This window comes from Dendrobates tinctorius, unplaced genomic scaffold (assembly GCF_039654945.1).
Source record: "Dendrobates tinctorius isolate UK_male_01 unplaced genomic scaffold, ASM3965494v1 ptg000041l, whole genome shotgun sequence".
Taxonomy (NCBI): domain Eukaryota; kingdom Metazoa; phylum Chordata; class Amphibia; order Anura; family Dendrobatidae; genus Dendrobates; species Dendrobates tinctorius.
This window is the reverse complement of record NW_027361709.1, coordinates 19,718-91,806: the sequence shown is the minus strand read 5'-3', so window position 1 is coordinate 91,806 and position 72,089 is coordinate 19,718. Positions and strand designations below refer to the sequence as shown.

The 72,089-nt window shown below is 45.3% G+C and overlaps 1 long non-coding RNA gene across 1 annotated transcript; it reads right to left on the bottom strand.

The window, feature by feature from the left end:
• Positions 1-18,320: 18,320 nt before the first annotated feature.
• LOC141088769 (uncharacterized) lies at positions 18,321-55,485 on the bottom strand. Its single transcript, XR_012232060.1, has 2 exons — positions 53,678-55,485; positions 18,321-19,424 (listed from the first exon to the last, which is right to left on the bottom strand). It is a non-coding gene; the product is annotated as an uncharacterized lncRNA (long non-coding RNA).
• Between the last annotated feature and the right edge of the window lie 16,604 nt (positions 55,486-72,089).

Sequence of the window (72,089 nt, the reverse complement as noted above, 5' to 3'; positions counted from 1 at the left end):
CGTAATTATGTTTCTGCTGTATATACTCTGTGGATATGAATATTTATAAAACCACATCAAAGCTAAGATAAAGGCCAAGTCTGAATATGCAGCGCTAACAATGGAGCCTCCGCTGATCCCTCCCCTGGCTTTTCTGGATGAGTCTTTTGTCTTTGAGTGAAGCCCTCTGAGACCCTGAGCTGGAGATGGGAAGACTTGCTGCAGGATCACTAAGCCTCGATGTAAATGCACACACAATCTCCAGCGCTGTCGACAGCTTCATCCAACAGGGGCTCTGGATCCAGAGCCAAGCCTGAAGGGAAGAGACGAGCCCGGAGGGAAGAACCGAGCCCGGAGGGAAGAACCGAGCCCGGAGGGAAGAACCGAGCCCGGAGGGAAGAACCGAGCCCAGAGGGTCCCCGAAGCCCAGGGGAAACGTAGATCTGGGACACAGCAGGAAGGCACCAATGCATTACACAGAACACGTTCCAGATAATTCTATTACAGGCACAGAACGTTCTGCACATGGCCACCATGGTGCTGGATCTTGTGTCTGCAGACCCGGCTTCTGCCCAATCGGAGGCACAGGTTGCCCCCATTTCCCTCCTCACCAGTGACAAGAATGGAGGAGGCAAAGTGGGATCAGGGATGGCAGACGGCATAGGGTCCCCGTTAGTAAAACTGTCCTTTACATGTAATCTAATAGACAACATGGAGCTGCTGTCAGGGGCCAGTGGCCCCCACTGTCTCCGGCGCCCTGCTGCAGCTGCTCAGGTTGCACGTATGGTAGATCCACCATTGACTTGGCAGCAGCTGTGAAGATTTGGCCCAGGTGACGTAAGATGAAGCGGCTCTGCAGTGTGTGCCGCTCCCACATCGCAACCAACGGCTGATTTATCTATTGTATTGGATAATACTGGAGAAGAAAACATGATAAAAGTCAGTGCATGATAATTAATACCTGCTAGTTCAGGTGACTGTACTAGACGGGTAACACTATTTCTGTCCTTTATAGGTCTTGTATTCTGCATTTTCAACAGTTTTTCCCTTCTACGGCCTCCATCTATAAACTGCAATCCACTCTGAGTTAGTGTGTGTAGACAGGCTGCTATAATGTCTCCTATACACAGCTGAAAAATATGAGGGATTCTGGCTCTCCTGACTATGTAGCACATATTCATACGCAGCAGCAGCATGGAGGACATTATACAGCAGTACTGAGCAGTGTAGATGTGAATCCACCACTGGGGTGACATAAAATACTAATTGGAAAGCAACATCATGAATAAGTACTAAGCAGAGGATATGTGAATCCAGCATAGCAGATCAGATAAAACACTTATTAGTAAGGACAGCATGGAGGAAATTATACAGCAATACTGAGCAGTGTAGCTATGAATCCAGCACAAGATGAGATAAAACACTTACTAGAAAACTGATGCATGGATGAAATTATACAGCAGTATTGAGCAGTATAACTGTGAATTCAGCACTGGATGAGATAAAACACTTATTAGAAAGCAGTAGTATGGAGGAAATTATATAGCAGTACTGAGCAATGTAATTGAAACCGGCATTGAGGTAAGAAAAAACACTTTTTAGAAAACAGCAGAATTGAGGATATTACACATCAGTACCGAGCAGTGTGAATCAGATAAAACACTTATTAGAAAGCAACACCATGACGAATATTACAAAGCAGAACTGATAACTGTAACTGTGAATCCAGCACTACAGATCATATTAAAGCGAACCTGTCAGCAGTTTTTGCTGATATAAGATGCATCCACTGCCTTTCAGGGCTGATATACAGCATTCTATAATGCTGTAGATAAGCCCCCGATCCGACCTGAAAGATAAGAAAAATAATAAGTTTTATTATATTCACCCGGGGGAACGGTTCAGTGCGGTCCGGTCCGATGGGTGTCGCAGGTCCGGCGCCTCCCATCTTCTTGCTATGCCGCCCTCCTGCTTGCTTCATGGCTCTCGGCATCACGCTCCTGCGCAGGCGTACTTATCTGCCCTGTTGAGAGTAGAGTAAAGTACTGCAGAGCACAGGCGCTGGGCCTCTCTGACCTTTCCCGGCGCCTGCGCACTGCAGTACTCTGCTCTGCCCTCAACAGGGCAGATAAGTACGCCTGCGCAGGAGCACCATGCCAGAGAGCAATGAAGCAAGCAGGAGGGCGGCAGAGCAAGAAGTTGGGAGGCACCGGACCTGCGACACCCATTTGACTGGACCGCCCCCCCGGGTGAGTATAATAAAACTTTTTTTTCCTCATCTTTCAGGTCGGATCGGGGGCTTATCTACAGCATTATTATTATTATTCCACTTCAGGGCTCAGATCCAAATTCCTAAGCATTCACATTGCGGCATATTATCCCTCCTTGACTTACTTGCGTTTTCCTTGCAATTGTATAATGTCTTCTGCTTCCATTTGTCTGAGTAGATTGGACAGTTAACAAGTCTGTGCAGGGTGGACAGGCAGTCTACTGTGGAGCAGGGCATGAGGAGCAGGGGTGATATTCTGTCACTGCTGCGGCGGAGTCACTTCTTTTTGCAGGTAGATGAAGCAGCTCTGACCTCCGGATTATTCCAGGCTGTTCTGCAGAGCTTTTATTTGTCTCCCAACAGGAAACCTTTTAACGAACATTATTAGAGCCGGGAGAGCAAAGGAAATTATGGTATAAACAGAAAGAAAGGAGCCGCACGGAGCGCACGCTCACCTCCTCGATTCGCTTTACGGAAGGTATTACTGTTCTTCTGAGGCCGCTGGAGTCTTATCAGTAATAATCCCTTAATGAAAATAACTTTTGCTGCCAGTCGCCCCGGGGGGCTCCGGTAACTTACGGGTTCCCGCTACTCTCCGGAATTTCATTGCTCTTTTCAGTCACTGGACGACAAGAGAATAAAGACGATAATGACGAAATAGCAAATGTTCATCGAGAACCAAGATCTGCAAGATGGGGCCCAGTCTGGACAAAACTGAGCGAGGAAGTATAGATAGAGATCAGATAGAGAAGCTTAAGAGCCGTGCTCTGTGCAAAGAGGTTCTGCAGCAGCTTCGGAAATACATAACCTGGTGCTAGAGAAGCAGTTTAAGAAGAGGCAACCTCACAGCAATTAATGGCTGGTTCTCCTCTGCTCCTAGATAGCCATTGACATGGTACAAAACTTTACCTAAATGAAGGCACACAAGACGAGATGCAGACTGCGTCCCCCACCCCGATGCGCGTTTCGCCTATCTTCTTCCGGGCATCCCTGACATAAAGGACATCTAATTTTTAATAGGATAAATCAGTTGTTACAGAAACCATCTTTAATCTTTGTACTTTTCAAGCCGAGCACATTGACATCTCCACATAAACATCTGTAGTGCCCACAAGTAATATCAGGCAGTGTCTTGAGGAGACCGCCAAGAAGACCACCCTTATCCAGAGGAGATTCCTGTGACTGCTTGTCAGTGCGTCCATCTATTTTGCATACTACTGACCATATTCCTTTAGATTACCCCCTAAAAGACTGAAATTTTGGGTGGTCGTCCAAGAGATTTCACTGCATTTGGCAATTTGAAGCTACAAGGTTAATATCCGGGAGACGACATTCCCAAGGAGATGCCCACTCTACGTCCATTACCATCCAGGTTTCCACCCTCCATCTGGAGATGTTAGGGCACAAGAAACCCAATGGATTTCAAGGGGACTCTGAGGGGCTCTGGAGATTTGCAAACCGTTCTAGGGGTTCTTCTTTGTCTCAGGGATCCAAAAGCCCAATTCATTATTGTTTTTGTCAAGTTTTTGTGCCTTTCTTAGTTTGCACCAAATTAATCTTTCCTTTTCCTCTTTTTTGAAGCCTGTTTTTTGTTTTTTTGTTCCCCGTTGCGGCCAGGGTTTATGGTCTCCATCTGTTTTCATCTGATTCATCTTTTGCTGCTTCTCAAGAAGTTGCACAATTTGTTGCAAATGTGCTGCAGTCCCCCCAGGAGGGATTTTAAAAAAGCCGGAAATTTCTGAGCAATTTCTTGGAAGTTTTGAAAGACATAGGACTTCTGGTTCTAGCAAATTAATCTTAGCCAGAAAAAAAAAAAAAGACCCAAGTTGACTTTGTGCAAAATTCTTGAACCACATGAATCTGGCACAAAAACAGTCAGTGAATTCCAGAAGATGAAAAAAGAAAACGTGACAAAAATAAAACCTACAAACCGATGAATCGGGGTCTGGATCTTCCTGACATAACGGTAAGAAATCAGGAGAAGACACAACGTCATCACTCGTTTGCAACATCCGGCGATCTGATCTGGGCCGTAGAAGGAAGATTTGGCTTCGGGTGGTCTTGGTTAGGAAGATTTGGCTTCGGGTGTTCTTGGTTAGGAAGATTTGGCTTCGGGTGGTCTTGGTTAGGAAGACTTGGCTTTGGGTGGTCTTGGTTAGGAAGACTTGGCTTCGGGTGGTCTTGGTTAGGAAGATTTGGCTTTGGGTTGTCTTGGTTAGGAAGATTTGGCTTTGGGTGGTCTTGGTTAGGAAGATTTGGTTTCGGGTGGTCTTGGTTAGGAAGATTTGGCTTCGGGTGGTCTTGGTTAGGAAGATTTGGCTTCGGGTGGTCTTGGTTAGGAAGATTTGGCTTCGGGTGGTCTTGGTTAGGAAGATTTGGCTTCGGGTGGTCTTGGTTAGGAAGATTTGGCTTCGGGTGGTCTTGGTTAGGAAGATTTGGCTTCGGGTGGTCTTGGTTAGGAAGATTTGGCTTCGGGTGGTCTTGGTTAGGAAGATTTGGCTTCGGGTGGTCTTGGTTATGTCTTCACCACATTTATGCGCCCATGCTTGGTTATTACGCTGTTCTTTGGATCAGACTTGGCCTCTGAAGATGGAACATCGTATCACACTCACATCAATATCACATTTACAACAATTCTTAAATGAACTGGAACAACAGGACAGAAAATGTGGAACAACGAGAAGGGAGAGCAGGAGCTGCAAGTAATTCTGCGGACTCCGCGCGCCTCCTGAGAAGCCGCCGCACTTTCATCTGAACTCACGACATGTTTACCGACATCCTCATAAATCGTCTCCGACATATTTACCTGCTAAGCCCTCGGCACGGTCACACGTTCGGTCTGATACTCTTCATCTGCAACCAGTGACATCTCCCGGAGACGGCGACTCTGCGACCTTATTTCTGTGAAGCGGCAGCCGATTCTGTCCTACACAAACTCCTCCAATGGACTGGTACTCGCCCTAGAGAAGGACACGTCTGGGTTTAGGGTCGTTCCGGAAGTATTCGGATACTGTTGGATAGTGGCGTATTGCTAATAGTGTCAGACCACGCGGCTGTTATGGGGCCCCATGATATCTATGTACACCCCTGCTGCTGGCAAACCCCATATAAGACCACCCTGCATAAACCGTGCTTACCAAGAGATGGACCCCTGGGCAGAAATGCAATGAGGGTCCCTTGCTGTTCCTGACTCTTTTCTATAACTCTGCAGTCACTCGATCAGTCTCCATAGATAATTCTCAAGAAAGGGAACCCTCTTGGACCCCTTTCCGGTGCACCGCTGATACGTCTGCCCAGGGGCCATGTAATACGCAATTTTGCACCGTACTCCACACAGCTGACAGCCTTGATACGGGGAAAAGATCTAAAGGACTGTCCACCTTAAAGGGGACCTCCATTGAAAGTGGGGGGCAGCCAGTGTCCTCATTGTCTCCTACCTTCTTCAGAGTACAGACTGACTACTCCTGTCCTTTGCCATCCAATGCATTTTAAGATGAAGCCAGTGAAAATAAAGAGCCACTGTGGTGACCGCCATCATGCCTCATAGATGGAGACACACATTTTTGGAGGAGATGTACCCTAGAAGACTAGAAGCAGCACTAATCCCAGCCGCCCTGCACTTCTTGCACACAGAAGGGAAGTCGGAGGTCTCTTCATACATCTCCTGTACCCCCCATCCTCCACAGACGGAAGGCCAGGCCTGCTGGCAGAGAAAGGGTTACATGAGAAGTGGCAGTCGGCCTCCGCAGCGCAGGAAATTTACCATTTTCTTCTTTCTTTAAAAAGGATGTAAATTGTTTCTACAGAAATTGCCTTGAACAATTCCCCGGTTGTGGTTGGAATGATTTGCAAATTACCCTGCACAAAAAAGGGCGCCATGACTTTCGCTTAGAAGAATGACCAAATGATTTCTAATGAGTCTTTCAGTGAAAGTTTTGACATTTTTACTCAGGTGCTGAATGACGCTAGAAGATTGCCAGAAAAAAAAAAGAAAGTTATTTCAGCCCTTCATTCATAAGAGGCCCTGACCTGGCTTAAGGTATGTGGAAAGGGAGGTGCTTTGAGATTTTTTGGATCCCGCACCTGTGTGTCCATCACACGCCTGGGACAAATCCCAATGGATGGCAGCAAGCAGAGTACCTAAAAACCACCAGGAAACAAAGTATAAAACTTTTCGATAACTTTCTCTTTACCACACACTTGGACACTTCTCTGTAAATCACTTTTTTTTACCCACTTTGAAACTTTTCTAAAAGTTTACATCTTTCTTCGTGGTGAAGTTTCCTCTCCAGTTTCCGCCCATCTTTGGGTCCGTTGACTTATCCGTCGCCTTATCCGTCGCCATCTAGTAACTGTAGATAACTTCCTAATCGCCGTCACTTCGCCGATCCCACCTGGAGACGGCCCCTGATCTAAAGTGTCAGATCTTCTGTTTTGGAGACTGATCCCATTTCCGATAATTCGTTGTCGTCTCTTCGGAGAATGAAATGTTGGGTGATCTATAAGCGGCTGGCAGACAGAAGAGTCGGTGGGATTAGCGCAGATCTCACGGCATCATCACCGCTGGCGCGTTATCTGCCTCTCGTTTCATGTTGGAGATAAGTTGAGCCGCTCGCTAAGTCTCCAGGTGGCGCTTATCAGCGCTCCCCAGATGCCGCGCTCTCTTCGCCGCCTCCGCACAGGTGTGGGGTCCTTGTCCCTTCCTCACAATCCCTGTTCTTTTCTCCGCTGCATCTTTTCTTCTTCACGTTTTTCCCTTTGATCACCTTGTTAGGACAAATCTGAAGCAGCGGTTCCCTCCCCTAAATCCGTCTTCAGCCTGAAAACCGAGGCCAGAGGAAGAAAGTATTTACAATCCACAACACGCGTTCCTTTAATCTTCTGGGCTTTAGATGAGAGCAAAATCAGCAAATACTTCCAGCTTTGGGATTTCGGGGAAGTTTATCCTCCCGCTTTGTGCGGACGACATCGGCTTCTTCTACATTTCATTCATCACTTAATTATGGGGGCGGCAAAAAAAAAAAAAAAAAAAAAAAATGCGTTGAGTAGTATTTAACCCCCATTGTCCTGGAGCAAGGCATAGACACGCTGTCACAGTGGCATTAGAGGACAGGACGTTTTTCTTAATTGCATGTATTTTTTGGCTAAAATTATTTTTTGCCATTGGGTTTCATTAAAAATGTTACACCGTTTGACTCGTGTAGCCTCTTTGTTTCACAGTCTATTGCTGGCTGCAGAATGAGTTAACTGAGAACCTGTCAGTGAGCTCGGTCTGATGGCGAGTTTATAACTTGTATCTTTCTTCTTCTGAGCTCTTTTCTGCTGATTTATGATCACATGAAAGATTAACTGAACTGAAATCAGCAGAGAGCAGCTCAGAAGAACAAAGATAAGAGTAATAAACTCTCCCGTCACACCGAGCTCACTGACGGATCCTCAGTTATCTCATTCTGCAGCCAGAACAAGGTAACACGAGGCAAAGAATAAAATTTTTTAATGAAACTTACTTGCAAAACTGTCGACTGAACTGCAAACTGCGGCTAAGCTGAAGTATCCAAGTCTTCACTTTGTGATGCTGTGAGCCGTGCCCATGTATCTAAGCCAATCTAGTGTGATACTGTCTGCTTAGCAACTGTATCTAGGCCTAACGTGTGACATTATCTGTGCAGTAATGTATCTAAGCCTATCAAATATGATATTGACTGCTGAGCAGTGTATCTAAGCTTATGTTGTTCAATAAGGAATAAATTCTTGGACTTTGAGTGCGCTGCCAGACGGATTCAATAACCACACAAGGTTAAAAAAGTTAACCCTTTAATCCCTACGCGTTTCGAAGCATAACGCTTCTTCTTCAGGGGTTGATACAACCCCTGAAGAAGAAGCGTTATGCTTCGAAACGCGTAGGGATTAAAGGGTTAACTTTTTTAACCTTGTGTGGTTATTGAATCCGTCTGGCAGCGCACTCAAAGTCCAAGAATTTATTCCTTATTGAACTGTGGTACGGTTCCGCTGTGGACCGTTGGACGTGCAGCAGGCTGACTTACTATACAAGCTTTATTTTATCTTTGAGAAGGTGAGTTTAATACATTCAGTAATTGAACATTTTACCCGGATAAGACCCTATTGCGCTTTTGTTTCAACCTTCTAGTGAAAATAACCTAAGCTTATGTTGTGTGATACTGACTGCGAGGCCTAACATGTATGGTACTGCTGCTAAACTGGTGCATCCAGTCCCATCATGGTGAAGCTGTGGCTAATCTGAAGTCTCAAAGTTTTTAACATGTGATACTGTCTGATGTGCTGTGTATCTAAGCTTATCTTATACGATACTGACTTCTAAGCAGAAGTATCTAAGCCTATCACGTGATATCATCCGGTTAAATCATGTATCTAAGCCATCGTCGTCCACATGATAGTCACAATCTGCAGGGTTTAGACCCCTCGCCCCTTAGTTCATAGCTGCCCCCTCCCACGTGTACTGTATATAGGGGGGTCCGGGTCATTTCCAGATCTGGGGAGGAACATGTGTGATGAATCGCTCCATTTCCTGAGATGCGGAGGATAATGAATATGGGGGCAGCCGCCATCACCAGTGCAGGAAGGACAGAAACATGGGAAGGAACCGAAAACAACATAACAAAGGATGGATGATGTCCGGATAAAAGCTCCGTCACAGCAAATAAGAGATAATTATACACAACAGCAGCCCCTCTGCTCGCACCCCCAATAGCCCGTGCCCCGCACAGCCCGCACTCTGCATAGCTGCGCCCCGCACAGCCTGCACCCCACAAAGCACGCGCACCACATCGCACCCTGCCCGCAATCCTCATAGCCTGCACCCTGCATAGCCCACGCCCGCATAGCCCGTGCCCAACATGGCCCACACCCTGCATGCAACATAGCCCGCGCCCCATACAGCCCACACCCCACATAGCCTGCACCACGTATAGCCCGCACCCCACACAGCCTGCAACACACACATACCATACCTAGTAGGGCCTGCACACCCCACACACCCAAAACCTTGCCGACCCCACATCCTGTACAGCCCACACGCCATACAGCTCGCAACCTACACACAAACCGCACCTCGCAGAGCCCACACCACATACAGCTCGCTCCCACACTGATCGTCCCTCGCGCAGCCTGCCCCCCACAGCTCGTCCCTTGCAGAGCCCACAGCCTGCACAGCTCATCCCCCACACAGTCTGCTCCCCCACAGCTTGTCCCTCGCACAGCCTGCATCCCCCACCCTACACAGTTTGCTCGCCCCCCGCACAGATCTCCCCTATTATCAGCCAATGTTAGTCATCTGGTCACGGAGGTCACTGCTGGAGATCTGGTCAGTCTGGAACCCCAAATATCTGGATCATAGAATCGTAGAGTTGGAAGGGACCTCCTGGGTCATCTTGTCCAACCCCCTGCTCAAAGCAGAATTCACTAAACCATCTCAGTCAGATGTCTGTCCAGCCTCTGTTTGAAGACTTACATTAAAGGAGAACTCACCACTTCTCGTGGCAGCCTGTTCCACTCATTGATCACTCTAACTGTCAAAAAGTTTTTTCTAATATCTAATCTGTGTCTCCTCCCATTCAGTTTCATCCCATTGCTTCTAGTCTTTCCTTGTGCAAATGAGAATAAAGTTGATCCTTCTACAATGTTACAGCCCTTTAGATATTTGTAGACAGCTATTAAGTCTCCTCTCAGTCTTCTCTTTTGCAAACTAAACATTCCCAAATCCTGCAACCTTTCCTCATAAGACAGGGTTTGCAGACCGGTCACCATTCTGGTCGCTCTTTTCTGAACTTGCTCCAGTTTGTTGATGTCTTTTTTAAAATGTGGCGCCCAAAACTGGACACAATATTCCAGATGAGGTCTGACCAAAGAGGAGTAGAGGGAAATAATGACTTCACGTGATCTAGACTGTATGCTTCTGTTAATACATCCTAGAATTGCATTTGCCTTTTTTGCTGCTGCATCACACTGTTGACTCATATTCAGTCTGTGATCTATTAGTATACCCAAGTCTTTTTCACATGAGCTGTTGCTTAGCCCTATTCCTCCCATTCTGTATATGCTTTTTTCATTTTTATTGCCCAGATGTAGTACTTTGCATTTTTCCCTGTTAAAAACCATTCTGTTAGTTGCTGACCACTTCTCCAGTTTATTTATATCTTTTTGAATCCCCTCTCTCTCTTCTCTGGTATTAGCTATCCCTCCTAGCTTTGTGTCATCAGCAAATTTAATCAGTTTACCCTCAATTCCTTCATCTAAATCGTTGATAAAGATGTTGAACAATACAGGGCCCAGGACAGAGCCCTGTGGTACCCCACTTGAGACATTCTTCCAACTGGATGTGCAGGCATTTACGACCACTCTTTGGGTCCGATCACTAAGCTAGTTATGAATCCACCTAACAGTTGCCTTGTCCATTCCATACTTAGTCATTTTTTCAATAAGGATTGTATGAGAGACTTTGTCAAATGCTTTGCTGAAGTCAAGATATACTATATCTACAGCATTTCCTTGATCCACCCAATCAGTGATTCCATCATAGAAGGAAATTAAGTTAGTCTGACATGACTTATTAGTTACAAACCCATGCTGACTCTGTTTAATCACTTCATTCTTATCCAGGTACTGACATACATGTTGTTTAATAATTTGTTCAAAGATCTTTCCTGGTATAGAAGTCAGACTCACCGGCCTTTAGTTCCCTGGGTCCACCTTCTTCCCCTTTTTGAAGATAGGAACAACATTTGCTCTTCTCCAGTCTTCTGGGACTTCTCCTGTTCTCCAAGAATTTTCAAAGATTATGGAGAGGGGTTCAAAAATTTCTTCTGCTATCTCCTTCAGTACTCTGGGGTGTAATTCATCTGGACCTGGATACCTGAATTCATTTAGGTTAGCTGTTTCCTCACTATCTTTCTGTTTATAGATATCCTGGATTCTTCTATTCCCTTAATAGGACAGTGAAGAACGGTTGATGTTACATTTCCTTTCTGAGAGAAAACGGATGCAAAATAGGAATTCTGTCTGACCTTCACTTATTTTTAAAGGTTTCTGGAGTAGATGGGCAACCACTAATATGGCCACTATTACAACTCCCAGCAGATAAGTCCCAGAGACCTGAATGGGGATTCTGAGAGGTGAACGCTCACATTTGGGACTGCCCAGCACTCGGGACCCTTGGAAAGCTGAGTGCATACCAGCATGGAGGCCGCGAGGTACACATCCCCCAACGGATACAGAATGGAACAATGTAACGTGTAACAGATCGGGATGAGGACGAAGCGAGGATCCCCCTGTATGGAGCGACAGGGGCCAGAGTCCTTCTAGAATCTCATACAGGAAGTCATCTCTACACTCCTCTCTCCTCTTTTCACCTCTTCTCTCCAATGCTCTCTCCTTTCCCGTTTCCCTCCTTTTCTCTCCTATTCCTCCTCTTTGTCTCCTCACCTCTCCTCTTTTCTGTCCTGTCATTTCCTCCTCTCCTCACTTCTCCTTTTATCTCTCCTCTTCTGTCCTCACTTTTATTGCTCCTCTCCTCTCTCCTCTCTTCTCTTTTATCTCTCCTCTCCCTTCCTCATAATCTCTCCTCACATCTTCTGGTCTCACTACTCCTTTCATCTCCCCCCTCTTTGTCTCCTCTTCTGTCCTGACTTCTCTTTTATCTCTTTTCTTCTCCTCACATGTTCTGTTCTCACTTCTCTTTTATCGCTCCTCTCCTCTCCCCTCCTCTTCTATCCTCACTTCTCTTTTATTGCTCCCCTCCTCAACTCCTCTCCTGTCCTCACTTCTTTTAACTCTCTTCTCTCCTCCTCGTCTCCTCTTCTATCCTCACTTTTATCTCTCGCCTCTCCTCACTTCTTTTATTGCTCCTCTCCTCTCCTCGTTTCCTCTTCTATCCTCACTTCTCTTTTATTGCTCCCCTCCTCAACTCCTCTCCTGTCCTCACTTCTTTTAACTCTCATCTCTCCTCCTCGTCTCCTCTTCTATCCTCACTTTTATCTCCCGCCTCTCCTCACTTCTTTTATTGCTCCTCTCCTCTCCCCTCCTCGTTTCCTCTTCTATCCTCACTTCTCTTTTATTGCTCCTCTCCTCATCTCACCTCTCCTCATTCTTTTCCCCCTAATGTGAAATTAAGAAGGTTTGTCTTCTGCTTGCCGGGCAGTAATTAGACTGCGGTAATGTGAGCAGTTATGAGCTGCCAATAAATGGTGCACAGGGGCCTCCGAGCACAATCTGACTGCATTCAGCTATGTCCAACTGTGACGGACGGGGACCGCTCCTGCAGCAGTGAAGTTTTGCCCAATGTAACATTGTCACTTTGTCTCTGCCCAGAAGAATAACAGAGGGATGACAGATTTTCTTTTTGAAGTTGCCCGCCAATGTACAGCAGCCCCGGACTGGAGATCCATTAGGATGAGCATCTCACCGCAGCGAACACTTCACTGCTAAAGAACTGGGGCCTGTGTGTCTATTCGCCAATCACATTCAGAGCTGCACTTACAGTTCTGCTGAGACACTCCAGAGCTGCATTCAAAATTCTGCTGCTGCACCATGTCTTCTCCTTCATTCCCATCTAGAGTTCCATTCACAATTGTGCTGGTACACTATGTCTAGTTTAGTCACATCCAGAGCTTCATTCACACTTCTGCTGTCACGTCATGTCTTTAATCTTCAGTCCAATCAAACGCTGCATTCACATTTCTTGTTATAATCAAGTTTTCCTGCTTCAGTCACATTCATTAATAATCATGCAGTAAAATCCTAACACTCAAACCCAGAGCTGCATTTACAGTTCTGCTGATCTGTAGAGTATTTATACACCAGACACATTCAGAGCTGTATTCACAATCCTGCTACAGCCTGCTTTTACACCAAGCTGTATTCTAAAATACTGTGTTAAATCTTCCCTTTTTACTCCAGTCACATCCAGAGTTGTATTCACAATTTTTCTGTTACATCTTTGCCTTTTTATTTCAGTTACATTATTCAGAGCGGCATTCACTATTCTTAGAATTTGCCCGGTCTTAGCAGTGTAGTCACATTCAGAACTGCATTCACAATTCTACTCATACATCATCTTAGTACTCTAGTAACATTAATGGCTGCATTCACAATTCTTCCACTACATCTTGACTTTTTCCTTCAGTCACATCCAGAGCTGCATTCAAACTTCTTGTGATCTGTTCTGTTTTAATCGTCCAGTCACATCCAGAGCTGTATTCACAATTCTTCTACTTCCTCTTGCTTTTTTCTTTCAGTCACATCCAGAGCTGCATTCAATGTTCTTCTGATCTGTCCTGTTTTAATAGTCTAGTCACATTCAGAGCTGCATTTACAATTCTTCCAGTACATTCTGCCTTTTTCTTTCAGTCACATCCAGAGCTGCATTCACAATTCTTCTGCTTCTTCCTGCTTTTTTCTTTCAGTCACATCCAGAGCTGCATTCACAATTCTGCTGCTTCCTGCTTTTTTCTGTCACATCCAGAGCTGCATTCAATGTTCTTCTGATCTGTCCTGTTTTAATCGTCTAGTCACATTCAGAACTGCATTTACAATTCTTCCAGTACATTCTGCCTTTTTCCTTCAGTCACATCCAGAGCTGCATTCACAATTCTTCTGCTTTCTCCTGCTTTTTTCTTTCAGTCACATCCAGAGCTGCATTCAGTGTTCTCATCTGTCCTGTTTTAATCATCCAGTCACATTCAGAGCTGCATTCACAATTCTACCGATAGGTCTTGTCTTAGTACTCCAGTCACATCCATTGCTGCATCCACTATTCTGCTGCAGACCCCCTGCCTCAGTGTCGCTCCCTGCTGGTTCAGTCTCTGGATTTTTTTTTCTAGCAGTTTTATTCCATTTGTTGCAGTTTCATCTTTTTACAAACTTGAACCCATCCGGTTTTCCATGAGCTGCAGATGTCACCTTGAAGACACCAGATCTGAGCGGTTTCCGATTCCTCCTCCCCGGGTGTCACCTAGGACTATTCTCTCCCCTTTCCATCCTGTTAGTTTCTATGGGCTGCACTTCTCGGCTCTTTGCACAATGTTCTTCTCGCCTTTTATGTTTGTGAACCTTTCTGAGTGACGGCTTTGAATTATCGCAGACATTTCAACTTCCCAATGAAGTCTCGGGAGATTGTAAAATCCTCAAACTGAGGAAGCGGCGTCCTGATTTGTGCTGGATGTGATTCTTTGGTGGAGTTTGGTGAAGGCAGGTAGGGTACAGCGAAGGACAAAGAACAAAGCGCTTTATGTCTGTAAACAGTCGTCAGGCTGCAGAGAGTCGCCTTTGTTCTGCGGCACGCCGGTAATGAAAGAACTCGGCTAGATTCTCATCTATTAATGTCATAACGCGTCAGTCACCGCAGGATCACATTCTGCAGAAACCAGCAAGCAAGATGACAGACACGGAAAAATAAACGCCAAAAATGGCAAGCAAGATGACAGACACGGAAAAATAAACGCCAAAAATGGCGCCAGTGACGTGCCGGGTGCTAAAAGCTGCACGACATTTAGTATGGGCAAGTGCCAATTATTAGTGTCCATGTTCTCCAGCCATGAGGTAGAAATGGGTTAGGTTATGCCACTGTCACAATTTGGATACATTTGGTGCAACTTGCCCCTTTTCTGGCAGATCATATATGGCGGATTCACACAGAGCGCGGATTATCTGGATGATGATATTATAAGGTAGTTCTCGACCAGAAGGAAGAGAACGGCCTCACTGGAGAGATACTTTACTTCCTTCCGAGGGGCGAGCAGATAGTCATACTTTGCATACTCTATACACAAAAGCCGGATCCCACCGAAATACAACCCAATCATTGTAGAGTGAAAACTTCTGCAACTTTCTAACTTTTTAATTGCTTGCCTTTTCCAACGTCTCGGCTTCCTGTCATTAAACAGAAACAGTCTTGTTTACATTCTGAGACTGAGAATCTTTCTTCACTTTGTTACAATGTACAGCGCTGCTCGTCATTATTGACACCCCTTCATTTTTTCATAGACTGGATAATAGCTTCAGAAATAAATGGAAATGTACCAAAGTTATATCCTCAGGATTTTGTAAAGTAATACAACAATGAAACATTGTTTTTCAACTTACATGTTGCAATTTCAAAGAATAAACAGAATAACCAGCATGTGCGGCAATGAAGGCCCCCTAATTAATACACACTCTTTGGCCTCCAGACGTTTCTTGTAGCCATCTATAGGCTTCTTCCACTTCTCAGCTGGTATTTTCTCCCACTCTTCCTTTGCATTTTGTTCAAGCGCTTGAATGTTCGCAGAGTTCTTTTTCTCAATGGCAGATTTCAGCTCACCCCAAAGATTTTCAATGGGATTGAGGTCAGGACTCATTGATGGCCATTTTGCAACAGTCCATTATTCCTTTTTCAACCATTCCTGTGTACTTTTGAATGTATTCTTTGGGTCATTGTCTTGCTGGAGGACCCATGATATTCAACTCAAATCAAGTTTTCTTACACCGAGTAGGACATTTTGCTCTAAAATCTCTTGATAGTTCTCCGATTTCATGATTCCTGTGATACGGTTGAACCCTCCAGTACCAGATGCAGAAAAGCAACCCCACAGCATTATGGACCCTCCACCATGCTTAACTGTTGGTAGGGCCCTCATTCCTCTTGGTATCTGTTATGATCTATGTGATTATTGTTATGCTGTAATGTCTATTGTCTGTACAAGTCCCCTCTGAAATGTAAAGTGCTGCGGAATATGTCGGCGCTATAGAAATAAAAATTATTATTTTCCTTATAAGCTTCATTGCGTTGTCTGTAAACAAACTGTTGCTTTGCATTGCAAAAACAATTCTAATTTTTGCTTCGTTAGGCAACATAACATTTTCTCAGAAGGATTGTGGTTGGTCAGTGTTCTCTTTGCCAAAGATAAGTCATTTCTTTTTATGTCTTTTCTTCAGCAATGATTTCTTCCTGGGCCTTGGCCCATAAAGCGCTGCTTGGTTTAGTGTGTAGCGTATGGTACTAGTAGGAACCATGACCCCAGACTGTTCCGGGTTTGCCTTCAGGGCTTTGGATGTTTGAGGTGGTATTTGTTCCACCATTCACACCAACCTTTGAAGACATCTCTTGCCAATCATACCTTTTCCCCACGTCCAGGGAGGTTCTTGATGCTACCATGCTTGGCAAACTTCTTAACATTACACACTGTTGAAACTGTGATACCAAGGTTTTTGGAGATGTCCTTATACCGTTTGGAGGTCTTGTTTGCTAATAATAGCGGTTCTCATGTCTTCACCATTATGACAAAGGAACAGGGCCGACCATGTGGCTTTTTAGAACACCGAAGTCATCATTCATTGGCTAATTCATGTCACATGGGCACCGACCATTAGTCACAGGTGATTCTCCTTTGTAACTTACCACAGGCGAGTCACAATGTGTTTCCATATTAATGTAATGTAAAGGGGGTTTCACTTCATTCAGTTTTTTCTGGAGATATTCCACATTATATACGGTACTTAAACATCACGGGTGCCAATAACGATGTGCAGGCCTGTAAGCAATGATGTCTGAGTTTTGCACAGAAGCTGCACCGATCTCTCTGCTGTCAAGGATCCAGGCTGATAGATCATATCCTGCATTGATACATTGTAATAAGAAAACATTTCCACTAGAAGATAGGGAATTAATTCAATTGGAACTGAATTGTACTTTACATTTTTTTTTAAAAAAATCAGCATTTGCCAAAATGCAGATATTTTTCGAATTTGTGCAGATTCAACAATATGGTGACTGCTGGGAAAATCCATGCAAACAACTTTGAATTTTGTCTCATCCGCTCATCTCCAATGCCAACAACTGAGTAAGAGGGAGACTACAGATCATGATGGGTTTTCAGTCTCTGAATTCAGTGTTTCCATACACTGACGACGAGCAGTGATACTAAAAATGGCAAGGAACGAAAAACAAAATAGTATCAAAACATTGCAGAATTGTTCACTTTACAATGATTAAAGATTCTTCATTATAATAGAAAACTTTTTTTTTTTTTTTTTTTTTACGGGTGTAAACACTTTGCAATGCATCAAAAAAATAATTATCCAGGTTGCAGACTCCAGCCACTGATCCTGCAGCAAGTAGACAGAATGGGGGTTGTAGAGTAAAACATGACGTCAGGATCCAGACTACACATTGTTTGTTTGTAGTCTGTAACCATAGAAACACATTGGTCTGGATGGGAGCTGCCAACACCAAACGAGAGGAAATATTTAAAAATCGGGATTATAAAGTTGTTTTAGATGCTTTGCTGGAATTAACAGTTGGTAACAAACATCTGTCAATCCTCTAAGAAGCTGAAGTCATCAACATTAAATACAAATTTGAACTTTCCCAGGTGGAATTTCAGTCAACAAATCTGGTTCAGGACTCCATAATCTCCACAATCTTAACAGAAAACTAGAGAACTGAAAACGCGCCTTTCTGTTATTGATTCCTTTCTGTTTTCTTGCCCCCAGTAAAGCTTTGCACAAAAGATGATGGCCTAGGACTCATATGAGGTCAGGAGGAAGCTATAAAGCTACAAGGTCAATGAAATCCTCACATCAATAACTGCTGCCTAGAACAGGAAAATCTTTTGTGTGACTCATCAATCTTCTTACGGAACCTAAGAAATGTCAATCAAATAAGATGACATTATGCTGTTGGCTAGGGATTTGGGGTTGTTCTTGGCCATACTTTCCCCCATTGTTGTACCTATTTAATTACCATGATCTACATTTCCTGTTTATGGGTCAATCATTCCACCTTTTCTACGCCATGATGACTTTCCTGTATATTCTGCTATATAATGGGGTTTACCATGAAACAAGTCATTTCCTAATCCCAAAGAGCCAAAAAAGGTAAGGAAAAGTCTGTACCCCTGAACACTAAATGGGAGACCCCCCCCCCTTCACTTTCTCCCCTGGAAGAGGTGATAACAAGCAATGACTTGGTAAATATGCCCGGCTGTGATGTTTGCTCATCTCCTCCCTCCGCACAATGTTTCTGTTTGTAAATAAAGCCAAAACTTTTTGCAACATAATATAAAAAAGATAATCAAAATCTTTAATACATTCTCTGACAATATCACAGGGCAGTTTGGGGAGGGTGTCTCACGAGGTTGGCACATAAGCAGAAAATACTCATTACAAACAGTAAAAAACATACATGCTTTTTGTCACATCTGAGTCCACGGGAGTGGCCCTCCACCGATCAGGCTCGGACAGATCCTCAGAAGCGGGCGATAACGTTGGCCGTTTCAACCCATTTCCTGTCGACGGAACCTCTGTCCGCAGGCAAATGAAAAAGAAAAATCAAACACAAACAGCAGAATTCCCCGACAGAAAAAAAACAAGATAAAAATTAAAAAAAAGGCAGAGAGATAGAGATAACATGCAATCGGAGACAGAAGACCCCCGGGTTTCAGCCAATCACATTACCAGATCCTGCCAGCCAATCACGCTCAGGAACGGTCTGCGTATCACACACAGTTTTTGGTCTTTAAAACCTTGTTTTTCGGAAATAAAGAAAAATGTACAGAAATTTAAAAAAAAAAAAAAAAAATGAGCGAGAAAACGGATGTAAAAAAAAAAGTGAAAGACCCAAACGGAAAAAAAGAGGTTTCAAGAAATGAGTGTCAATATGGAAGCCAGAATACTGAAGTGCTTGCTGCTGCGGAGAAGAGGGGAAGGGGTCCGAGAAAATTGGACTCCCCGAATGTGGAAAGCAAAGTTGGATATGAAAAGGTAGGAATTTGTATGCAAAAAGTTCTGTACAGAAAGATCTGAGTCTGATGGTCCCCAATATAGGCAGAAGAGCCCTGGTAAGGCCCGCTTACAAACTTGCTTCACGCGGGGCTGGGCGCTCATCGCTTGGTCCTGGCCCCTGAGATATAAGCCAGGAATAGTCCAGATGGCTTGGATAAAGCAGCTTCCCCCAGTCCTCAAAGGCTGTGCACCATCATTTTCCAGCAGCTCCTCTCGTCCCATGATTGGCCGCTGCGAGTGAGGCACGAGGCGGAGAGGGAAGCGAGCCGCACCACACAACGCAGGAATGAAAATGTAGCTGCTGCCTCTTCCATCGTAGATGAGTAGGCCGCCTAGATCACCAGGTTGTTATAACTGACATATTTTTTCTTTGTGGCGGGGCCTGAAAAGAAAAAAAAAAATAAAATAAAGGAACAGATCATAAACCAATAATATGATACAATAGTAGCAAATGTAAAGGCTTCATACAGCGGCGCACAGATTATTTTCATTGTTCATTTTGCTTCCTAAATACAAAGTTAAACAACTTTCCAAATAGTGTTTATTATATAAATTCTACCATTGACTGCGGCGTTACGTCTGTGAGTCGCTACTTAGCTGCACGCTTCTGCAAAAATGTAAAAGGGCCGACAAAGCTCTTGTTCCGGGTTCTGACCACAATCTCTCTGGTCGCCTCTCTTTTCTCGGTGCTGGACATAGCAGCGGAAACGTTGCCTAACTTGGGCCTTTTTTTTGAGACCGCAAAGGATGACCCAACTCATGTTATCAGTCAACTTTGCAAAAAATGACACAGCAGAGGCAAAAATTGCAATAATTTGACAACTACGTGCATGAACCGGCACATATGCGATCACCATGCCTTAGTGTGTGAATCGCACTGCGCTAAAATGCAGACTAGTGGCCTCGCCAACTTCCTCCTCCGTCACCATTTCATGTGTTCAGAACCTTCACTTGTTTACCCCCTATAGTCGGGGTGAGTGAGAGGTGATCAGCTGTAACGGATGCGGACATGCCTGCTGTTTTTGACCGATCTCAGAGAACGAGCACACCACATCTTTCTCAATCCACCGTAACATCTCTCATGTTCCAGCAGTTTGTCCTGTTCTCCACCCTCTCTCAGCACAGCCGCCAGCCCTCGATCCCGCAGTTGTGGTCACATAATAGATTGTTTCCTCCTACACATGACCATTAGGGGCAGGCAGCCAAGGCAGCTGCCTAGGGTCCCCGCTTCCCAAGGGTCCCCCAGCTAGCAGCACATCATGCAGCCGCTATGGGGCCCGTGAGGCAGGGGGCCCGCCTGCCCCCAGAGCCAACTTCCCCCGCCGCCACAGACGCCGGTACAGTTCAAAGCAATGATGGAGGAGAGAGCATCAGCTGACACTCCCTCTCTCATCATTCCCTGCTCTGCCTCTGATACGGCGGGTACACGATGACATCATCGCGCACTCACTGTGTGCCAAGCAGAGCTGCAGACAGGAGCCGGGAGCAGCGCAGGCACGAGGAGGAGAGGTGAGGAGTGTTTTTTTTTTATTTTTAATGCAGCAGTGACTGTGGGGCCATTCTCGGGGGGGGGCTAAGATACGGGCTGTGCTATATACCATGTGGTTCTGTGCTATACACCATGTGGGGCTGTGCTGTATACCATTGTGCTGTGCTATATACCATATGGGGCTGTATGCCATGTGGGGCTGTGCTGTATACCATTGTGCTGTGCTATATACCATGTGGGGCTGTGCTGTATACCATGGTGCTGTGCTATATGCCATGTGGGGCTGTGCTGTATACCATGTGGGGCTGTGCTATATACTATGTGGCTGTGTTATATACCATGGGGGGGTACATTATACATTATATTCTATGGGGAGGCTGTGTTATATAATATGGGGGGCTACATTATATTCTATGGGGGAGCTGTATGAGGGGACTCCAGGTTGTTTTTTATTGTTTTTTATTATACTATATGAGGAGGGCTACACTATTCTATGGAGGGGCTACATTGTACTATATAAGAGCTGCATTATATTCTATGGTGGGTTACATTATATTCTGTGGGGTTGCTGCATTATACTATAAGAGGGGGGCTGCATTATATTCTATGGGGTTACATTATATTGTATGGTGGGGCTGCATTATGCTCTATGGGGTGGCTGCATTATACTATATGTGGGCTGCTTTATACTGTATCGAGGACTATGGGGAATACATTATACTATGTGAAGAACTATGGGGTGCATTATACTATGGGATGTGAATTGTACTACATGGATGACTGGTTGTGTATTATACTATATGGAGCATTATGAGGAGTGTATTATATTATATGGAGGACTGAGTGTATTTTAATATATGGAGAGCTATGAGGAGTGTATTATACTATATGGAGGACTATGGGGAGTGTATTATACTATATGGAGGACTATGGGGAGTGTATTATACTTTATGGAGGACTGAGGATTGTATTATACTATATGGAGGGCTATGGGGCACATTATATTGTATGGAGGACTATGGGGTGTAAACTGTAGATGTGCTGCTGATAACATGATACTGTATGGGGACAGATTGATCCATTAGTGATCGTTCTGTCCCCATTCTTTCTCAGGCAGTGGAAAGAGGCCGGGAAAGAAGTGTTGAACGACTTCAATATTGTCGATCACACTCGTTTAGCGGCCTGAACTCAGCGCATGTAAATACGACCAAAATGTTTTTGTGTGATGTGCAATATGTCAGCATTTGGGGCCCCATTTTAAACTTTGCCTAGGGCCCCACTTTGCCTAAAACCGACCCTTCACATGACAAAGCTAAGAGGTTGAACTCCACCATCTCCAATCTTTTGGCCACGGAAATGCTGCCTTTCCGCCTGGTGGATACCGATGGTTTCGAAAAGCTGATGGCCGTCCCAGTCCCCCCAGTACCAGTTGCCCAGTCACCATTACTTCTCTAAGACAGCTGTGCCTGCGCTACACCAGCATGTCGCAGACATCACCCATTCCTGACTAAATCTGTCTGCCAGGGTGCCCTTCACCACTGACACCTGGATGAGCAAACATGGACAGGGGTGTTACATCTTGCTGACTGGGTGACTCAGATGGCTGTGGCGGTAGGCGCTGCTCCACAAGTCTTGGAATCCCCAAGGCTGGCAGGACAAACCTCTGTATTTAACACTTCCTCCACTGCTTCTGCCTCCTCCACCTCCTCTAGGGCCTCCACCTGCGCCCTCAACGTCTGCCTTAACGAGACACGCGTTCCAACAGTGCAGAGCGAATCCCCACCAACTCCGTACTGTGCAGTCAGGGCTCACTGCAATCAGGCAGTATTAAAATAATGTCTTGGAGATCACAGTCATACAGCTGAAGAGTTGTGGACGGCTCTCCAGGCTGAGTTTGATCAACAGCTGTCTCCGCTGATCCTGCATCCAGGGAAGGCCATGTCCAATATCGGTGCAATCCTGGTGGAGGCCCTATGGCAAGGCAAGCTCACACATGTGCTTTGCATGTATGCGCTGCTGCAGAAAGCATGTAAGCTGTGTGCTCACTTCCGCCGATCGCACCCTGCAGGTCACCGATTTGAATTGCTACAGCGGTCTTTTGACCTACCGGTTAACTGATGTTCAATGTGCCGACATGGTGGAATTCCACTCTGCACATGTTTGAGGAACTATGGCCGCAGCGATAAGCCCTGGTGCAGTATGTCATGTCGTGTAGCCTGGGCCAACGCAGTATGGATGTGGTGCAAATCACGCTTGTGGAATGGACACAGATGAAGGATCTCTGCACCCTTCTGCACAATTTCAAAATATCTATCAAGGCTCTCAGCTAAGACGATTCACAAAGCTCCCTTAACCACCAGTAATTGCTGGGCCGGACCCTGACAACTCATGTATGGCCCATAGCTCGCTGCTGAGGTGCCATTTGCAAATTTCTACTGTGGATCAATCGATGCCACTTTTCTTTCTTGGTGTCTAATTTTTGGAAATGTTTGGACTCCAGGTTGTGTCTCCTTCATGTGGGTCGCCTGAATTTGGCAGGGCTCTCAGAGCACCAGGCCTACACCTGTCACTCATCCACCTGTTACTGATCAATGTTACAGCTAAAAATGCTGCTCCAAGCCCTGTCTGAGGACCTGTCCCACGCATCCATGCTGCGCAATTACCGTATTTTTCGGATTATAAGACGCTCCGGATTATAAGGTGCACCCCAAATTTTGAGGAGAAAAATAGGATTTTTTTTTTTTTTTTTAATAAAGTGGTGGTGCTTATAAACTATGCGTCCTATTTCTTACCGGGGGGTGGTGGCTGCGGTGAAGCGGGGTCCCAGGGTCGCTGCTGGAGGAGGCAGGAGTAGGGGTGATGCTGCAGGACGCAGGCTGGGACGAGGGGGTGTTCCAATGTGCAGCACGCCGCTGCGGGTGGTGCTGCTGCACGTTGGTGCTACGGGGGTGTCCGGCGGTGCTGCGGCAGTGTTTCCGGGGCTGTGCTGACATTTTGTGAAAGGCCAGATCTCCAGTAGTTCCATGGTTTCCTGTGCGGTGAACTCCAGTAAAATAGCCGCCGGGGGCGGCGCATGCACAGACAGAGATCTCAGGAACCAAGTTCTTAGGAGAAGAGATTCAGCACCCCCTCATCCCAGCCTGGTGCCTGCAGCAACGGTACCGGTAAGGTATATACTCATTATAAGATACACCCCCAGTTTTCCCCCCAAATTTGGGAGAAAAAAGTGCGTATTATAATCTGAAAAATACAGTATACTCTTTGTACTCTGGAACAATTCAATTATGGCACGTTTCCTGGTGCCTGCTCCTAATTTGAGCTGTTTTGCCCACTGTGATGAACATCCCAGCGCTGCCACCAATATGTGACGAACTGCGGACCGCTGCCGCCAAATTGTGACGGACAGCGGACCCTGTGCCACCAATAGGTCACGATCCCACCACTGGCACCAGTAGGTCAGCGGACGGAGGGAGGCGATGCACTGCCGGCACATGGCTATCACAGGCACAGTGGGGGCTTATCTTAGTTATCCCACCACTGGCACCATGTGACAAAAATATACAGCAAGCTAATCTCGCTCTAACAATTTACCACAGGGGGGTATTTTGGATGCCCCACCACTGCTAACAACCTTCCAAGAACTGCGGGGATTTATGTATATCCCACTTTCTCAGTTCCACTTTGGAACTCGCAGCTCTCCGGCGCCCCCCTTACCCTCAGGTCAGTCAGGGAACTGCACCTAGGATAATTAGTCGCCGGATGGGCTGCTTGTTGTGCACGGCCAATTAGACTACTGCAGTAAGGGAATTATCAATGCCGTGGCCGCAGCCCCTCATACAGCAATATAAGACCTTTCCGGACTGCCAACTAGCCTAACCAACCGCACACACCACGCTGCCACCAGCCATGCTTTACTTAATCACAGAGTTAATTAAGAGGGTCCATGACAAACCCCAAATTAGTAGCGATTATCTAAAAAATTTGCATAGTTCGTTTCTTAGAGCATGGAGTCAACCTGATAATTTTACGATTTATTCCCCGAAGTCCGGCAGTGATTACAAATACAAAAGTTGTAATAACTTGAGACATTAAATATGTACAGTTGCAAATATGAAAACAACATGGATTAAAAAGCAGAAAGTAACACTTACATGTGCCTAGGTGGTATCAGGCAGACCATGCGGCTCGGGGGATGGGCAGCAGCCAAACATCCCAACACATGGGGTAGGTCTGTTCAGCATCAGAACTCCAGCTTAACTGACTGGAATTTGGTAGGCAATACCTATAGCCTAGGGTCTGTGACCTCACGAAATGGGCGGTCTGGAGAGGTCCAACCTCCCTCTCTCCAAGTTATGATTTAACTAAAAAGTTATGATAACCATATCTTAATGGGGGAAGCTCGTATGAACTCATCAAGGGTATCATGTTTCCCAGTGTAACGAGCCCAACAAGAAAACATCAAGAATGCACTAGATAGGACGCTCCATTTGGGAGCAATCCATATCTCAATTTCTGAAAGTCCGAGAATTGTGAAACTTAGGGGTTTAGAAAGCTGGCTTCGTGCCCTTTGCAGAAATGTGAGTTTCATATCTCTGTCACACGCAAAGTGCGCGCTAGGCTTCTTTTAATATTTCCTATACCTGTATTCAAGCTCCATGGTTTCAGAACAAAGCAATGCTTTCCCTTGCAGGGGGGGGGGGGGGCTGCGAGAGGAAATGGACGATTTCAGGTTTCACAGAGCTGCACGCAGGAAGACACTGGTGTGTGTGTTGTGGGGGAAGAGGGGGGTTGCAGCTACATGACAGGCTCGTCTCCTCAGTGTGTAGCAATGGGAGATTATAGAAAGTTTCCTGCAACATCATATATTACATTACACCCACTTTTTGGACCCCCTTAAGGTGTTGTCTATGCATTTGGTTTTGCCTCCCATTGAATTCAATGGAGTTAGAATAAGTTCGACGAATATCAGGACGTTCGCCAACCCAAACCTTGGACGGTTCGCTTATCTATAATTATGAATAGAGATCTCAACACCCTCGCAAAAGACCTCACATCCAGCGTCTATGACTGGTGCTGACACCTCTAATACAGAAAAATGTAAAAAATTGGATCAAGCGGATATAAAATTCATATCAGGAGGTCTGGAAAATATTAAAGTAGATTGCAGACTGACATTTTGTGCAATTTTAATACTAATCAATCACCCCCTCAATGAATTGGAAGGCTGTGAGTGGTTCTCTCGTTACTATTTTGCACCTGTGTTGCCGCAATTTTTATTATATAGGTCTGCTGCATCCATTCTTGAATTTTGGAGAAATTTGAATTCTTTTTTTGGGCTTTACTTTTAAATATACTTATTTACGTACAGAAGAGTATATGTTCATTTTGTTTCTGTCATAGGTTGTGTCATTAAAACTGCCCCTATGTACAAGAATATAACTACTATAATACTGCCCCCTATGTACAAGAATATACCTACTATAATACTGCCCCTATGTACAAGAATATAACTACTATAATACTGCCCCCTATGTACAAGAATATAACTACTATAATACTGCCCCTATGTACAAGAATATAACTACTATAATACTGCCCCTATGTACAAGAATATAACTACTATAATACTGCCCCCTATGTACAAGAATATAACTACTATAATACTGCTCCCTATGTGCAAGAATATAACTACTATACTGCCCCCATGTACAAGAATATAACTACTATAATACTGCCCCCATGTACAAGAATATAACTACTATAATACTGCCCCCTATACACAAGAATATAACTACTATAATACTGCCCCCATGTACAAGAATATAACTACTATAATACTGCCCCTATGTACAAGAATATAACTACTATAATACTGCCCCTATGTACAAGAATATAACTACTATAATACTGCCCCTATGTACAAGAATATAACTACTATAATACTGCCCCTATACACAAGAATATAACTACTATAATACTGCCCCTATGTACAAGAATATAACTACTATAATACTGCCCCCATGTACAAGAATATAACTACTATAATACTGCCCCATGTACAAGAATATACCTACTATAATACTGCCCCTATGTATAAGAATATAACTACTATAATACTGCCCCTATACACAAGAATATAACTACTATAATACTGCCCCTATGTACAAGAATATAACTACTATAATACTGCCCCCTATGTACAAGAATATAACTACTATAATACTGCCCCCTATGTACAAGAATATAACTACTATAATACTGCCCCCTATGTACAAGAATATAACTACTATAATACTGCTCCTATGTACAAGAATATAACTACTATAATACTGCCCCTATGTACAAGAATATAACTACTATAATACTGCCCCTATATACAAGAATATAACTACTATAATACTGCTCCTATGTACAAGAATATAACTACTATAATACTGCCCCTATGTACAAGAATATAACTACTATAATACTGCTCCTATGTACAAGAATATAACTACTATAATACTGCTCCTATGTACAAGAATATAACTACTATAATACTGCCCCTATGTACAAGAATATAACTACTATAATACTGCCCCCTATGTACAAGAATATAACTACTATAATACTGCCACTATGTACAAGAATATAACTACTATAATACTGCCCCTATGTACAAGAATATAACTACTATAATACTGCCCCCTATGTACAAGAATATAACTACTATAATACTGCTCCTATGTACAAGAATATAACTACTATAATACTGCCTCTATGTACAAGAATATAACTACTATAATACTGCTCCTATGTACAAGAATATAACTACTATAATACTGCCCCTATATACAAGAATATAACTACTATAATACTGCTCCTATGTACAAGAATATAACTACTATAATACTGCCTCTATGTACAAGAATATAACTACTATAATACTGCTCCTATGTACAAGAATATAACTACTATAATACTGCCCCTATATACAAGAATATAACTACTATAATACTGCTCCTATGTACAAGAATATAACTACTATAATACTGCCCCCTATGTACAAGAATATAACTACTATAATACTGCTCCTATGTACAAGAATATAACTACTATAATACTGCTCCTATGTACAAGAATATAACTACTATAATACTGCTCCTATGTACAAGAATATAACTACTATAATACTGCTCCTATGTACAAGAATATAACTACTATAATACTGCTCCTATGTACAAGAATATAACTACTATAATACTGCTCCTATGTACAAGATGTCTGTTTTCATTTCTTGATACCCACTTGCTTTCTGGCACCAGTTCCCCATGTATTGGAGCCATGTAATGATGTAATGAGGTGATATGCGGCCTCCTCTTAGGATTGCAGTGGTTTTTTTTTCCGGCTGAGCAGATGATGTCATTTATCCGCTCTGTTATCATGTTACCTCCTCACACATTGTGTTTCTGCTTATTACTATAGAGAGGCATCGGTGCAGCGATTCGACATCTGATTGCCAGGAAGTAAATAGAAACCGCAGCAGTTAAGAAGCAAATAAACCAACATCAGACATCAATAAACATTAGAGGACGTCCGATCCTAAGTGAAATAATGAACTTTTAAAAGCTAAAGTGTTCACTTCGATAAATTAAATGCATCCAGGGCGGAATTCTACGATAAACGCAAAGTAATGACCTTGACAGCCAATCAGAGAAGTGTTCAGGTTTATATGGATACATTCTGTCTTACTGCCCTTGTTCTACTCTGACAGCTGCTTTGGTCTCAATGTATCAGTGCAGATAATGCTCTGAGTGCTGAAGATAATTTTCTTTTTTTCCTTCTGTTTGGAGCCTTTGTTACCATGTATCCATATAGGTAAAAAACAGTAAAGTAGGAGAGATGTTCCTGCGGTTGCAGTGTTTAGCTCGTCCTACAATGATAAATTGTAACAAACTGCAGCAGTGTCAGCAGGCCTAGGTGAGGATGGGCTCTTAGTCTCAAAACATACACAGCCGAGGTGCTATTAGTTGAAAAAATAGGGAGAAATTAAACCATGAAGAACAATCAGAAGGTGAAGAAACTGGATGAAAAAATAGAAATTCAGTGGAATCATATCCGAGAGGATAAACAGACCGAATCATTTTCAAGAATATTCGGTTTTTACATTGGTGCCTTTTCTTCACTGGAGCAAAAGTATCAACCAGGATACTGCATTTCTGCTCATTATCATTTTAAAAATTAAACAGGTCTGAATTGCCCCTTATACCCAGATAAAATATTTATCACCACGGACATTAGTAAAATGCGATCTTCAGAATGAATGCGCTGAAAGGAGACGAGTCTGCGCTAAGTATTAATGGAACCTGGAATTGTCTGTAATGGTGAGAAAGGTCAATGTGCTGGGGCTGCCTGCAAGAGGTGAGGAGGAGAAAACCACTAATCATCCTGACAAACATCCCAGGTCTATGTACTAAGTGACAAACACGGGCACAATAAATATACAAGCCATGTAGCAGCTGACAACTACAATGAAATAATGTAAATATTCACTGAGAGATGAAAAATCCAATAAATGTGGTTTATACATACAGTATATCACCACTGAAAGCTGTCAGGAAAAGGACAAGTGTAATCATAACTGTTATCACAATATTGTAATATAGCTCAGAGTATATAAGACTATAACTACGATAATACTGCCCCCTATGTACAAGAATATAACTACTATAATACTGCTCCAATGTACAAGAATATAACTACTATAATACTGCTCCTATGTACAAGAATATAACTACTATAATACTGCCCCCTATGTGCAAGAATATAACTATAATAATACTGCCCCTATGTACAAGAATATAACTACTATAATACTGCCCCCTATGTACAAGAATATAACTACTATAATACTGCCCCCTATGTACAAGAATATAACTACTATAATACTGCCCCCTATGTACAAGAATATAACTACTATAATACTGCCCCCTATGTACAAGAATATAACTACTATAATACTGCCCCCTATGTACAAGAATATAACGACTATAATACTGCTATGTACAAGAATATAACTACTATAATACTGCTCCTATGTACAAGAATATAACTACTATAATACTGCCCCCTATGTGCAAGAATATAACTATAATAATACTGCCCCTATGTACAAGAATATAACTACTATAATACTGCCCCCTATGTACAAGAATATAACTACTATAATACTGCCCCCTATGTACAAGAATATAACTACTATAATACTGCCCCCTATGTACAAGAATATAACTACTATAATACTGCCCCCTATGTACAAGAATATAACTACTATAATACTGCCCCCTATGTACAAGAATATAACGACTATAATACTGCTATGTACAAGAATATAACTACTATAATACTGCCCCCTATGTACAAGAATATAACTACTATAATACTGCCCCCTATGTACAAGAATATAACGACTATAATACTGCCCCCTATGTACAAGAATATAACTACTATAATACTGCCCCTATGTACAAGAATATAACTACTATAAGACTGCCCCTATGTACAAGAATATAACTACTATAATACTGCTCCTATGTACAAGAATATAACTACTATAAGACTGCCCCTTTGTACAAGAATATAACTACTATAATACTGCCCCCTATGTACAAGAATATAACTACTATAATACTGCTCCTATGTACAAGAATATAACTACTATAATACTGCCCCTTTGTACAAGAATATTACTATAATACTGCTCCTATGTACAAGTATATAACTACTATAATACTGCACCCTCCATGATTAGGGAGTCGTTCAGATACATATAAGCTGCCATCCCATGTGATGACTTTCCTTTTTGATTCCTTTGTGACACTTTTGATCTTTGTGTCCCCAGCAGTGAGCACACCCCTCTAGTGCGCACGCTGTGATTTGGGAGGTGCCGTTCTATCTCCTCCTTGTAGATCTTCACTATCTGAGGAATTGTCTTGTAAGACGACTTGCTCTTGGGTGATATTTCGCAGGAGGAATCCCCCGGCCGGTGTAGGATGGAGGCCCTGTATTACTCTGCTTTGCTGTGATACACCACGCCATTCTTCTCTCGGCTTCCTGGCATCTCTGGCACAGCAGCGGATAAGACTGGCAGCGGGGGGTGCGGAGTAAGCACCGAGCAGTAATAACTGCACAGGCAGCAGGGGACATAAATCCAGGCTGTAACTTTCCCTGGCAGAGAGGAATTTGCAGACAGATCTCTCGATTAGTCGTAAAACACTCGCTGAAGGATTAAATATGAAAGCGTCGAGTAAAAACGGAGCAGAAAGGGCGAGCGGTGGCAACAACCCCGGCATCCGTCACCGGCGGTGGAGAGGATCCCACTGGCGCATCTACCAATGGGACAGATGTTCGGAGGGTCATTTACCAGCCGTGGCCTCGCTGTCTGGCCGCCGCTGCCCATTACTTAGTGGCACAGGACATGAAGGATGCGCAGAGCGGTGTCACTGACGATGGGGGCGCCACGGCGTCCTGGAAACCCGGTGAACAGATGGGAGGAGGTTACGGCGCTTTTCCCTCCTAGACATGATGGGTTTATTGCCTTATTGAGCCAGAACTGCAATGTATTCATGGAGATTGCTGCTCCGGAGCATTCATTCTATCCAACAGCTGGAAGAAGACAGGAATTGATAGGGCCATTGTGCGGAGCGTGAGCGCCGAGGATCCGCTCCGGCTGCACGACTCGCACTTTAAGCTTTAGAAACCTTGTCTGACCAAAGTATCGAAAAGCAACAGGGGACACAGTAATGACAGAGCCGCCATGTCAATCACGGCCTGCAAGGCATGCTGGGAGGCAGTGACGGATTCGGGTGCCAAGGGCCCACCAGTGACCAACTCCAGCGCCCCACTTCTCAGCTACATACAAATGTGAGATTAGCCTCAATCACAAATGTATATAACAATGAATAAGATGCCGCCATTGTGTGCACATAGTGATTCAAGTACATTGGCCCAGTGCTGCTGAAGTCAGAGGGTGGTGCCCATTTCTGCTCAGGGGCCCACCGGAGGATTCTCCTGTTCTCCTATGGGCAGGTCCAAGCCTGTCTTAACTATTCGACTCGGGAATGTTTGGTCCTTGTTGTACACTTAAAGGGGAAGTCTACATTGAATTAAAGGAATATCCTGATTTCAGTTTCTATTTCACCATACAATCTTCTAATCATCTTTCTGTATTGATTCCTGTACTGAAAACATCAATATCTGTCCCGGTCGGGAGCTGCGCACAGGTGCAGGGTTCGTTTCAGTTGCAGGATGTTGGCAGAGCTGTGTCTTGTAAGGAGCTGTGCAGATGCTGAATTAGTAGGGGGTGCAGGAAGAAGTCACATCCTACAGCAGGAATGCAGCTCTGGGTGTAACTAGAGCAGCAAAGATAACTGAACTGTAGTTACAGGGGGTGACACCATAGGTCGTCAGGGGTCTCCGCTGCCAATCTCGGGGCCTCCTGCTTGCTCAGGGGTGATCCCTTCCTGATGAGTGACAGTTCGCTCCAGCAGCAGAGCTGCGCCTCTGCCTGAGAATGCGATTTCTGATGCTGGAAGCCGAAGCTTTACCTCTGGAGCATCAGCGGGACAAGAGCCGGCCGGATCCAGGCAGCTGCGGAGCAGTATTTGCCGCATTTATAGCAAGCAGCTTTCAAGCATTGCCCTCCTTGCCTAGGACTGCTGCCACCGCTGATAGACTGCAGAGGTGGTCGGTAACCTAAGCAATGAGCTATAAACTACAGAATTAGAAATCCTTTGTTGACAGGAGGAGGCTCTTAGTACAAGATACATTGTAACGCTGCCTGTTTTTACTTGCACGCTGCCATTTTAATCATAATGTTAAGGAAACCCCTTTAATAATGGTAGCGCGGCGTCCCTTTAAGGTTGGGTTTGCTGCCCGGCCCCTGTAATGCTCGGCATGCATGGCTTCATCTTGCTCTCTGGAACTTTCCATTCTTAGCCCGACACCTCTCACGCCCGCAGCGCTTCGCACATGATTTTCTCTTCTCACCATTATTTCAGTTCTTTCTTGTTACAGTTCAATTTTAGCAATTTTGTTTCAAGGTGACAACTACGAGATAATGGCAGGCGGCGGGGTCGGACGCTGTGCACCTGAGCGCTGCACTTGGTGTGTGCCAGGTACGCCTTGTGGAATCAAAGTCAGACTATGGGGTCAGGTCAGGTGTAGGATCCGGCCATGTTAGGTAGTGGGCTATAACCACACTAGGGGGGTGGGGGCTGGCGGGAAAATCTCACACCTGGAATGCGTCACATATGGGATTCATTGATGGCACAAGATTATTGGGGAGCACTGCATTTTCCAGTTATATCATAGATTTTATACTCTAACTCCCTCCAGAGCAGAAATCACAATTCTGCTAAGAATCAGCATAAATTCTTATCTGATATATCCGATGCAATATACTTCAGCTGTACGCCAGACATGGGATGTGCAGATGTAGCAGAGCTGCTGTAACCCCCATTCGCAGTGGGTTCGGATACAGGCATACTATATACATAAATGAACAGTCAACAGAAAATACAGAAAAAATTCTGCAATGTTCCCTTAGTCTCGTATACGGCCAATTTCAAAAGATTGGATGGGTTTCCGGCCCTTTAATATAGATGAGATAGCTCCATTCTCTGAAAGCAAGCAGAGATCTTGGAGGAGATAAATGATTGAAGCAGAGGAGGCAGAATTCAGGAAACACCTGCGCCTCCATGTACGAGTATGGTGGGGGGTCCACATACGTCACTGGGGTCTCACCGGCCTCCATAGTTATACGGCTGGTGCAATGTCTGCATGTATCAGGTGTATGGGAGCAGATGTTACCCCCGCAGGAGTCACCCCAGGGGGTAATTGGGGCGTCGCCGTCATATATAACCCTCTACCCCTGGTTGATATAACCGAGGCTCGCCCTCTCTGATAAAACACGTCCCCATCAATACTCCCTGCCCGTGCCCGTATAGTCACCCCACACTTCTCCAAACTAAAAACCCCAACAGGGCGATAAATCCAAAGTGCTTAGATGACGGCTAAGCGAAGCGTCCGTCCTGTAATGCATCACATCTAGTGTCACCTCCGGGACAGGACACCCCCAATGCTGCCATATTCACTGTCACGATTGTGACACATAGGACAGCAAGTGCTTCTGTGCAGAGGGCGAGCACTTAATAAATGGCGCCATACCTCAACTGGTGTCTATGCGCCAATTAATCTTAGAGTCATTACAGAAATGTGGAAAATGGGGAAAAACTAATTAAAGGGGCGCCACATATTAACATGCACATGCAAGGGGCTGCATGCAATGGGGGTACAGCCATGTGCATACCCACGATTCCTTATTCCCGTCCCCTGCAGGCAAAACCCAAGATAGCAACATAATAAGTAAATAAACAAAAAAGCAACAATGCATGGAAATAATACAGGGTACTGTATAGGTTACAGAATTTTGATTCAAAAAAATGTATTTTTAATTTTAATATTTGAGTTTAGGACCGTCCTGATTAGGGTCACCGTGACGTGGTGGGACGGCGTTTGCATTTTTGTAATAAAAATATGTTACCTAAGTACCCAATATTATTTTCATTAATTATTGCTTTTTATTTATTTACTGCAGGATATTTTCTTAATTTCTTTAGGTTTTTTTCCCCCGTCTCTTGTCAGGCAGAGGAGTACTTGACCCTTGGCTTTATGAATAACCTTGCTGTGAATGTAGAACAAAGGACACCGTGGACAAAGGAACATAAAGATCTCTGGAGATGGACTTGTAACCTTGAGATTGTGGATATTTTTCAACAATTTTGGTTCTCGTCTCCTCAGACCGTTCTCTTCTCCTCTTTCTGTTCTCCGTTTTGTGTGAAATTATGTCCAAAGTGCCTTTTTCTCAGTTTTTTTTTTTTTCTGGAACAAATTCTTCATTTTCTGGAACAATTTCAAGGGCGCCAACACTTTCAGCCATGACTGTATACATGTCCTCCATACTGGCATATATCCCCCATTATGCCGCTGCTAATGCATAGAAAAAAAATAAACCATTATACTCACCTTCCCTCCGCTCCCCCGCCTCGAGGCGTCCTCTTCTGACGCCAGCAGCTGACTTCAGCGTGAAAGCGACGGGAGCGTATGATGTCACTGCCATGCGCCCCAGTCACGTGCCGCAATACACGTCAGCTGGACGTGCGTCCGAGAATGCACACTCAGTTGAAGTGTGTGCTGGCATTGGCAGGCCCCTCACCCGCCGGGGCCCGGTCTCTGCGACGGCGGCAGTCACTCTTGTGCATTGCGATGCAAACGTCGTCCATGTTATAAGTCTGACTGCACCCTTAGGGAAACAAAGGCAATGGCTCCTCTGTATTAGCAGCGAGTTACGGTAATATGGCAGCAGCGCAGGATGCGGCGACTCCTGGCCGATAACATGACGCCATGGAGCCCAATGCCAGGAAAGAGGTAATGAAGCGCCTGGAACGTTTCCCTCTCATCGGAGCCAAACTACATGCAATTAAAGAAACATTAAAAAAAATGTAAGGAAGTGAAATGTAAAGTTAAGTGGAATATAAAGAGCGAATATTCATAAAATATTAATGTTCCGCCACTTTAAGAGGCTGGAAGGTATTTCTTAATGACACGTCGTGAATTTCAGTGTTTAAATCGATTCTACAAGAGGTTTGATTATGATCTCGATGAAAACTCCATAAAGCTTCATACTGGAGGGCGTCTAATAAAACCCGGATGGAAGAAACGTAAACTTATATACAGACATAGTCTACTATAAAAAAATACAACTCCTCAGTTATCTCTGGTCCTGGAAAAGCTGGGTGACGGCCAGCATCCTGAGAGGTCCGCACCCGGCTGTGTGAGGTCCCAGATTCAATGTTATGGCTTCTGTAGAGGATAATTGTGCAATTCAAGCTAAAAGATCTGGAAAAAAAAAAAACAAATCTGGGCAAGATTTTCCCCTGCTCAGAAATAATGAGCATGCATGCCATTACCAGCGAGTCTGGTCACAATAGCTGAGGTTTGGCCGTATTCAGTGACAAAAAGGGTTCAATACTGGTGGACACCAAACCGACCGCCGCAGAAATCTGACAGCCACGAAGGATTAGACATGTTGGATTCAATGCCAATATTGGGGCACAGACTCATTCACACGTCTGCTTAAAAAAAAAGTATCTGGCCGTCCGTATGTACATGTGTGTCATCCGTGTGACAGGTACCAGAACAGAAATGACAGATGTTTAAGTGTCAAATGTACAAAGACATTGCGAGATGATAGATAGATAATACACTGCTCACAAAAAATAAAGGGAACACTAAAATACCGCACCCTAGATATCTCTGAATGAAATATTCCAGTTGCAAATCTTTATTCATTACATAAGGAGATGTGTTGAGAACAATAAAACATAAAAATGATCAACGTAAATCAAACTTAATATCCCACGGAGATATCAATTTGGAATGATACGCAAAATCAAAGTGGAAAATCAAATTACAGGCTGATCCAACTTCAGTGGAAATGCCTCAAGACAAGGAAAAGATGCTCAGTAGTGTGTGTGGCCTCCATGTGCCTGTATGACCTCCATACAACGCTGGAGCGTGGTCCTGATGAGGCGGCGGATGGTCTCCTGAGGGATCTCCTCCCAGACCTGGAGTAAAGCATCCGCCAACTCCTGGACAGTCTGTGGTGCAACGTGACGTTGGTGGATAGAGCGAGGCGTGATGTCCCAGATGTGCTCAATTGGATTCAGGTCTGGGGAACGGGCGGGCCAGTCCATATGCCTTCATCTTGCAGTGTAATTTAAAATGTCTGTAAGGTAGAACTTTCTAGAATCCTCAATTTCCAGAAAATTGCCTTGTCACACAGCAGCATCCCCCCTCCTTATCAGCTCTGTGCTTGCTGGTAACATGAAACCGTCCATTTCCTCTCGCAGCCTTCCCCCCCCGGAAGGGAAAGCATTGCTTTGTTCTAAAACAATGAAGCTTGAATACAGGTATAGGAAACATTAAAAGAAGCCTAGCACGCACTTCGCTTGTGACAGAGATATGAAACTCACATTCCTGCAAAGGCACGAAGCCAGCGTTCTAAACCCCTAAGTTTCACGATTCTCGGACTTCCAGAAATTGAGATATGGATTGCTCCCAAATGGAGTGTCCTATCTAGTGCATTCTTGATGTTTTCTTGTTGGGTTCGTTACACTGGGAAACATGATACCCTTGGTGAGTTCATACGAGCTTCCCCCATTAAGATATGGTTATCATAACCTTTTTAGTTAAGTTATAACAGAGAGAAGGGGGGTTGACTTCACAAGACCGCCCATTTTGTGAGGTCACAGACCCTAGGCTATAGGTATTCCCTACCAAATTCCAGTCAGTTCAGCTGGCGTCCTCCTGCCAGAGAGACGTGCCGATGAGTGGGGACGTTTGGTTAAGCGCCCCTCCCCCAGCCACATGGTCTGCCTAATACCAACTATGCACATATGAGTGTTACTTTCTGTTCTTTCATCCACTTTGTTTTATATTTGTACATATGTAATGTCTCAACTTTGTAACAACTTTTTATATTTGTAACCACTGCCCGACTTTTTTGGGGAATAAATGATAAAATTATTTCGTTTGCCTTCATGCTCTAGGAAACGAACTATGCGCTTTTTTAGATAATTACGCTACTGTTCGGGTTGGCTTCGAACCCCTCCATTAAGTCTATAACTTAAGTGGAGAAACCAGGAGCTGGTGGCAGCGTGGTGTGCATGGCTAGCTGGCAGTACAGAAGGGTCTTATATTGCTGAATGAGTGGTTGAGGCCACAGCATTGATAATTCCCTTACTGCAGTAGTCTAGTTGCCCGTGCACAACAAGCAGCCCGTCCGGCAACTAATTATCCTAGGTGCAGTTCTCTAACTGACCTGAGGGTAAGGGGGGCGCCGGAGAGCTGCGAGTTCCAAAGTGGAACTGAGAAAGTGGGATATACATAAATCCCCCTAGTTCTTGGAAGGTTGTTAGCAGTGGTGGGGCAACCAAAATACCCCCTCCTGCGATAAATTGTTAGAGCAAGATTAGCTTGCTGTGTTTTTGTCACATGGTGCCAGTGGTGGGATAACTAAGATAAGCCCCCACTGTGCCTGCGATAGCCGTGTGCCGGCAATGCGTCACGTCCCTCCGTCCGCTGATAAACCCGTGTCGGTAGTGGGATCGTGACCTATTGGTGGTGCAGGGTCCGCTGTCCATCACAATTTGGCGACAGTGGTCCGCCGTTCCTCACATGCAGGAACTGCTGACACACTCCAGCCACATGAGGTCTGGCAATGTCCTGCATTAGGAGGAACCTAGGGCCAACCACACCAGCATATGGTCTCACAAGGGGTCTGAGGATCTCTTCTCGGTACCTAATGGCAGTCAGGCTACCTATGGCAAGCACATGGAGGGCTGTGCGGCCCTCCAAAAAGATGCCACCCCACACCATTACTGACTCGCTGCCAAACCGGTCATGCTGAAGGATGTTGCAGGCAGCAGATCGCTCTCCACGGCTTTTCCAGACTCGGTCACGTCTGTCACATGTGCTCAGTGTGAACCTACTTTCATCTGTGAAGAGCACAGGGCGCCAGTGGTGAATTTGCCAATCCTGGTGTTCTGTGGCAAATGCCAAGCGTCCTGCACGGTGTTGGGCTGTGAGCACAACCCCCATCTGTGGACATCGGGCACTCAGACCATCCTCATGGAGTCGGTTTCTAACCATTTGGGCAGACACATGCAGATTTGAGGCCTGCTGAAGGTCATTTTGCAGGGCTCTGGCAGTGCTCCTCCTGTTCCTCCTTGCACAAAGGCTGAGGTAGCGGTCCTGCTGCTGGGTTGTTGCCCTCCTACGGCCCCCTCCACATCTCCTGGTGTACTGGCTTGTCTCCTGGTAGCGCCGCCAGCCTCTGGACACTATGCTGACAGACACGGCAAACCTTCTTGCCACAGCTCGCATTGATGTGCCATCCTGGATGAGCTGCACTACCTGAGCCACTTGTATGGGTTGTAGAGTCCGTCTCATGCTACCATGAGTGTGAAAGCACAACCAACATTCAAAAGTGACCAAAACATCAGCCAGAAAGCATTGGTACTGAGATGTGGTCTGTGGTCCTCACCTGCAGAACCACTCCTTTATTGAGGGTGTCTTGATAATTGCCAATAATTTCAATCTGATGTCTATTCCATTTGCACAACAGCATGTGAAATTGATTGTCAGTGTTGCTTCCTAAGTGGACAGTTTGATTTCACAGAAGTTTGATTTACTTGGAGTTATATTCTGTTGTTTAAGTGTTCCCTTTATTTTTTGAGCACTGTAGATAGATAGATAGATAGATAGATAGATAGATAGATAGAAGGATAGATAAATAGATATAGTTGTACTCAAAAGTTTACATACCCCTACAAATTTTTATCAGGCCAAAATCACCAGGGTATGTGAACTTTTGATCAGGGTCATTTGGATGTTTTGGGTTGTCATTATGATTTTAAAAGAGAAAACACAGTAGTTTTAAATAAATGGCTTCACCCAACCACTAACCATGAGTGGAGAAAAAGTTTTGGTGTTATCATTCATATTCTCTGAACAAAGGCTAAGAAAGCAAAAATTCTGCTGGGGTATGTAAACTTTTTAGCACAACAGTAGATAGATGATAGATAGATATAGATAGATAGATAATATAAGTTTGGCTTTTCACCTTCACTCTTCCCACTTGCCCTGGAAATAGGGGTACTGGTAGTTGGGGTTGATGTCAGCTGTGAATTGTCCAAAAACTCAGCTGACATCAAGTCCTATTGTTAATAATGGAGAGGCGTCTACCAGACACCCCCATTACTAACCCAGTAATAAAAAAAAAAAAAAAAAAAAAAAAAAAAAAAAAAAAAACCTTTATTTAAATAAAACACTCCCCAACACTTTCCCTGTTTGTTTTAAAAAAAAAATCTGTTCTCACGCAAGTCCGATATATGGCAGCACTTCCCACAACGCTCCCTGAATCTGGCTCATGCTGCGCTCCGCGGGATGTGGCGACTGAAGTGCGGTGATGTCAATAATGTTACTGCTCTTCACAGTCACTGGGTCTCGCAGAGTGCAGCGTGAGCCGGATACGGGGAACATCGTGAGAAGCGCTCGACTACACCGAAGCTGCGTGGGAACATTTTTTCTAATAAGTTGGTGAACGAGGACAGTGTCTTGTTCTTTATTTTTCTCTTTTCATGTTTTTCAGGTATCCATTTGTGGACTATGGCAGACCTGCATGTGTGTATAATATATATATATATATATATATATATATATATATATATATATATATATATATATATATATATATTTTGAATCAGGGAGAGTGTTGGGGAGTCTTCATACAAATAAATTATTTTTTTGTGTTTTTATTTTTTTATTATTGGGTTATTAATGGGAACATCTGATAGATAACTCTCCATGACTAACCCTAGAGCTTGATGGCAGCTGTGATTTTGGAGAATTCACAGCTGTCTTCAACCGCAATTGTCACCACACCAGGACAATCGGGAAGAGCCAGGTAAAGCTCCAGAATTGGAGCATCTCATATGAAGCGCCACTTATATGGGGTGGCTGAGGGTTGGTATTGTTAGGCTGGGAAGGGGCCTAAAACCGGGACCTTCCCAGCCTAATAATATCAGCTCACAACTGTCTGCTTTACCTTGGCTGGTTATCAAAAAATAGGGGGACCCCACATCATTTATTAATTTATTTGGTTAATCCATGTACAGTAAACTACACTCGCATGGCACTGATTATATGACAAGATCTCTAGCTATCTCTACACATCTTTAACACAAAAAAAAAATCTGTAATTTCTATTCTGAATTCTATTCCAGTACGTGTGACATGGACAGCAGAGGGAGGTCACATTTTATGTCATTTGTGTGCATGGGACGTATTGTGATCCACGCTGCCGGGAAAAAAAAAAGAGACATGTCTACATGTGGGTGACATGGACATGCGCTCAGCCCCATATATTGCAATCGGTGTGCGTGTGTACGTGTCTCCGATGCATGTGAAAATGGACGCCACACCCACCGGAAACACGGATAGGACATGTTATAATCTATGGAGCCATGGACAGCAGGATTTCAACCATGATTGATATTGACACAATATCCCTTTAATAACCCGCTTTGAATTAAGTTTGGTAGGAAATGTCGCCGCAGATGCAGCTGGCGGAGCTCGGAGCCAGCAGTACGCGCGGTGTCTGCTGTGTCACTTTCCTCGGGTTTCCATCAGTGTCCTCAAACAATATAAACACTAATGGGGCCATTATATAACAATCCGGCAGCTTCCGTGCGTCCCGGGGGAGCGCCGAGCTGCCAAATGCGGCCACTCCCCGGCCATGAGTGACAATTACTACAGCCCATTAGCGGGGATTTATACTGATGGGCTGGCAACAAACTCCCACAAGGAGACGGAGCCGAGATGGAGATTTCTATGGAGAAAGGATGGGATCCACCGGAGTTAAAGGGATATTCCCCATCCTGTAAAGTTGGGGTTGACAAGACCTCTGCTTGCAGTCAGTGAATCCCCAGCACAAACTGCCCAGACCCAACATTGGAGGCTTTGCTACACTTGTAGCCAGTCTTCTATAAACGGTTTAGATTGATACATTCCGTCTGTTCAGATACTTTGTATCAAACCAGGACAAGAGATCGGAGAGTGCGGAGGGCTCAGGTATAAATCAACGAGTCCTGTGCGATTATAAACTTAAGGGATCGGAGGATTTCATGGGTTTAAGGTTGAGTTTAGACTTAAGTTAATTTGGAGGCAGATTTATTCCTCCCCGCGCGGTGACAAGTGACACGTTCACAGTTTTCGGATCTTGTGTCTTTACGCACCTCGTGGTGTCGATTCACTTGTGAACATCGTTTTACAGGTTAAATTTGCTTTTTTTTTTAAACTTTTTAATAAACTTTGCAAATAAATTACCTCCCCTACTCAGATCTCATTGCTGTACTCCAGTCACTTCCAAAGCAGCATCCAAAACCTCACTTGCCATCTGTCCATCCTGCACTCCGGTGTAAAACTGCAAGGCTGCAAGGGAAGCGCTGCGTCCTCAGATACACCAAGAGGAAAGCAACATTTAATGCAGCTTTGGATGTGTATAGAGTAGAAGGTAACAAGCAACACAAAATCAGCCCAAAAAATACAGAGGTGCTGCTACATCCCAGAGGCAACAGACCTGGTTGTTATTAACTTGGATGGTGAGCAAAAAGTTTCATCTGACCCTGGTCCAGGAGCCTCGTCAGTAGTCCTGACCACCAGACCTGCCGCCACAGTTACAAATATGTCCATTTTTCCTTTTTGGCTGGAGACGGGCGGACATATCATTGGTGCATTGATGCAGCTATGCCCGATGCCTCCCATGCAGGCAGGGGTCCCAGCCACTAACGTGGGTCCTTGTGTAGGAGGCGGCCATATTGGACACGCCGTGGTGGGTCAGCCATAACGCCATGCACAGTTCCCAGGGTGTGCGTCCTATATTGGATGTAGTCATGGCAATGGCTCATTTCTTATTTAGGTGCGGGCGGTCACAGAGAATCCACATCACTTATTTATAGTCCGTCTTTGTGTTTCATCCACTTTCTGTGGACAGAGCCGCAACGTGATCAGTCTGTATGAGCCATCGCCTGGCCAAAGTCGCAGGGGGAGCACGGAGGAACTCAACACCGCTTGCTGTCAGCAACTGGAAACATTCGGAAACTGGCAAACTTCTCAGTTTAATTCTGAGCGTTTGTTACAGTGTATCAGTGCAGCGCATTCTCAGAGTTTAAAGGGATCTCACATATTTATAAAAAGCAGATAAAACATAACTGGTGGGACTCCCAATGGTCCCTAAAAAGAGCTCTAGAGTCTAGGACCACCTGAACAGGGGGATGGAAGGGGCTGTGTGCCTGGAGCAATGCACCACCTGAATAAGGGGCTGGAGGGGGCTACGGGCCTGTGGCAAAGCACCACCTGAACGGGGATATGGAGGGGGCTGTGGCTAAGGAGCAATGGGCCACCTCAACGGGATGGCTGCCAGCCTAGGGCAAGGTACCACCTGAATGGGGGAGGCTGGAGGGGGCTGCGGGCCTGGGTCAAAGCACCACCTGAATAAGGGGCTGGAGGGCTGGAGGCCTGGGTCAAAAGCACCACCTGAACGGGGGTCTGGAGAGGGCTGTGGCTAAGGAGCAATGGGCCACCTCAATGGGGGGGCTGCCAGCCTAGGGCAAGGTACCACCTGAACGGGGGAGGCTAGAGGGCTGGAGGGGGCTGCGGGCCTGGGTCAAAGCACCACCTGAATAAGAGTATGGAGGGGGCTGCAGATCTGGAGCACTGGGCCACCTCCACAGGGTCTGGAGCAATGCATCACCTGAATAAGGGTCTGGAGGGGGCTGCAGGTAAGAAGCAATGGACCACCAGAACAGGGGAATGGAAGGGTTGTAGGCCTGGATCATCTGAACACAAACAATTGCTGGGCCCCCAATAGTCCCTAAAATAGGGGCCCTCAGATCCAAAATGTGCCTACTACTTTTTCTACTTTATTCAAACGCAGCAACACCAATAACTTTTTGCACAATTTTGATGCAGGAAATTTATTGCAAAAACTGGTAAAAATATATTGGAAAATTCCTCCTTAAATATTCTTCCAGCACTGATACAGCAGAGGGTTTGTTACAATGTATGTACAGGACAGATTCCCGCTGTAATCATTAATGCTTCAATTCACTGACAGGAAGCAGTGATCTTATAAATGATGAGAGATTGACGCATAAAGTAAATTAGAGAGTTGAAGAACTTTATATATGGGGACCTTTTTAGAAAGAGGCCCAGTCTGGTCCGGCACAGCTTTTACAGGAGGCTCTTAATAAGAAGGTGAAGAAAGAAACAAACGGGCAAATTAAAGGCAACGGTAAAACATGGCTGCTGTTTCCTAAGAGTAGCGCCATCCTGTCTTCAGGTTGTGTGTGGTATTGTAGCTGAAAACCCATTCACTTCTATAGAGCTGAGCTGCGATACCAGAATCTGCCTGCTGACAAGGGTGGCGCCATTTTTGACAAAAGGCAGATGTTTTGTTAATCCCTTTCAACCCTGTTAATGAGAGGCCACAAGATGAACCGCGGCGTTGGTTGCAGATCGTCCATGGTGCGCTGGCAGAATATCCCCCTCATGGCGTCTGTGTCTCATCCTATCGGCCCCCTCGTCAATCCAGGCTGGAAATGGCACTTTATTAACTGATCCATAACCCGAGCAATGCAGAGCGGAAAACCCAAATCAGCAGTTCGCCTCTAACGAGCCTCCTCCGTGCCAACCCCGCCATGGGGAGAAGCTGCTGACCTCACAAGATGCCGCTTCACTCGCTGCCATCCTGTGGGGACGGCCGCTCACACTGTCACATGTCACAGGACAATGGGGAGGGTGACAGGCTCACAGAGGAGGCCCGGGGCCCTGCAGGCGGACGGGTCACTTTGTATCACATCTTCATTAGATGAACGAGCGGAGCCTGTGACTACAGCTGGGATCATCCAACATGGCCTCAACCTTGACTGTGCGCAGACACAGGAACGGGGTCTGGAGGGGGCTGCGGGTATAGAGCATTGGGTCACCAGAACGGGGGTCTGGAGGAACTGCGGGCATGGAGAATTGGGTCACCAGAAAGGGGGTCTGGAGGGGGCTGCAGGCATGGAGCATTGGGTCACCAGAACAGGGGTCTGGAGGGGGCTGCGGGCATGGAGCATTGGATCACCAGAAAGGGGGTCTGGAGGGGGCTGCGGGCATGGAGCATTGGGTCACCAGAACAGGGGTCTGGAGGAGCTGTGGGCATGGAGCATTGGGTCACCAGAACGGGGTCTGGAGGAACTGCGGGCATGGAGAACTGGGTCACCAGAAAGGGGGTCAGGAGGGGGCAGCGGGCATGGAGCATTGGGTCACCAGAACGGGGGTCTGGAGGGAGCTGCAGGCATGGAGCATTGGGACACCAGAACAGGGGTCTGGAGGGGGCTGCGGGCATGGAGCATTAGGTCACCAGAACGGGGGTCTGGAGGGGGCTGCAGGCATGGAGCATTGGGTCACCAGAACAGGGGTCTGGAGGAGCTGTGGGCATGGAGCATTGGGTCACCAGAACGGGGTCTGGAGGAACTGCGGGCATGGAGAACTGGGTCACCAGAAAGGGGGTCAGGAGGGGGCAGCGGGCATGGAGCATTGGGTCACCAGAACGGGGGTCTGGAGGGAGCTGCAGGCATGGAGCATTGGGACACCAGAACAGGGGTCTGGAGGGGGCTGCGGGCATGGAGCATTAGGTCACCAGAACGGGGGTCTGGAGGGGGCTGCAGGCATGGAGCATTGGGTCACCAGAACAGGAGTCTGGAGGGGGCTGCGGGCATGGAGCATTGGGTCACCAGAACAGGGGTCTGGAGGAGCTGTGGGCATGGAGCATTGGGTCACCAGAACAGGGGTCTGGATTGGGCTGTGGGCATGGAGCATTGGGTCACCAGAACGAGGGGCTGGAGGGGGCTGCAGGCATGGAACAATGGGTCACCAGAACAGGGGGCTGCGGGCAAGGAGCAATGGGTCACAAGAACAGGGGTCTGGAGGAGCTGCGTGCATAGAGCATTGGGTCACGAGAACGGGGGTCTGGAGGAGCTGCGGGCATGGAGCATTGGGTCACCAGAACGGGGGGCTGCGGGAATGGAGCATTGGGTCACCAGAACAGGGGTCTGGAGGGGGCTGCGGGCATGGAGCATTGGGTCACCAGAACGGGGGGCTGCAGGCATGGAGCATTGGGTCACCAGAACGGGGGTCTGGAGGGGGCTGTGGGCATGGAGCATTGGGTCACCAGAACGGGGGGCTGCGGGCATGGTGCATTGGGTCACCAGAACGGGGGTCAGGAGGGGGCTGCGGGCATGGTGCATTGGGTCACCAGAACGGGGTCTGGAGGAGCTGTGGGTATGGAGAATTGGGTCACCAGAACAGAGGTCCGGTGGAACTGCGGGCATGGAGAATTGGGTCACCAGAAAGGGGGTCTGGAGGGGGCTGCAGGCATGGAGCATTGGGTCACCAGAACAGGGGTCTGGAGGGGGCTGCGGTCATGGAGCATTAGGTCACCAGAACGGGGGTCTGGAGGGGGCTGCAGGCATGGAACATTGGGTCACCAGAACATGGGTCTGGAGGGGGCTGTGGGCATGGAGCATTGGGTCACCAGAACAGGGGTCTGAAGGAGCTGTGGGCATGGAGCATTGGGTCACCAGAACGGGGGTCTGGAGGGGGCTGTGGGCATGGAGCATTGGGTCACCAGAACGGGGGTTTGGAGGGGGCTGCGGGCATGGAGCATTGGGTCACCAGAACGGGGGGCTGCGGGCATGGTGCATTGGGTCACCAGAACGGGGGTCAGGAGGGGGCTGCGGGCATGGTGCATTGGGTCACCAGAACGGGGTCTGGAGGAGCTGTGGGTATGGAGAATTGGGTCACCAGAACAGAGGTCCGGTGGAACTGCGGGCATGGAGAATTGGGTCACCAGAAAGGGGGTCTGGAGGGGGCTGCAGGCATGGAGCATTGGGTCACCAGAACAGGGGTCTGGAGGGGGCTGCGGTCATGGAGCATTAGCTCACCAGAACGGGGGTCTGGAGGGGGCTGCAGGCATGGAACATTGGGTCACCAGAACATGGGTCTGGAGGGGGCTGTGGGCATGGAGCATTGGGTCACCAGAACAGGGGTCTGAAGGAGCTGTGGGCATGGAGCATTGGGTCACCAGAACGGGGGTCTGGAGGGGGCTGCAGGCATGGAGCATTGGGTCACCAGAACAGGGGTCTGGAGGGGGCTGCGGGCATGGAGCATTGGGTCACCAGAACGGGGGTCTGGAGGGGGCTGCAGGCATGGAGCATTGGGTCACCAGAACAGGAGTCTGGAGGGGGCTGCAGGCATGGAGCATTGGGTCACCAGAACAGGGGTCTGGAGGAGCTGTGGGCATGGAGCATTGGGTCACCAGAACAGGGGTCTGGAGTGGGCTGCGGGCATGGAGCATTGGGTCACCAGAACGAGGGGCTGCAGGCATGGAACAATGGGTCACCAGAACGGGGCTGCGGGCAAGGAGCAATGGGTCACCAGAACAGGGGTCTGGAGGAGCTGCGTGCATAGAGCATTGGGTCACGAGAACGGGGGTCTGGAGGAGCTGCGGGCATGGAGATTTGGGTCACCAGAACGGGGGTCTGGAGGGGGCTGTGGGCATGGAGCATTGGGTCACCAGAACGGGTGTCTGGAGGGGGCTGTGGGCATGGAGCATTGGGTCACGAGAACGGGGGTCTAGAGGAACTGCGTGCATAGAGCATTGGGTCACGAGAACGGGGGTCTGGAGGGGGCTGCGGGCATGGAGCATTGGGTCACCTGAACGGGGGTCTGGAGGGGGCTGTGGGCGTGGAGCATTGGGTCACGAGAACGGCGGTCTAGAGGAACTGCGGGCATGTAGAATTTTGTCACCATAATGGGGGTCCGGAGGAACTGCGGGCATGGAGCATTGCGTCACCAGAACAGGGGGCAGCGGGCAAAGAGCATTGGGTCACTAGAACGGGGGTCTGGAGGAGCTGCGGGCATGGAGCATTGGGTCACCAGAACAGGGGGCTGTGGGCATAGAGCATTGGGTCACCAGAACGGGGGTCTGGAGGGGGCAGCGGGCATGGAGCATTGGGTCACCAGAACGGGGGTCTGGAGGAGATGCGGGCTTGGAGAATTTGGTCACCAGAACGGGGGTCAGGAGGGGGCTGCGGGCATGGTGCATTGGTTCACCAGAATGGGGGTCTGGAGGAGCTGCGGGCATGGAGCATTGGGTCACCAGGAAGGGGGTCTGGAGGAGCTGCGGGCATGGAGCATTGGGTCACCAGAACAGGGGTCTGGAGGGGGCTGCAGGCATGGAGCATTGGGTCACCAGAACGGGGGTCTGGAGGGGGTTGTGGGCATGGAGCATTGGGTCACAAGAACGGGGGGGGGGGGCTGCAGGCATGGAGCATTGGGTCACCAGAACGGGGATCTGGAGGAGCTGCGGGCATGGAGCATTGGGTCACCAGAACGGGGATCTGGAGGGGGTTGTGGGCATGGAGCATTGGGTCACAAGAACGGGGTCTGGAGGGGGCTGCGGGCATGGAGCATTGTGTCACCAGAACGGGGGTCTGGAGGGGGCTGCGGGCTTGGAGCATTGGGTCACCAAAACGGGGGGTCTGGAGGAACTGCGGGCGTGGAGCATTGGGTCACCAGAACAGGGTTTGAAGGGGGCTGCGGGCATGGAGCATTGAGTCACCAGAATGGGGGTCTGGAGGAGCTGCGGGCATGGAGCATTGGGTCACCAGGAAGGGGGTCTGGAGGAGCTGCGGGCATGGAGCATTGGGTCACCAGAACAGGGGTCTGGAGGGGGCTGCAGGCATGGAGCATTGGGTCACCAGAACGGGGGTCTGGAGGAGCTGCAGGCATGGAGATTTGGGTCACCAGAACGGGGGTCTGGAGGGGGCTGCGAGCATGTAGCATTGGGTCACCAGAATGGGGGTCTGGAGGGGGCTGCAGGCATAGAGCATTGGGTCACCAGAACGGGGGTCTGAAGGAGCTGCGGGCATAGAGCATTGGGTCACCAGAACGGGGATCTGGAGGGGGTTGTGGGCATGGAGCATTGGGTCACAAGAACGGGGTCTGGAGGGGGCTGCGGGCATGGAGCATTGTGTCACCAGAACGGGGGTCTGGAGGGGGCTGCGGGCTTGGAGCATTGGGTCACCAAAACGGGGGGTCTGGAGGAACTGCGGGCGTGGAGCATTGGGTCACCAGAACAGGGTTTGAAGGGGGCTGCGGGCATGGAGCATTGAGTCACCAGAATGGGGGTCTGGAGGAGCTGCGGGCATGGAGCATTGGGTCACCAGGAAGGGGGTCTGGAGGAGCTGCGGGCATGGAGCATTGGGTCACCAGAACAGGGGTCTGGAGGGGGCTGCAGGCATGGAGCATTGGGTCACCAGAACGGGGGTCTGGAGGAGCTGCAGGCATGGAGATTTGGGTCACCAGAACGGGGGTCTGGAGGGGGCTGCGGGCATGTAGCATTGGGTCACCAGAATGGGGGTCTGGAGGGGGCTGCAGGCATAGAGCATTGGGTCACCAGAACGGGGGTCTGAAGGAGCTGCGGGCATAGAGCATTGGGTCACCAGAACGGGGGTCTGGAGGAGCTGCGGGCATGGAGCATTGCATCACCAGAACGGGGTTTGGAGGGGGCTGCGGGCTTGGAGCATTGGGTCACCAAAACGGGGGTCTGAAGGAGCTGCGGGCATGGAGATTTGGGTCACCAGAACGGGGGTCTGGAGGAGCTGCGGGCATGGAGATTTGGGTCACCAGAACGGGGGTCTGGAGGGGCTGCGGGCATGGAGCACTGTGTCACCAGAACGGGGGTCTGGAGGGGGCTGTGGCCATGGAGCATTGGGTCACCAGAACGGGGGTCTGGAGGAACTGCGGGCATGGAGAATTGGGTCACCAGAATGGGGGTCTGGAGGAACTGCGGGCATGGAGCACTGTGTCACCAGAACGGGGGTCTGGAGGGGGCTGCAGGCATGGATCATTGGGTCACCAGAACGGGGGTCTGGAGGGGGCTGCAGGCATGGAGCATTGGGTCACCAGAACAGGGGGCTGCGGGCATAGAGCATTGGGTCACCAGAATGGGGGTCTGGAGGGGGCTGCGGGCATGGAGCATTGGGTCACCAGAACAGGGGTCTGGAGGGGGCTACAGGCATGGAGCATTGGGTCACCAGAACGGGGGTCTGGAGAGGGCTACAGGCATGGAGCATTGGATCACCAGAATGGGAGTCTGGAGGGGGCTGTGGGTATAGAGCAATGGGACACCAGAACAAGGATCTAAATGGGGCTACGGATCTGAACATTTGGGCCACACACATAATGGGGTCTGGAGGGGGCTACACAATCACATCTGGTTGTTCTCAGCCTCAGTGTCTTCAGGTTTGTGTTCATCTGGCAGAAAATCCGCTGCATATAACAGTACCCGCATTGTGGATGGGATTTCTCTACAATCTTCTCCACTCGCTGCAGAAAGTGACTGACGCTGCCGATTTCCATTGTGAATCTGCGGCGACTCTCCAGCATTTCCTGTATGAAATCTGCATGACATGGTGCCACAGAAAAAGTGTGCAGATTTCTTGACTTCCAATATCCTTTTCAGAAGTTTCTTAGTTTTCTCACTTTCTGGAGCAGATCTGCGATATCCAGCTCTTCTTAGACCCCTGAACAGAACAGGACACTGATGTCAAATCCAACATCACTGCCGTCCTCTGAGAAGTGCTGCGTCATATGACGTCCAATATCGGCCTGTCCAGACTTCTGCAACTTTCGGCTTCTATAAACCATGCTCTAATTTCACATCACTGTCAAGACCTCTGCTTGCTGTCAAGAACTAAAACATTCTCGAAATCAGTCCTGATTGTATCGAGAGACAAATCGAAGGCTCGGTAAGAAGCCGCGCACTTGTGTCAGTAAGATTTTATCACCTAGCGGAATGTGTTCACTGACAGCAAGCAGAGACCTGACAGCAGTAAAGAGTTGGTACATGAAATACAGTGGGGCAAAAAAGTATTTAGTCAGTCAGCAATAGTGCAAGTTCCACCACTTAAAAAGATGAGAGGCGTCTGTAATTTACATCATAGGTAGACCTCAACTATGGGAGACAAACTGAGAAAAAAAAATCCAGAAAATCACATTGTCTGTTTTTTTTTCATTTTATTTGCATATTATGGTGGAAAATAAGTATTTGGTCAGAAACAAAATTTCATCTCAATACTTTGTGATATATCCTTTGTTGGCAATGACAGAGGTCAAACGTTTTCTGTAAGTCTTCACAAGGTTGCCACACACTGTTGTTGGTATGTTGGCCCATTCCTCCATGCAGATCTCCTCTAGAGCAGTGATGTTTTGGGCTTTTTGCTTGGCAACACGGACTTTCAACTCCCTCCAAAGGTTTTCTATAGGGTTGAGATCTGGAGACTGGCTAGGCCACTCTAGGACCTTGAAATGCTTCTTACGAAGCCACTCCTTCGTTGCCCTGGCGGTGTGCTTTGGATCATTGTCATGTTGGAAGACCCAGCCACATTTCATCTTCAATGCCCTTGCTGATGGAAGGAGGTTTGCACTCAAAATCTCACGATACATGGCCCCATTCATTCTTTCATGTACTCGGATCAGTCGTCCTGGCCCCTTTGCAGAGAAACAGCCCCAAAGCATGATGTTTCCACCACCATGCTTTACAGTAGGTATGGTGTTTGATGGATGCAACTCAGTATTCTTTTTCCTCCAAACACGACAGTTCCAGTTTGGTTTCATCAGACCATAGGACATTCTCCCAAAACTCCTCTGGATCATCCAAATGCTCTCTAGCAAACTTCAGACGGGCCCGGACATGTACAGGCTTAAGCAGTGGGACACGTCTGGCACTGCAGGATCTGAGTCCATGGTGGCGTAGTGTGTTACTTATGGTAGGCCTTGTTACATTGGTCCCAGCTCTCTGCAGTTCATTCACTAGGTCCCCCCGCGTGGTTCTGGGATTTTTGCTCACCGTTCTTGTGATCATTCTGACCCCACGGGGTGGGATTTTGCGTGGAGCACCAGATCGAGGGAGATTATCAGTGGTCTTGTATGTCTTCCATTTTCTAATTATTGCTCCCACAGTTGATTTCTTCACTCCAAGCTGGTTGGCTATTGCAGATTCAGTCTTCCCAGCCTGGTGCAGGGCTACAATTTTGTTTCTGGTGTCCTTTGACAGCTCTTTGGTCTTCACCATAGTGGAGTTTGGAGTCAGACTGTTTGAGGGTGTGCACAGGTGTCTTTTTATACTAATAACAAGTTTAAACAGGTGCCATTACTACAGGTAATGAGTGGAGGAAAGAGGAGACTCTTAAAGAAGAAGTTACAGGTCTGTGAGAGCCAGAAATCTTGATTGCTTGTTTCTGACCAAATACTTATTTTCCACCATAATATGCAAATAAAATGAAAAAAAAACAGACAATGTGATTTTCTGGATTTTTTTTTCTCAGTTTGTCTCCCATAGTTGAGGTCTACCTATGATGTAAATTACAGACGCCTCTCATCTTTTTAAGTGGTGGAACTTGCACTATTGCTGACTGACTAAATACTTTTTGCCCCACTGTATACTGTATAACAAAGTTGCAGAACTTTATATTACACCGAACTTCTCCCCCATTCGGATTCTGGGCCTGAGCTTTGTCTCCCTCTCCATGTGCTGCTCAGCAGCCTTGGAGCAATTCCCCCATATCTTAGAGGGGTCTTAAATCAAGATTTTGCCACCTAATAGCAGAAGTGATGGTCCCCTTCACTGCTAAAACGCCATTGCATTAGTATGCACACCCTCCCCCTTGTCTTCCGTCACTCTGACACCTCCAGGTTGTGGCAGCTGTACCCGTCCATGACTTTAGATGTCACTGTGCCCCATAAGCAGCAGAACCGGAGGCCGCAGCCCCTCAGACATGAAAGCAGCGTGAAGGTTTCATCCCTGGTAAGGAGGAGTCCGGACCCCCGGGAGAGCGGCATTAACACCATCAGCTGCCGCGTTTGATGAGAATTTTACTCCCAAAAGGAAAGAAGGAGCTTCAGCGAAAAGAGCAGAGAATGGGAACAAAACGGCCTATTTATGAAAGTAGGACAGAAAGCGGAAGAAGCGGGACCGACGTGGCTGCGCACCCGCTATTTATAGCGCCAGCGGTAACGCATTCCCGCTTGGAAGTTTGCTCCTGCTCAGGGCCGACTATCAACTGGCTGCATATTTTCCTGCCTGTCCGTCTTGTGCAGCTTTCATATCTAATTATATAACGTGCTTCTGTGTCCGAACTACGAATATCGTAAAAAGTGACACCGCTAACACCTGCGACAGCGCCACCGCCAACACCTGCGTCAGCGCCGCCGCCAACACCTGCGACAGCGACGCCGCCACCTGCGACAGCGACGCCGCCACCTGCGACAGCGACGCCGCCGACACCTGCCACAGTGACGCCGCCGACACCTGCCACAGTGACACCGCCGACACCTGCCACAGTGACACCGCCAACACCTGCCACTGCACCCCTCCAATACCCGCTGCACCAGTAGTACTGGCACCATCACCGCCTCCATTGTCACAATCCGGACGTGGCAGTGCTCTGGACGCTGTGAATGTTCGCTGCGTCCAAAGTGCTGCCGTCTATTGAACACAGCTGAATCCGCTGTGATCACTGAGCCGTGCCGATTCACCGCAACCAATACATTGTATTGTGGTAACGTCTGTTGCAAAGACTCGAGAAATTCGCACTGCGGTCCTGAAAGATGCGCCCCATGTCAGTCTCCACGGGTGATCGAGGCGTCAGTGCATTCATAGTGGACATGGCATAAATACGCAGCTTCCAACCCGCAGCGTTAACTGATCGTGGGTACATGCCCTTAGCACCACCATTCCTAACATCTCCAGCACTATCACCACCATTCACTCTCGCTGCAGCGCTCGGTCGGCCAGTCATGCTTCTGCTCGCTGCCCCGCTGTGCTATTCATGTGCACTGAATACACAGTGTAGGGCGATTGCATCACGCAGCGTGCGTCCACATCTGAGCACACTTATGACCAATGGTTCTCTGGGCCGATGCAGGAACCTTACACAGATCAGCACCCGGGTCTACCGGGGAAAAACAGCTCAATGTAACCGGTAACATACAGCGCTAAACCCAGTGCGAGCGCAGCCAATGAGCGACGACGAGAAAGAAGCAGAGAGACAGCAAGACAGCAAAGCAGAAAGGCAGCAGGACAGAGACAGCGAGGCAGAGAGACAGCAAGATGGCGAGGCAGAGAGACAGCAAGACAGCGAGGCAGAGAGACAGGGAGGAAGCGAGAAAAAGACGGGGGCAGAGAGACGGCTCTGGACTAAAGCTTAGTGATCAGTAAATGACAGATAGTCGGATACAATGTTTCCATTTGTAGCGAGACTTTCACTGACGACAAAGCTCCCGCTCTCCGCCCCAGTATAGTCACCATACACCCGCAGCTCAGCGTCCCTTTAATAGGGCGGGGAATTATGATCTAAGCCGTTTCCCATACTCACTGTTCGGATTGACATTCTCGCAGAGCTCGGTTTTGGCTTCCCCGTTGGGCCGGTCACTGGGCTTGTGTGACAGACGTGATGACATTGTGGCCGCTGTCACCACCGCCTTGAAGCTGCGTTTGCGTTTCTGCACATTCAGTTCCGGATGGAAGATGATAATATAAACCTTCGGCATGTAAAGCATCCCCAGAGCCACCGAGGCACTGAGATTCATGGAGATGGTGAGGGTGGTGGTCTGGATGTAGAGCTGCAAGACACGAACAGAAGAGAAAAAGGTTAAACATGGCTCCAACCAAAGCTGCGGTAGTAATAAAGGTGACACTTGTCATATATAGCAGCACATTATCATGTACGACGGCAGAGCACAGATTATTACATATTATCAGCCTATACATTGTATGACAGAGGAGCACAGGAGACAGGGACAGAGGACGGGAGACCGGGGCAGAGGACGGGAAAATGGGGCAGAGGATGAGAGCCTGGGGCAGAGGACGGGAGAGCGGGGCAGAAGATGGGAGAAAGATCTGTGAAAAAATTATTAAACTGTAAGTACTTGGGTAAGAATACAGTAATTAACTAGAGCCAGCATGGGTTTGTAGCAAACAAGTCATGCCAGACTAACCTAATTTTCTTCTATGATGGAATCACTGACTGGGTGGATCAGGGAAATGCGGTATAGTATATCTCGACTTCAGTAAAGCATTTGATAAGGTATCTCATACTATCCTTATTTTAAAAAAATGACCAAGTATGGGATTGACAAGGCAACTGTTAGGTAGATTCATAACTGGCTGTATTTAACATGGAGAAATGGAAGATTCTACATCTGGGCAAAAAAACAAAAATAATACCTGCAGAATGGGAGGAATAAAACTAAGCAACAGTACGTGTGAAAAAGACTTGGGTATACTAATAGATTGCAGACTGCACATGAGTCAACAGTGTGATGCAGCAGCAAAAAAGGCAAACACAGTTTTAGGATGTATTAAGAGAAGCATACAGTCTAGATCACGTGAAGTCATTAATGCCCTCTACTCTTCTTTGGTCAGACCTCATCTTGAATACTGTGTCCAGTTCTGGACCCCACATTTTAGAAAAGACATTGAAAAAGCGAAGCATGTTCAGAGAAGAGCTACCAGGATGGTGAGCGGACTGCAAAGTATGTCATACGAGGAACGGTTAAAGGATCTGGGAATGTTTAGATTTCAAAAAAGAAGTCTGAGAGGAGACTTAATAGCTGTCTACAAATATCTGAAGGGCTGTCACATTGTAGAAGGATCATCATTATTCTCATTTGTACATGGAAACAGAAGCAATGGAATGAAACTGAAAGGGAGAAGATACAGATTAAATATTAGAAAAAACTTTTTGACAGTGAGGGTGATCAATGAGTGGAACAGGCGGCCACCAGAGGTGGTAAGTTCTCCTTCAATGGAAGTCTTTAAGCAGAGGCTGGACAGACATCTGTCTGAGATGGTTTAGCGACTCCTGCATTGAGCAGGGGGTTGGATACAATGATGCTGGAGGTCCCTTCCAAGTCTAGCATTTTAGGATTCTATGAGACCGGGGCAGGGGACGGGAGACCGGAGAATGGTGCATAGACACACATGTTGAACAACATATAGACAGGGGTGGACATATTATTGCTGCAGTCACACAGGGGCCCGAGATGTTGGGATGCGCATTTTCACCTCTAAATAAGATGGAATTTTGCACTATGATGAGCTATTAAACTGCAGAGGGTCCATAAACTGATCTTACACTGGGGCCTTTTTCGATCTGTGTTCGCCAATGCATATAGACATACAGTGCCTTGCGAAAGTAATCGGCCCCCTGGAACTTTTCAACCTTTTCCCACATATCATGCTTCAAAACATAAAGATACCAAATGTAAATTTTTGGTGAAGAATCAACAACAAGTGGGACACAATTGTGAAGTTGAACGAAATTTATTGGTTATTTTAAATTTTTGTTGAAATTCAAAAACTGAGAAGTGGGGCGTGCAATATTATTCAGCCCCTTTAACTTAATACTTTGTTGCGCCACCTTTTGCTGCGATTACAGCTGTAAGTCGCTTGGGGTATGTCTCTATCAGTTTTGTACATCGAGAGACTGAAATTCTTGCCCATTCTTCCTTGGCAAACAGCTCGAGCTCAGTGAGTTTTGAGTGGTATGATACTCCTTCCATTTCAATATGATCTCTTGCACAGTGCTCCTTGGGATGCTTAAAGTTTTGGAAACCATTTTGAATCCAAATCCGGCTTTAAACTTCTCCACAACAGTATCACGGACCTGCCTGTTGTGTTCCTTGGTCTTCATGATGTTCTCTGTGCATCAAACAGAACCGTGAGACTATCAGAGCAGGTGCATTTATACGGAGACTTGATTACACACAGGTGGATTATATTTATCATCATTAGTCATTTAGGACAACATTGGATCATTCAGAGATCCACAATGACCTTCTGGAGTGAGTTTGCTGCACTGAAAAGGGGCCGAATAATATTGCACGCCCCACTTTTCAGTTTTTGTATTTCCACAAAAATTTAAAATAACCAATAAATTTCGTTCAACTTCACAATTGTGTCCCACTTGTTGTTGATTCTTCATCAAAAATTTACATTTGGTATCTTTATGCTTGAAGCATGATATGTGGGAAAAGGTTGAAAAGTTCCAGGAGGCCGAATACTTTCACAAGGCACTGTATGTCATATATACGATATGTAATATAAGCACCATTATATTATGTGAGTCTATAGTGGTCACATTGGACCGACGTCACCACAGAGGACCATGGACGTGTGGAGTCGGACATGGAAACCCTGCGTGACCGGAGGAATCATCAAAAGAAGCGAGCGTCTTCTCCTCACAACCACAACTGATGAACTCATCGGACGGCTCAGCACTGATAGAGTTTAAGAGTTGTATACGCTGGATTTATCTTTGCGTAGTGTTGCAATAACTGACAACCATGACACCCGTACCGTGCTCCTGACAACCCTCATCCCGGCTACATATCAGATTCTCAGGACACCTTCAATATAAACTCATCTGTTTCAGCTACATCGGACACACAGCTCTGTCGCAATAACATTGCCATCCGGTGCACTAATCAGAGAATCTGGGTTTTATGTTCCTCAGGTCCTGATGGGGCTACTGAAGGGTTTTGGATTTCCACACACTTTAATGAGAGGCCAAATAATACAGAGAAAAGCTTCAAACAATGCGTGATACCGACCAGAAGCAGCACCAACAAATCCGGCAAAAAAAATAAAAAAATGGAGAGTATGGCGATTACAGCTGGTTACAATCTGCAACAGAAACAGATATAAGACAGGACGGCACAGAGGACACGTACTAATCCATCACAATCTACAGTCACTGAGACTAAGATATGACCAAGGTAGAGACCAAGTCCAAGATCAAGACTGAGAGCAAAGCAGAGACTCTCGCATCATCAACACCCGGCGCTGCCGCCGGCACTCAGGACTATTACTGCGGCTACATAGAAATACATGCAGCCGCAGGTCCGGTCCTGAGTGCCGGCGGCAGCGCCGTGTGTTGATGGGAGAGACTCGTGCGAGTTTCTCGCATCACATATGGTAGTGTGATCCCGGCCTAAGTCCAAGGTTAAGGCAAAGGCTGAGTCTAAGACAGACCAAAAGTCTGAGACTAAAAGGCTAGGTCCAAAGCAGAGACCAAAGCAAAGACCAAGGCCGAGTTCAAGACTGACAGCAAGATCAAAAACAAGACCAATACTAAAATGAAGGCAAATTCCCAGTCCAAGACAAAGGCAGAGTTCTAGAATATGCCCGACTGAGACCAAGGCTGAGTCAAAGGCCTAGGCAAAGACTGAGAGCAAGAGGGAGATAAAGAGCAAGGCAGATGGAGAGCGAGACCAAAATGGAGAATGAGACAGAGCGGGAGACTGGGATGGAGAAAGAAATGGAGAGGAAAATAAAATGAGACATAGACCAAGAAAGAGAGTGACAGGGAGACGAGGAGTGACACAGAGAGCGAGAGACACAGAGAGCGAGAGACCAAGAGAGACACAAAGAGCGAGAGACCAAGAGAGACACAGAGAGCGAGAGACGTACAGAGACACAGAGAGCGAGAGACCAAGAGAGACACAGAGAGCGAGACCAAGAGAGACAGAGTGAAACTAAGAGAGACACAGCAAGACTGAAAGCAAGACTGAGACCTAGATTGAGACCAAGACGGAGACTAAGACCAAAACAGAGTCCAAGACTAACACAGAGAATGAGATTAAGGCCATTATCGCCCCCCGAGCCTGTTGTGAACTCATTTTCTGGTCTTCCAGTTGTGAATTCTCCTTCCGGGCTCCCTCTGGTGGTAACAGGAGGTAGTGAGGTTGATTTAATTAGTAGAGATCTGCCACCTGATGATGAGGATAACGATTGGATCTCTGGAATCTCAGACTGGATTTAAGACAGCCGACGCCCTATTCTGGTGCTGGTGATTCCTTCTGGCTTTTCAGGTCTTGGTTTTCAGCTCTGTTCCAGTCATCTCAAGCTAAGTGTTTCTGCTAATGTTCACACTTTATTTTGTTGGTCTATTCAGTTTTTTGTGTTGTCAGCCAGCCCCGGCTGGGGCTGTGCTGAATTTCCACTCTTATTTATCTGTATTTGTTTTTTGTCCCTTATTAGATTGGCCTCTTTTTTGCTTTGTCTCAGAATATTGTGAGTGCTGATATAGTTGGAGAAGTCTAGTGACTTCAGGGTTAATTTTGTTATCAAAAGTGTTGGATATTTTTTGTAGCGTTTTTGGGCAGATTGCAGACAGTGTCTTTCCTTTCCTGTCCTTTCTAGTTAGTTTGGGCCCCATCGTTTGCTCAGCATATTTTCCTGCCTGTGTTTGTGTTTTCATCTTGTTTCACTGTCAATACATGTGTGGGAGATGTCTAATCCTTTGGGGTCTGCTCTGGGGCAGTTTTCCTCTTTTCTTGCTTTAGGCTTATTTAGTCCTCCAGCTGTGACGAGGCGTCTAGATTCATCGTAGGAACGCTCCACGGCTGCTGCTAGTTGAGTGGTAGGATCAGGGATCTGCAGTCTGCATAGTTACCAACCTCTCTGGTTTTCTGTGACTTAGCTTGTTTAGTTTTCCTCCTCGGTGACCCATTCATAACAGGAGACCCTTCCTCCTTTTCAGTCTTCAGCCCACATCCTCCCATCACATGCATTTTGAGCTATTGCAGATGTGTATATGTAATTTGCCCTTTTGCTTTAACTTTTTTTTTTGCTTAAATCGGACATGAAATACTAAAGATAAAAAACTCCATAAAAAAGTAAATTAAAAAAGTAACGATGTATTAAATTGTAACTACTTGATCACCTTTACCATAGCTGTAACCCAGCACGAGTCTTGAGTACCCGAGACTCAGCGCTATTCTCACCAGACCACTATGGGACCCAAGGTGGGATCCTAAGACCACTGCATGCGGTACAGTGTTGTCACCAGAGCGGCCCCAGCCCGTGTAATATAAAGCATCGGACGATTCACCAGGTCCTGAGTCATTACGTGATGGGATTTTGGCCACAATCCGAAGTTTTTTCTCTACCTGTCTGATTTATAGAAAGCGCAGCTTACCCAGATTTCACTTTCCCTCCTGCGTCTCTGGTCGCGGATCAGGACAGCGCACGGCCGTCTCACATGAAAACCGCAGCTCAATTATATGGGATCTTTAAGCTGCTCTGAGTCTTTCCCTCCACAAAGAAGAACAGATGATTGATTTTAGTTTCTCTAGTTCTGACCATGCTGATCCTTTACAACAACTGACCAGATATTCCGATAAAAGGAGATAAAAGTAAAAGGCACATTGCCTCTGCTTTCCTGTTATACTTTTTCAAACTCTGTGGTGAAGGAGAATACAGAAACACTCTGCTACCCCTAAAGGGCAAACACCTAACCACAGCAAAATATAAGAGAAAGAGGAGGAGGAAGAGGAGAAGGGTCTCTGAGGGATTATAGAAGTAAAAGTGAAAAAAGCCGCTATAAGGCAGGTATGTGAGAAATATCCAGAGAGCCCAACCTGTCAGACAGCACTGTATCCGTGTACAGAGAGAACAAGAATCTCATGAACTCTGAAGTGAGCAAAGAGTCTAATAATGGTATAATACTGCCCCGATGTACAAGAATATAACTACTATAATACTGCTCCTATGTACAAGAATATAACTACTATAATACTGCCCCCTATGTACAAGAATATAACTACTATAATGCTGCTCCTATGTACAAGAATATAACTACTATAATACTGCCCCCTATGTACAAGAATATAACTGCTATAATACTGCTCCTATGTACAAGAATATAACTACTATATTACTGCTCCTATGTACAAGAATATATCTACTGTAATACTGCCCCTATGTACAAGAATATAACTAATATAATACTGCCCCTATGTACAGGAATATAACTACTATAATACTGCCCCTATGTACAAGAATATAACTACTATAATACTGCTCCTATGTACAAGAATATAACTACTATAATACTGCTCCCTATGTACAAGAATATAACTACTATATTACTGCTCCTATGTACAAGAATATAACTGCTATAATACTGCTCCTATGTACAAGAATATAACTACTATATTACTGCTCCTATGTACAAGAATATATCTACTGTAATACTGCCCCTATGTACAAGAATATAACTAATATAATACTGCCCCTATGTACAGGAATATAACTACTATAATACTGCCCCTATGTACAAGAATATAACTACTATAATACTGCTCCTATGTACAAGAATATAACTACTATAATACTGCTCCCTATGTACAAGAATATAACTACTATAATACTGCTCCTATGTACAAGAATATAACTGCTATATTACTGCTCCTATGTACAAGAATATATCTACTGTAATACTGCCCCTATGTACAAGAATATAACTACTATAATACTGCCCCTATGTACAGGAATATAACTACTATAATACTGCTCCTATGTACAAGAATATAACTACTATAATACTGCTCCTATGTACAAGAATATAACTGCTCTATTACTGCTCCTATGTACAAGAATATAACTACTATAGTACTGTTCCTATGTACAAGAATATAACTACTATAATGCTGCTCCTATGTACAAGAATATATCTACTGTAATACTGCCCCTATGTACAAGAATGTAACTACTATAATACTGCTCCTATGTACAAGAATATATCTACTGTAATACTGCCCCTATGTACAAGAATATAACTACTATAATACTGCTCCTATGTACAAGAATATAACTACTATAATACTGCCCCTATTTACAAGAATATAACTACTATAATACTGCCCCCTATGTATAAGAATATAACTACTATAATACTGCCCCTATGTACAAGAATATAACTACTATAATACTGCCCCTATGTACAGGAATATAACTACTATAATACTGCCCCTATGTACAAGAATATAACTACTATAATACTGCTGCTATGTACAAGAATATAACTACTATAATACTGCTCCCTATGTAAAAGAATATAACTACTATAATACTGCCCCTATGCACAAGAATATAACTACTATAATACTGCCCCTATGTACAAGAATATAACTACTATAATACTGCCCCCTATGTATAAGAATATAACTACTATAATACTGCTCCTATGTACAAGAATATAACTACTATAATACTGCCCCCTATGTACAAGAATATAACTACTATAATGCTGCTCCTATGTACAAGAATATAACTACTATAATACTGCTCCTATGTACAAGAATATAACTACTATAATACTGCTCCTATGTACAAGAATATAACTGCTCTATTACTGCTCCTATGTACAAGAATATAACTACTATAATACTGTTCCTATGTACAAGAATATAACTACTATAATACTGCTCCTATGTACAAGAATATAACTACTATAATACTGCTCCTATGTACAAGAATATAACTGCTCTATTACTGCTCCTATGTACAAGAATATAACTACTATAATGCTGCTCCTATGTACAAGAATATATCTACTGTAATACTGCCCCTATGTACAAGAATGTAACTACTATAATACTGCTCCTATGTACAAGAATATATCTACTGTAATACTGCCCCTATGTACAAGAATATAACTACTATAATACTGCTCCTATGCACAAGAATATAACTACTATAATACTGCCCCTATTTACAAGAATATAACTACTATAATACTGCCCCCTATGTACAAGAATATAACTACTATAATGCTGCTCCTATGTACAAGAATATAACTACTATAATACTGCCCCCTATGTACAAGAATATAACTGCTATAATACTGCTCCTATGTACAAGAATATAACTACTATATTACTGCTCCTATGTACAAGAATATATCTACTGTAATACTGCCCCTATGTACAAGAATATAACTAATATAATACTGCCCCTATGTACAGGAATATAACTACTATAATACTGCCCCTATGTACAAGAATATAACTACTATAATACTGCTCCTATGTACAAGAATATAACTACTATAATACTGCTCCCTATGTACAAGAATATAACTACTATATTACTGCTCCTATGTACAAGAATATAACTGCTATAATACTGCTCCTATGTACAAGAATATAACTACTATATTACTGCTCCTATGTACAAGAATATATCTACTGTAATACTGCCCCTATGTACAAGAATATAACTAATATAATACTGCCCCTATGTACAGGAATATAACTACTATAATACTGCCCCTATGTACAAGAATATAACTACTATAATACTGCTCCTATGTACAAGAATATAACTACTATAATACTGCTCCCTATGTACAAGAATATAACTACTATAATACTGCTCCTATGTACAAGAATATAACTGCTATATTACTGCTCCTATGTACAAGAATATATCTACTGTAATACTGCCCCTATGTACAAGAATATAACTACTATAATACTGCCCCTATGTACAGGAATATAACTACTATAATACTGCTCCTATGTACAAGAATATAACTACTATAATACTGCTCCTATGTACAAGAATATAACTGCTCTATTACTGCTCCTATGTACAAGAATATAACTACTATAATACTGTTCCTATGTACAAGAATATAACTACTATAATGCTGCTCCTATGTACAAGAATATATCTACTGTAATACTGCCCCTATGTACAAGAATGTAACTACTATAATACTGCTCCTATGTACAAGAATATATCTACTGTAATACTGCCCCTATGTACAAGAATATAACTACTATAATACTGCTCCTATGCACAAGAATATAACTACTATAATACTGCCCCTATTTACAAGAATATAACTACTATAATACTGCCCCCTATGTATAAGAATATAACTACTATAATACTGCCCCTATGTACAAGAATATAACTACTATAATACTGCCCCTATGTACAGGAATATAACTACTATAATACTGCCCCTATGTACAAGAATATAACTACTATAATACTGCTGCTATGTACAAGAATATAACTACTATAATACTGCTCCCTATGTAAAAGAATATAACTACTATAATACTGCCCCTATGCACAAGAATATAACTACTATAATACTGCCCCTATGTACAAGAATATAACTACTATAATACTGCCCCCTATGTATAAGAATATAACTACTATAATACTGCCCCCTATGTATAAGAATATAACTACTATAATACTGCCCCTATGTACAAGAATATAACTACTATAATACTGCCCCTATGTACAGGAATATAACTACTATAATACTGCCCCTATGTACAAGAATATAACTACTATAATACTGCTGCTATGTACAAGAATATAACTACTATAATACTGCTCCCTATGTAAAAGAATATAACTACTATAATACTGCCCCTATGCACAAGAATATAACTACTATAATACTGCTCCCTATGTAAAAGAATATAACTACTATAATACTGCCCCTATGCACAAGAATATAACTACTATAATACTGCCCCTATGTACAAGAATATAACTACTATAATACTGCCCCCTATGTACAAGAATATAACTACTATAATACTGCCCCTATGTATAAGTGACACATTGCACGGTTTTCTACATCATGCTTTCCTTAGATGAGGCAGCAATGTCCTGGTGACCAATTCCCTTTAAGATGGGAGGAGCATTGAATGGGGGATACTGGGGTTATTTATTTGGGGTGTACCGATTTTGAGATACTTGCAATTTATTTTCCGGGGATTGCAGCGACTTCAGTCTTCCTTTGCAATGTGTCAGATAGCGTTATATCAGGGGGCAGAGTTTGATATTGTGGAATTTATTACACACAGCAGCACTGAGGAGTGCGGAGAACTGATTTGGGGGTCAGCAGTCACGATGACCCTTGGCTATTACAGTAAGTTGGATTCTTTGTCTCCAATGATTTCTGTATCTTAATAAATAAAAAAATAAAAAACAAGCCTAAAAATACCAAGCAGAAAATAGAAGATAACTCCCAGGGGAGAAAGTATCCGTCCATAGATCTCATCCCACTGACGGCAGCTGCGGAACTACGGATCTCACATGTGATGGTCAGATACCATAAACCTCTGTTATATATATCAACTTGAACTAGATGGACTTAAAGTCTTCCTTCAATCTTGCTAATACAAATCATATATATAACTATGCATTATTATTTCCATGATGTCTTTTCAAAAGGATAGTGGTCCATAAGTCATAGAAATATATGTCTCTACCAGTCAAACAGGAGTAAAGAGACCACATGGGTAACAAAGGCAAATACCTGACAAAGTGCAACAGCAGATGTATCCCGTGGTTCACCAGCCCACCCCGACGCGCGTTTCAGAGCAGAACTTCAGGGGGCTTTATTATGACTAATAAAGTTTTTTTGATAGTAATTAAATCTAGTTGGACTTTATGACTGTCTTTCTCGTTTTTGGTATTTGAATTTTTGTGCAGTTGGTTTGGATATTGTCCATATGTACCCTTTGGGTGAAAAAGGATTTAACTCTATGTTACTATTTACGTCCTACCTCCTCCAGCACTTCTGCGCTATTCTCCTTAGCGGACCAGTATGCAACGCCATTTGCTCTAATTTGATCTTGTGGTCCACAAAACACTGAAGACAATAGTCTCAGTTCTGATGAAGGTCTACGAATTGGCCAAAACGTCAACATTTTTGTCAACAGTGGATAATTCTTAAAACCTTATCTTTGATTTTTGCATCATATATTTGGGAGTGCTGTATTTTTCTTTGACTATTTACCTATGTGCGGATAGTTGCACCCATTTGTATACTATGCTTGTCATTATTCTCTCTCTCTTCTGTCAAGGAAGTAGCCAGATATTTTTACGACTTAGGCAGAAATGGATGACGTCGGTCACCTTACCTCAACTTTGCATTCATTAAAATACTGCTATAAACTCTATAAACACCTCCCGTTCTATGTAATCATGGCTGTCTCCTTCATCACCATTCAAGTAGCGCTTAAGAAGACAGATGGAGCTGTGAGCGCTACAGGTGACCACCACCTCTGTGCGCTTCCATGAAAGAGGACGTAACAGAACACACAGACGGGGAAACAACACATTGCTCTAAAAGAGGACGTAGCAGAGAACACACATTGTTCTAGAAGAGAATGCAACAGAGAACACAGAGGAGGAGACGACACATTGCTCTAGAAGAGGTCGTAGCAGAGGAGACACAGACGAGGAGACGACATCGTTCTAGAAGAGGACGTAGCAGAGAACACACAGACAGGGAGACGACACATTGCTCTAGAAGAGGATGTGGCAGAAGAGACACAGACGGGGAGACGACACATCGTTCTAAAAGAGGACGTAACAGAACACAGACGAGGAGACAACACATTGCTCTAGAAGAGGTCGTAGCAGAGGAGACACAGACAAGGAGACGACACATTGCTCTAGAAGAGGTCGTAGCAGAGAACACACAGACAGGGAGACGACACATTGCTCTAGAAGAGGATGTGGCAGAAGAGACACAGACGGGGAGACGACACATTGTTCTAGAAGAGGACGTAGCAGAGAACAAAGACGAGGAGACGACACATTGCTCTAGAAGAGGTCGTAGCAGAGGAGACACAGACGAGGAGACGACACATCGTTCTAAAAGGACGTAGCAGAGAACAGACAAGGAGATGACACATCGTTCTAGAAGAGGACGTAGCAGAGGAGACACAGACGGGGAGACGACACATTGTTCTAGAAGAGGACGTAGCAGAGAACACACAGTCGGGGAGACGACACATCGTTCTAGAAGAGGATGTGGCAGAGGAGACACAGACGGGGAGACGACACATCATTCTTGAAGAGGTTGTAGCAGAGAACACACAGACGGGGAAATGACACATTGTTCTAGAAGAGGATGTAGCAGAGAACACACATTGTTCTAGAAGAGAACACAGACGAGGAGATGACACATTGCTCTAGAAGAGGTCATAGCAGAGGAGACAGACGAGGAGACGACACATCGTTCTAAAAGAGGACGTAACAGAGAACACAGATGAGGAGACGACACATTGCTCTAGAAGAGGTCGTAGCAGAGGAGACAGACGAGGAGACAACACATCGTTCTAAAAGAGGACGTAGCAGAGAACACAGACGAGGAGATGACACATTGCTCTAGAAGAGGTCGTAGCAGAGGAGACACAGAAGAGGAGACGACACATCATTCTAAAAGAGGACGTAACAGAAAACACACAGACGAGGAGACGACACATTGTTCTAGAAGAGAACGTAGCAGAGAACACACAGACGGGGAGACGACACATTGCTCTAGAAGAGGATGTGGCAGAGGAGACACAGACGGGGAGACGACACATTGCTCTAGAAGAGGAAGTAGCAGAGGAGACACAGACGGGGAGACGACACATCGTTCTAGAAGAGGACGTAGCAGAGGAGACACAGACGAGGAGAACACACATTGTTCTAGAAGAGGACGTAGCAGAGAACACACAGACAGGGAGACGACACATTGCTCTAGGCTTTCCAGATGACAAAGGTGTGATGAGATGAAAAGTCTGCGACACAGAATGTTAGAGGCCATTCATTGAAGCCTCTTCGGCTAGGTACACATGGAGATTTTTTTCCTCCAAAAATCACATAAAAACACTTGAAAGACTCGTTCTAATCGTATGTTCAGTATTTTCAGCGTTATTTCTCCACTCGAGGTTTTGAAAAATGCTTGATGGAAACCATAAAGCGCTCATCACGTCTCTGAAGCGGCTCCTGGTGGAATACGCTCCAAACAGGGCAACACTTTAGGAAATAACACTCTTCCATAACAGTGCGGCTACACGCCCACAATGAGATTTTGGTGCGTTTTTCATATCCGCAGCATGTCATTTTCTCTTGCAGGTACACAGTTTTCTGTGCGGATTTACATTCGATGCAAAAAAATCTGCAGCAATAAAACGTACCTGCGTTTTTAGTGCGTATTCGCAGCGGAAAACATCAAAAACACATGTAATCCACCATCCAAGAATAGCAAAAAAACAAGAAGTATCAGAAACATACATGTGTGATACGGCTCTTACACGCGGCAGGGGGGTATATGATGGATGCCCCCGGTTCTGGTGCCTTATCAGAACACTCACCCATGAACCCCAATATAATCAAATATGGTGAAATTTCACATTTACTTTTCTTTACTAATCTAATAGAGATCTTGAATCTTTTAGTCCAGTCACATCTAAAGCTGTATTCCGAAATCAATTGTTTTCCTAGGACCAGAGTGCTCGGATTCCAAGGAGATAGACAACTGACCTGTGACATGACGGTCTATGGCAGTGATCCCCAACCTGCACACTACACACCACAGCTGATATCCTGGGCTGGGCATGCTGGGAGTTGTTTTGCAATAACTGGAGAGCTGCAGGTTGGAGATCAGGGCTCTTTGACCTTCAGGTAAACTTTGGTCCACTTCTTAGTTGCAGTACCTAGCGTTTGCTTTGGATGTGACTAGAGCATAATGCACAATGTAATACAAGCTAAGCAGAGTCCTATTCTCCAGTAACATCAAAAGCTGCATTTACATTGATGGCCTTTTGCTTTTACAGTAAAAGGCCAGTGACATCAGTTATGTCATATAACCGTCTATTGCAGTGATCAACCACCTGATGCATCAATACTACAGCTCCCAGCAAGTTCTGATAGTCACAGCTTGTGTAACAACTGGAGAAATCTAAGCAGGAGATCAAAAAAACCTGTACTTTTCAAGCAACGTCAAACAGAATCTCGTCAGCAGCTTTGGATGAGACTAGAGTATAAAACATGATAAACAGTAGCTCAAAGTCAGCTCAAAATAATAACTTGCAAATTTACCAAAGTTTTTACATAGATTGCCACCGGTGCTCAACAATCCTCCCTCTTTTCTGTTCCTTTCCGCACCTTTAATAAATTTATCTTTATCCAAAACCATTTGCAAAAGCATTTGGAGTTTTATTCCTACCTGAAATCGACATAATAGAATACAGAAAACCTAAACCTCAGCATTTATGCAGGAAAAATGAAAATGTAGCGTCCCAAACTGCATTGTAGGATCAGCAAATATGAATATGTGTCCAAGCACAACGGCGCGGCTGCCTGTATCCCCTCATTAGGCCATGTCGTGCAGTGTAAATAATAGGGGTCTCTGGTAGCAGTGTGGGTTAATTAACTACCGTATAGAAAGGTGAGCAGAACTGTACAGAAGTCAACAGATTCCCCTCGACGTGAGGTCTGAAATCAACATGAAGCAAATGCCGGAAGTTCCTGAAGTTACTGAATGAGAAAATGCGCAAAACAAAATCACGAACAAGAGCAAAAAGCAATAGAAACACAAATAGAAGAAACTTTCAGAAACTTTGTAAACACTTTACTGGTGCAATGTCAGTAATCACCAGGACAGAGATCAGTAATCACTGGTGTAATGTCAGTAATCACCAGGACAGAGGTCAGTAATCACTGGTGTAATGTCAGTAATCACCAGGACAGAGATCAGTAATCACTGGTGTAATGTCAGTAATCACCAGGACAGAGATCAGTAATCACTGGTGTAATGTCAGTAATCACCAGGACAGAGGTCAGTAATCACTGGTGCAATGTCAGTAATCACCAGGACAGAGGTCAGTAATCACTGGTGCAATGTCAGTAATCACCAGGACAGAGATCAGTAATCACTGGTGTAATGTCAGTAATCAACCTACTGTCTCCTTCCCCACCATCCTGTAGCATGTAAGCCCTAAAGGGCAGGGTCGTCTCCCCTCTGTATCAGTCTGTCATTGTAAGTTTGTTTACTGTAAGTGATATCTGTAATTTGTATGTAACCCCTTCTTATGTACAGCACCATGGAATCAATGGTGCTATATAAATAAATAATAATAATAATAATAATAATCACCAGGACAGAGGTCAGTAATCACTGGTGTAATGTCAGTAATCACCAGGACAGAGGTCAGTAATCACTGGTGTAATGTCAGTAATCACCAGGACAGAGGTCAGTAATCACTGGTGTAATGTCAGTAATCACCAGGACAGAGATCAGTAATCACCAGGACAGAGATCAGTAATAACTGGTGTAATGTCAGTAATCACCAGGACAGAGGTCAGTAATCACTGGTGTAATGTCCGTAATCACCAGGACAGAGATCAGTAATCACCAGGACAGAGATCAGTAATCACCAGGACAGAGATCAGTAATCACCAGGACAGAGATCAGTAATCACCAGGACAGAGGTCAGTAATCACTGGTGTAATGTCCGTAATCACCAGGACAGAGATCAGTAATCACCAGGACAGATCAGTAATCACCAGGACAGAGATCAGTAATCACTGGTGTAATGTCAGTAATCACCAGGACAGAGGTCAGTAATCACTGGTGTAATGTCAGTAATCACCAGGACAGAGATCAGTAATCACCAGGACAGAGATCAGTAATCACTGGTGTAATGTCAGTAATCACCAGGACAGAGGTCAGTAATCACTGGTGTAATGTCAGTAATCACCAGGACAGAGGTCAGTAATAACTGGTGTAATGTCAGTAATCACCAGGACAGAGGTCAGTAATAACTGGTGTAATGTCAGTAATCACCAGGACAGAGGTCAGTAATCACTGGTGTAATGTCAGTAATCACCAGGACAGAGATCAGTAATCACTGGTGTAATGTCAGTAGTCACCAGGACAGAGGTCAGTAATAACTGGTGTAATGTCAGTAATCACCAGGACAGAGGTCAGTAATAACTGGTGTATTGTCAGTAATCACCAGGACAGAGGTCAGTAATCACTGGTGTAATGTCAGTAATCACCAGGACAGAGATCAGAAATATCTGGTGTAATGTCAGTGATCACCAGGACAGAGATCAGTAATCACCAGGACAGAGATCAGTAATCACTGGTGTAATGTCAGTAATCACCAGGACAGAGATCAGAAATATCTGGTGTAATGTCAGTGATCACCAGGACAGAGATCAGTAATCACCAGGACAGAGATCAGTAATCACTGGTGTAATGTCAGTAATCACCAGGACAGAGATCAGTAATCACTGGTGTAATGTCAGTAATCACCAGGACAGAGATCAGTAATATCTGGTGTAATGTCCGTAATCACCAGGACAGAGATCAGTAATCACCAGGACAGAGGTCAGTAATATCTGGTGTAATGTCAGTAATCACCAGGACAGAGATCAGTAATTACCAGGACAGAGGTCAGTAATATCTGGTGTAATCTCAGTAATCACCAGGACAGAGATCAGTAATCACTGGTGTAATGTCAGTAATCACCAGGACAGAGATCAGTAATCACTGGTGTAATGTCAGTAATCACCAGGACAGAGATCAGTAATCACTGGTGTAATGTCAGTAATCACCAGGACAGAGATCAGTAATCACTGGTGTAATGTCAGTAATCACCAGGACAGAGATCAGTAATATCTGGTGTAATGTCCGTAATCACCAGGACAGAGATCAGTAATCACCAGGACAGAGGTCAGTAATATCTGGTGTAATCTCAGTAATCTCCAGGACAGAGATCAGTAATCACTGGTGTAATGTCAGTAATCACCAGGACAGAGATCAGTAATCACCAGGACAGAGGTCAGTAATATCTGGTGTAATCTCAGTAATCACCAGGACAGAGATCAGTAATCACTGGTGTAATGTCAGTAATCTCCAGGACAGAGATCAGTAATCACTGGTGTAATGTCAGTAATCACCAGGACAGAGATCAGTAATCACTGGTGTAATGTCAGTAATCACCAGGACAGAGATCAGTAATAACTGGTGTAATGTCAGTAATCACCAGGACAGAGATCAGTAATCACTGGTGTAATGTCAGTAATCACCAGGACAGAGATCAGTAATCACTGGTGTAATGTCAGTAATCACCAGGACAGAGATCAGTAATCACTGGTGTAATGTCAGTAATCACCAGGACAGAGATCAGTAATATCTGGTGTAATGTCCGTAATCACCAGGACAGAGATCAGTAATCACCAGGACAGAGGTCAGTAATATCTGGTGTAATGTCAGTAATCACCAGGACAGAGATCAGTAATCACTGGTGTAATGTCAGTAATCACCAGGACAGAGATCAGTAATCACTGGTGTAATGTCAGTAATCACCAGGACAGAGATCAGTAATAACTGGTGTAATGTCAGTAATCACCAGGACAGAGATCAGTAATAACTGGTGTAATGTCAGTAATCACCAGGACAGAGATCAGTAATCACTGGTGTAATGTCAGTAATCACCAGGACAGAGATCAGAAATATCTGGTGTAATGTCAGTAATCACCAGGACAGAGATCAGTAATCACTGGTGTAATGTCAGTAGTCACCAGGACAGAGGTCAGTAATAACTGGTGTAATGTCAGTAATCACCAGGACAGAGGTCAGTAATAACTGGTGTATTGTCAGTAATCACCAGGACAGAGGTCAGTAATCACTGGTGTAATGTCAGTAATCACCAGGACAGAGATCAGAAATATCTGGTGTAATGTCAGTGATCACCAGGACAGAGATCAGTAATCTCCAGGACAGAGATCAGTAATAACTGGTGTAATGTCAGTAATCACCAGGACAGAGATCAGTAATCACTGGTGTAATGTCAGTAATCACCAGGACAGAGATCAGTAATCACTGGTGTAATGTCAGTAATCACCAGGACAGAGATCAGTAATCACTGGTGTAATGTCAGTAATCACCAGGACAGAGATCAGTAATCACTGGTGTAATGTCAGTAATCACCAGGACAGAGATCAGTAATCACTGGTGTAATGTCCGTAATCACCAGGACAGAGATCAGTAATCACCAGGACAGAGATCAGTAATAACTGGTGTAATGTCAGTAATCACCAGGACAGAGATCAGTAATCACTGGTGTAATGTCAGTAATCACCAGGACAGAGATCAGTAATATCTGGTGTAATGT